At 36.2% G+C, this 66,484-nt stretch overlaps 2 protein-coding genes across 2 annotated transcripts in view; both read right to left on the bottom strand.

Annotated features, from left to right (window-relative positions):
- Positions 1-13,650: 13,650 nt before the first annotated feature.
- Positions 13,651-47,330, bottom strand: LOC125652340 (uncharacterized). The gene is made up of 26 exons (XM_048881481.2): positions 47,033-47,330; positions 46,868-46,945; positions 46,515-46,652; positions 46,351-46,408; positions 46,123-46,210; positions 40,687-40,805; positions 37,449-37,538; positions 37,190-37,238; positions 33,851-33,915; positions 31,718-31,798; positions 30,294-30,370; positions 29,097-29,150; positions 27,350-27,399; positions 26,369-26,698; positions 23,599-23,788; positions 20,392-20,446; positions 20,198-20,285; positions 19,343-19,452; positions 16,743-16,820; positions 16,611-16,659; positions 16,397-16,461; positions 16,241-16,321; positions 16,057-16,133; positions 14,394-14,447; positions 14,266-14,315; positions 13,651-13,878 (listed from the first exon to the last, which is right to left on the bottom strand). The coding sequence occupies exons 2-26, from the start codon at positions 46,868-46,870 to the stop codon at positions 13,686-13,688; spliced, it is 2,292 nt and encodes a 763-aa protein (XP_048737438.2). The 5' UTR covers positions 46,871-46,945; positions 47,033-47,330; the 3' UTR covers positions 13,651-13,685.
- A 14,741-nt stretch (positions 47,331-62,071) lies between these two features.
- The window catches only part of LOC125652346 (fibrillin-2-like), a 143,288-nt gene continuing 138,875 nt past the window's right edge, over positions 62,072-66,484 (bottom strand). The window contains exon 65 of the mRNA XM_048881492.2: positions 62,072-66,484. This exon is cut by the window's right edge and continues 754 nt beyond it. The gene's annotated coding sequence lies outside the window, so the exon portion shown is untranslated.

Genomic DNA, 66,484 nt, shown 5'->3' with positions numbered 1-66,484 from the left:
GAATCCTAACAAACGTCTTCTAGCCAGTTATGCATACATTTTGACTTCCAAGTTTCCTTCCGTTTTATGAAGTGTTTTGGTGGGGTTTTTTTTCATTATCATTATTTTCTTTTTTACAAATTCTGACGTTTCTTTAATTAACTCGAATATTTTTATCCGAGATGAAACAGTCAGGACATGAACCGCACTTTCCGAGGCTATCTTAGCAGTTCTAGAGAAATGTTATGAACAACGTCACTAATGAAAGTTAGAAATATTTGTCCATGCCACAATGTGGTAATGTTTAATTATTAGACTCTCACACTGAATACAGTGCATTATTAAAAAAGAGGGGGTGAAAATAACGAACAGTGATCAATCTCATAAATTCTATAAAGAGTACAAAACCGAGAACAAGGCAAATTCGGACCCCCTGGAAACAGCATGGGTGGGATCAGATGCCGAGAAGGAGTAAGCATCCCCTCCACACCCACCCAGAGCCTCCTGTCCTGATAGACACACGAAGCAATCCGTAAAAAGGGAATTGAAAAGAACGGCTAACAATTTGTATGAAACATGTCAAATAACATTCGACCCAACGACAGGCTGTATTTTGCAAATAAGATCATAACTACCACAGAATTTGCGAAATGCTAACTTTAAACGAGATTGTTCATTCCCTGTAACATCAACTTATTTGTCAGTAGACTGCCGATTTAGCAAAACATGGTCTCGCGTATTGAATCAGTTGGGAGACATAAACAATGTATTCAGGTGATAATGGAATGTTGCTAAATGAATATGCTGTAATTCTCTGTCACTGTAGTACTGTAGGATAATCTCGATCTTTTTAAGACAGATCAACGAGGGGATGGCGGATGACAGAAAGCCAGTTTAACAACCGATAAGGGACTCATTAACACTCCCTCACACTATTTATTCAGGTCCTTTAAGAGGTACCATCTAGTGCTCAATCAAACATTTGATTCATTTGAAAGGTGGTCATCTAGTATTTATACTTGGGATGATGCTTTTAACAGGTTCCTCGTCTGCCGAGAATGAATTTGATATTAATTTGACAGTGTAAATATATTATATTGTAATTCTTATCTTGTATCCCAGGGAAAATGAGAAAAAGCATGAAAATCACACTAAATTATTCAGAATATGATTGAATATCGATTTGAAAAGATTTTACAGGTTTGCTCTTTCTGGGAATATTTTACGAAAACACATGGCTCATTTCGTGATACAAATCATAGTATCTGAAAATAGATGGCAAAAAATTAAAATAAATGCAGATTATCTTACTTCATCAAGGTCGTTTTTCATATCAATAAAAAGATGTATTTTTGGTTTGTTATACAAAAGGGGCCTCACAAGTCCATTCTATCTAAACAGCGGTTTCTCGATTTCAAAATGCCACTGACCGTTTATAGTCACACGCGGAGTAGCTATTGCACGCTTAAGGTTTCTTGAAGGAATGCACATAATTGCTGTACTTATTGGAATGTTCCGTTAGTTAACCTCTCAGGCCTCAATGGGCTTCAGGGCAGCACTATTTTAATTACAAGTGATTAATGACTTAAGTTTTCCAGTAAAAAGAGAATTGTTATACATGTATGCTGCATGTGGAATATTTCTTGAGTTGAATGGTATATCGCAAGTATTAAAATACTTACGTGTACGTTTGCATGTACAAATGTACACTGTGTTAGATATGGAGAGCCAATGGGTTCGAAATTCTATCATTTCAAGTAAATGCATATTCGTATAATAGAAAATATAAAATTGGTCGAAAAAAACAACAACAATGGCGCCGATAAGTTTTGATCTAGAGTTCATCAACTGTAGATAGGACTAAGGATTCAAATGTGCGAATCTATACTCCCCCCCCCCCCCCCCCTGGAATTTGCAATGTATATAACATTACGACAATCACGATTTATTTCTTTTTTGCACTTACTAAGGAATGAGGTCTGAACCAAATCACAAAATTATGACGAAATAAATTATACTGAAGGAGTTTCAAACGTATATACATTGTATACTGGAACAATTTGTTTCATATCCTATTACCAGTGATTGATGTCATCATTTTGTCATTAGAAGATTTGCTTGCTTTTTCTTCTTCTTTTCTGCTTTTTTGTTGTTGTCTTCAAACGGAATATCTACGAGCCCAGATAAGATGAACGTGATTCAGAATTGGAAGATACCCTCCAGTGCTACAGAAATACGGCCTTTTCATTTATTGGTCTCTAGTTATTACGGGAAATTTGTCAAAGATTTTGCTACCCTTGCATGACCTGAAGCGAAAGACAGCCTATAAATGGTCAGAAGGAAGTCAACATTCAATCGATTAGCTGAAACACTTGCTTACATATACGTCTGAACCAATACTTACATCCAAATTTTGATAAAGAATTCCTATTTGATACCAGCACAAATGATAATGGCATTGGTGTTGTTCTTTCTCAGGTGATAGATGGTAAGCAGAGAGAGGGGTTTTCCTTGCGCCAGTCGGTGCTTGTCAAAATCTGAACAGCGTTATTGTGTTTCTAGAAAGGAACGTTTGGCAGTGACACGTCTTGTGAAACACTGAAAACACTAGTTGTATTAATTTAAATATATTTTATTATATATAACAATACGATTGGCGGACAATTCCTTATTAGGACAGAACATAGTTCCCTCAGATGGCTTATGCAATTTAAAAAACCCGAAAACCAGTTTGCACGTTGGACTGATGTACTGTCAACGAACAACTTCTGAAAAGAGCATCGTTCAGGGCGATTACATGCAGATACTGATACCTTGAACAGACTTCGGTGTGAATGCGAGTGCCACAGTGAATGGGAATGTAAACAGTTGCAACCATATTGTGCAATGTCAGACATTATTGTTAGCTGAGAAAAATCAATTGATCTTCAAACGTTATGTGAATGGATAGAGGAAAGTTCATCCCCAAGAAATTTAATTGGGGATGGTTCAGAGACAATGATGAGGTGTATGTTTACTTTCCCAGAATTGAGTCAGGACAGTCGCCTAAATTTTCTAGTTATTGAGGTGGACCATACAAAACCCTTAAGAAAATGTAAGATGTTGGGCCAAATCAAGTTCTACATGTAGATGGAATTAGACTCCATTGTACTAAAACTTTGTTTGGAGAATGCTTTTGCGGTAGTAAAAAGCAATTGCAAGATCAAGCGATTAGCAGTAATGCTAGTACAGGACCTTCAAATGAACAAAAAATGTTTGTAAAACATGTATGCCCCCCTGGTGCACAATTTAAAAGGGTTTAATTGATAGTAGTGCCAAAACAATTCAAGCAACATCTGCATGTAAAAGAAAACAGTGCGAATATTATTTAGAAAGTAAATATAGTGGGTACATATATAAATCATCCCATAATAGACGTCTATAAATAGACCCACGCGCGTCAGGGGAATCCCAACATGATGTATTAACTCGTACGCAACTGTCTAGTTTTAAGGCTGAAAGAGCGTAAGAGATATTTGATATTTTTATTTCTATTAAACTTATGGTACGGTACTGTTATAACAAAATACACAGCTTTACACAGATAAGACCACCAATGATCTGAAAGTTTGAACTGGTCACGTGACTGTCACTTGAAATGGCAGAGTGACGCGGTTATTTGTAAACATCGATTTAAAATCGAACAATATGGGTTAAAACAGGCGAAATCATTTATGATATGTCGTACAGCCTCATAACTACATATGTGCGATGATGTAATAGCGTTTTTACGAGATGGAAAAAAATATTGTAATTCGGACCATACAGCTTTAACGTCCCTCTCGAGAATATTTCACTCATATGGAGACGTGACGTCTCCATATGAGTGAAATATTCTCGAAATATTCACTGCCGGTGAAGAGCTGCAAAATTTCGGCCTATGTTCGGCGCTTATGGCCTTTGAGCAGGGAGGGATCTTTATCGTGCCACACCTGCTGTGACATGGGGCCTCAGTTTTTGCGGTCTCATCCGAAGGACCGCCCCATTTAGTCGCCTTCTACGACAAGCAAGGGATACTGAGGACCTATTCTAATCTGGATCCCCACGGGATTAAAATATAGGAGACAATATATATACTGCTATGTCCAGTTTGAGCCTTGACCTTTGGCCAACGTTACATTAAAATCAATAGGGTCGCCTATCCTTACAATGGACCAGTGTGTCAAGACTGTCAAGGAAAGGCTTCTCAAGATATTAAGCGGACAATATCTTTCTATATCCAGAGTGGATTGACCTTTTGACCTGAATATCAATAGGGATCCTCTTCTACTCATAACCAACTTACATACATGTATGAAATATCGTTCCGATCAAGTGAATGGTTCTCAAGATATTAAGTGGACAACATGTGATCTAGTGACCAACAGACAGACCGACCGACAAGTGCCAGAGGCATTCTGTCCCTCTTCTTTGAAAGGGGCATAAAATGCACGGGTAACTGTTTCATTGCCAACGAAAATCAGATTTGTAGCAATGAGATATGATAAAGTAGACAGGAAGAGTTGCCTGCAAGACAGTTTCATAGTAGAAGACCGTCTGTTTTGGTTAAAGGATTATGAAACTGATTGCTAGTGTTAGTTAAGTACGACAATCTTTTTTTTCCAGGTATCAAGTAAAGTCATGGTGTAGACAAAATTAAGGAAGTGTCAAATGTGTTCAGGGTTGTTTCAAAGAGATGTTGAGTTTTCCATCCATGCTGTAGGGTTTGTTATGAAAGAATGTGCTTGTGACTTTTATTATTTCACTTCGAAGAGTGCTCACAAGTGCTTAACAGGAAGTCCTATATCATTAGGACAGAAACTATGGAAAGAAACTAAGGCCATATATATATATATATATATATATATATATATATATATATATATATATATATATATATAGGTAGATAGATATAAAGTTCTATTCGGGACAAATAGTACCCAGAGGCATGGGTAATGTAAGGATTGTAATCCAGATTAATGATAAAGGAATAACCTAGTTTACCTTTATAACCCTTTTATTACAGAGCCTTCCATTAGTATATAAGTGAGAGAGACTGTGAGTTTGGGTTATTCCTGCTGGAAGAGGTAAGAAGATAAGGTGCCTTCTTAGCATTGCATTGTAAAATTCGGAACCATAATTATTTGATTCAGTGGCCCAAATAGAGCCGAAGCTGTTTATTTATATTAGTGAAGAGTGATCAGTCATAGTCCGTTTTACTGCCATTTTGTCAGGGAAGATAACAAGGGTTAGGGGCCGAATACAGTCCTTGGTACTTGTTGATCTATTTACAGTATTTAAGAAGTTTATTCTAACCTTTTTGTAACTACGCATTTGCAATATTGATTTTTTTTCTTGATGTATACCCAAGGCAGGCCAACATTATTAGTAAATATAAATCTTATCAATGATAAAGGAAAATCATATTGTGTTGTAAAATTCTTAAAGAAAGTAAACATAAGAACTCATTTACGCATTACACAAGCGTTTTTGTCCGATTGTTTTTGTAATATTACATATACATGTAAATACTGTGAATTGTATTTGTTTTCAAGATTACTATTGACATGAAATTTGGACATTTGTTGTGGAAAAAGCTGAAACTACATCTGACTTTCATTAATGCTTCGTAACATAAAGATATTCGTTTCCAAAGATTGAATGTAAAAGGTGAAGACCACTGAAAGGAAATTCTGTGCGTGTTAAATTTGAATTACATTTTCGAATTTTCATCAACTGCCACTTTCAGGAATGTAACCTTCAAAGGTCTGGGATCCAAAGAGGTCACTAGAGAGTATCGTCTTTCGATTTCCTTCTTCAGTTCTTGTGTATTTTGCATTTGATATTTCCACCAAAATCTTGGTATTGCTGGCTATTTTAAAAGGCCATGAACATTCCTTTTGCTTCAAATTTCAATAGATCTTACGGGTAAGCTGCAATGTATTTGTCATTTCGATCTGATGCTTTTGAGCATGACTTCACACATTTCAGTAAAGAAAATCTCTAAACGCAATGACAAGTTCATTTCCATTTTCCAGTATCATTTTCTTTCTCCATCATTTCTCAGATACAACACGCGATCAAAAATATGATGGAAGAACACTATTATATTATCCCTGGTAATGGTGTGATTACATTTTGCTAAAGGCATGTTTCTGTTTCCCAGTGAGCGATACAAAGCTGTCAGATTGTCACAATATCAATGAACTATCAACTTTATAACAAATCAGAGGAACCATAGAGTTACATATGTGAAACCTTAAAGTATGGAAACGAAATCGCTTTAATTATTGTTCACGAGAAATCCTGTGATGGGAGTTTTGTTAAGCATAAAATCATATTAAGAGAATAAGAAAGGTGGTGAGGTTACGATAATATGATTTCCTTTTGGCAAAGTCTGCAGACATTTTGTTTTTGGATTGAAAGAATAACACTGAATTACTTGCTATTCAAGGCGTGTCTGCACAAGTCAGCACAACATTATCATCTCAATAGAAGGTTCAAGTAAGCTCTTAAGTCTGAATATTTTTCGGCGTCTATATGCATTTATAATTATTAAACTCTTTACATTTTCGACTTTTGCCCAGAAACCCCTCCTGGAACACTTTTTGAATTACTAGTAACCGGATGAACAATAAGAGTCCCATGGGCCCTAACGCTGACCTGATCTGCGCTCACTAGCCCACCTACCATGACTATGCCTACCACGGAGGGGATGTTTGTCTTGGACACAAGTGCATCTGAGGAGGCAATAGGTGTGGAACTGAGCCAAATCCAAGGAGGTGTCGAGAAGCCTATTGCCTACGACAGCCTTGGTCTGAACAGAGACAAGAGAAAATAAAAGGAGATTTAGGGACCGGAAGAACCACCACAGCCTCATTTGGTTGCTAAACTTTAAGTCCCCCCAGGACCAGTTGGTTTGTTGGCTGGAAGAGTTCAACCAGTACAACATGGAGATCTAGCACCACATCGGCCGATGCTACACTAATGTTGATGCTCTGTCCAGGCTGCCTCATACGTCCTGTGCTTCCTTCGCCATGCACCCCAGTGATTTGCCCTGACGGGGTGTCCTAATTGCGTGAAAGCCCACCAGCCTTGGAACAACTTTATGGAGGAGGTTGATGATGTGGCTCCCCTCTCTCGTCAGGGAAATTGGTCTTATTCAGAGGCGCCCATCTTAAACAGAGCAGACTCTCCCTTGGAGCCGTCTGGTATTGGTGAGGAAGTCCGCGTGGTCGAGGACTCGGCTGTCAACCTTGTCCATTGCGGGCATGGTGGAGGTGTCCTGGAAGGTCACAGTACCTTGTTCAGCGAAGCGGCATGTAATTACGTCTCCAGAAAAATTCTCCGGCTACCCAGTAAGACCCAGGGAGCGGAAATGGACTTCGAGAGAGACAACACGGCACATGACCCATTTAGGACTTAGGTCCGGCTGCTCACAAGTCCCCATATACCAGCTGTCGTTAGGACCCTCACTTACTCTGACAGTGGTTTCCTGTTTCTTGTGGGCATAATCCCGGAGGAAATGAGGGGAAGTCAACAGCAGGACTCCGACATGAGGTTATTCTGCCAGTGGTTGTCGGCCAGTGAGGAGTCTGTAGAAGGGGGAAATGTTTCAGGTCAGCCCTGCGCTGAAGAACTTTTGGATCGATAGGGACTCATTCATGGTGGATGATACCAAGTTCTCTGGAAATTGGTGGGGAAGAAGAGCAGAGACGCCGGCTACTGGTAGTCTCCAGAGAAATGAGGGAGGAAGTTCTCAGATTATGTCATCACGTCCCAGCCTCAGGCCATCAGAACCAAAGCGCTTCTTCTGGTATGGCATGATGATGGAAGGGGAAGGCTTTGTAGGCACTTGTAGGCCCTGCAGAAGGAATAAACATTCTCAGCGACATGCCCGAGCACAGGATCTCCCATGGAGAGAGTGCACTTACATTTTCTGGGTGCATTACCCGGGACCGACAATGGCAACGAATATGTCATGGTTATGGTGGATCAATTCACCAAGTGGGTCGAGTGTGTGCTCTTCCCAACTCAGACAGCAGAAGTGACCGCTTCGACTGCAGTGAACTAGTTCTTTGCCAGGTTCGACTGTCCGTTCCTGATATTAATGGACCAGGAACGCAACTTCGAAAGTGAGTTCTATGTAGCAGTCTGTGAACTCCTGAAGATCCATAAGACACGGACGACTCCTTCGTCCTTCCACTAACAGCCAAGTTGAGCGCTACAACCGGACGCTGATGGACGCTGTCAGATGTTTGAAAAGATAAGGCCCAAACAGCTGAGATGTACACTTGGCATAGATAGCAGGCGCACTGAAATCCTCTGTGAACCGCAGCACAAGCTTTACTACTAACAAGCTGATGCTGGAAAAGGAGATCAACAACCCAGCAGATTTTATATATAATCCCACCACCACCACCACCACCAAGCGTAGTGACGATCTTGACCTGGAGAATTATGTGATGAACATTGAGAAGACAATCCGGGTAGCTCATGAGACAGCCCGGGCTCGACTTCGTACCACAGAGGAGCACTTGAAGCGAGATTATGACCTTAGTGTTTGGTTTCGGGCCTTGGACCTGGTCACAGTGAAAGAGAAATGTCGGAAGTTGAGCCCCTCTTGTAGATCCCGTTATGAGTTCCGGTCGCCCAAACCGGGAACCCAACTGCCCGTTGGATTGTAGGGTCACTACACGAACGCTCCGACAGCATGTGTACTTGTCGCCGGTCTTCCACCGTGGTGTTCTTACATCTCGAGAGGTATCCACCATTCGGGAGCGGATCCTTAAGTGGCTAGCGCGGACACTCCGCAGTCCGGACGCCTTCCTCCTTGAGTTGTCGTCCACCTTGCGGACTGAGGAACTCCTGACATGGTGGAGGTTAAGGACAGCCTGTGCCGTAGTGGGGGGAAGCCCCTCTCCATGCCTACGAGTTGTGCAGGAATCTGCATCCCGCATGCATCTCCTCCATTGCTGGTTCGCCTCCAAACATTTGGCCACCAGTGACCGCCTGAGGGACTACTCGATGAAACCATTTTCATTGAGGGGACCCTCGCATGCCAGAGTGAGGCCTTCCTTTAGTACTCTGGTTCTGGGGTCACGCTTCCCACGAGTCCACCAGTGACCTCTGTGGAGGCCCCCAAAATATCCAGGGTAACCTCACCCTCTTCTGAGGACGGTCCTTCTCCACTCAAGCCCATTTCGACCGAGGAAATGGTCTTTAAGCTGTCCTCTGGTGAGGGATCTGTCCCCTTGGCCTCTCTTTTGGGCCAGTCACAGCTGAGAAGGAGGTCTTTGGGTCGCCCATGGACGAAGTGGGTATTCCCCTGGCCTCCCCTCGAGTCTCCCCCTGCTGATGAGGTGTTAGACTTGTCCTCAAGCCGCCTCCCGAGTTTGAGGCCACCAACTGGATAGTGGAGAGGAGCCCGTATTCCAAGACTGGTGTGTCGCACTCTTTGAAGTCCCTGGCGACTTACTCGGGGACGGAGGGTCTTTTGACTTGTTTCACGTTTGGGGTGTGCGACCCAGGGCTTGCCCAGGCCCATACAAGGGTTAATTTGCGGGCTTCCCGTTAGGAACCTGTCAGGGGCGTGTGACCCGGGGCTTGCCCTGGTCCACACCGGGGTAAATTCTGGGGTTCCCCGTTAGGAAACAACTAGCGGTGTGCGGCCCAGGGCTCGCCCTGGCCCACATCGGAGGGATTATAAAAATTCCAGTTAGCTCTCCAGGGCTTGTGCCCTGACCTTTACTGTCTAAGCCCTATCTGCCGTCCTCGGATAGTTCCTCTGAGTGGGCGTGCCGCGCCACCTTGACTATTGGTTGGACCCGTTTCTTCGTCCTTCGGCGAAAAGGGGGGGGGGGTAGTATCTGGGGAGTTTCCCCAGTACGACTTTCTTGGTGTGCAAAATTGACATTTTGGTACCCAGATGAAGGTTCCCGCCAAGCTCTGCTGAGTCGCCAGTTAGGCAACGCCTAGTCAACCTCAGAGATACAGTTAACGAGCCTTCAAGTCTACAAATACTTCTACAGTTCAACGTAATGCAAAGGTAAGTGTGTGGGGTAGTCCACAAGCTTACTGGGTCACATATATCTTCATATAATAACCCAGAGATACCTTATTCTTGCTAACAATGAAGATATGTAATATTTTTCTGGGTTGTTTTTTTTGTAGTGTCAATTACGTGATATTTGTTTATATATGTTGCGGGTTGCATCGAAAATTTGAGGTTTAAAATAACCAACAGTGTCGTGACCTTTTCAGTGCTATATGTAAAACTTATACGGTACCAATTTTGATGCTATATATAATATGAACCAAATACTTACCTCCTAGCATCCTGAAATTTACAATTTTAGTTAAGGACTACCTACTCCTTATAAATATATATTTACACATTTAGTATCAATAGCATTAAAGGGGGTTTTATCTAAATGTTTTACACATATACATGTACACTATATATACCAAGTTTTGTCCCTCCCTGGAGTCAGGACCTCTACCAAAGGAATCGTGAAATTTACAATTTTGGTAGAGGTCATCCTGATCTACATCACTGTACATTTAGATTTTTTTTAGGTCACCTGAGTAAACTCAGGTGACCTATTGCAATTGGTTGTCGTCGTCCGTCGTGCGTTAACAATTCTTTTCAAAGGTACGAAGCATCATTGGGACAAGGGGAACATAAATTGTAAATTTCAGGACTCCAGGGGCCCTAGAGGAGGGGCAAAAACTGTCCAAATTGACCAATTTTCAAAAATCTTCTCATGAACCATACACGTGAAAGAAAACCTGAATGCATAGTGATGTAGAGCAGGAAGTCTTCTACCAAAGTTGTAAATTTCATGATCCCCTGGGTAGGGGTTCTAACCCCAGGGCGGGGCCAAACTTGGTATACAGTGTTTATGTGTAAAACACTTAAATAACATTTTCTTTAGTGCTTTTGATACTAAATTGAAAGTAAGGATATGTTTAGAAAGAACAGATAGTCCTTTACCAAAATGGTAAATTTGATGATCCTCAAAGTATGGGTTCTGACCCCAGGGTTGGGGCAAACTTAGTATATAGTATTTATGTGTAAGTTTGCTGATACTGTATAAAATCTAAATGCATACTTAGGAATAGCAGAGAAGGATGTACATGTACAAAATATGGAGAAATTCATAACCCAGGGTTATGACTTTAGGATGAGTCCAAATTAGTCATATCTTCTGATGTTTTAATGTTAATGCATTTATTATTTAAAGTCTTCCATCAGTGTATGTACTTTTGAGGGCAGTGAACACATCTTGTTTTATACTGTTGCTGAACATTAGAATTTAGCTTAGATATTCAGAACAGGAAATGTTTTCTATATTCCATAGCCCATGGAAGTAGTGATACTTTTTCACTAGTATTCTGGTGACCGATAAGGCCTGTGGGTCTCTTGTTCTTGTACATTTGCGGTTGTAGAGAAGATTTTTGACAATTCGTAAATTTTTGGCAGTCTATGTCCGTTCCCAAAAGCCCCAGGTGTGCAGGAATCCTGGAATTTACAGTTCATGTCCCCCTTGCCCAAAAGACCATTCATGCTATATATGAAAACATTGGAATGCTTATTATCAAGAAGTTAAAAATGTTCAGTTGTTAACACATTTCATCACTGATCATTTTGTCCCACCCTGATACATGTACCAAAACCCTACCTTTGGGATCGTGAAATTAGGGCTACCTGCTCCTTCTAAATATTTATATAGTTTCAATTTAGAATCACTAGCATAAAAGAAGATATTTTTAATGTTTTACACATAAACACTACATGTATATACCAAGTTTGGCCCTGCCCTGGAGTCAGAACCTCTACCACGGGAATCATGAAATTTACAATTGTTGTAGAGGCCTTCCTGTTCTACATCACTATGTATTTAGTTTTTCATAAAGATATGTGGTTGTACAGAGGAAAAGTTTTTTGAAAAATGGTAAATTTTGGCACCGTTTGTCCCATCCCTAAGGCCCCATAGGTGCGCAAAACTTGACAATTTATGTCCCCTTGTCCCAAAGATGCTTCATACCAAAGGAATGGTAATTGCAGTTATCATGAAGAAGTTAAGAATGTTCTATTGTTCACACATATAATACCTGACCATTTTGGCCCTACCCTGATACCAAAACCCCTACCCCTGTCCCAAAGATGTTCCATACCAAATTTGAAAAGAATATTGGAATAGTAGTTATCAAGAAGAAGTTAAAAGTGTTCATTTGTTAACGGACGACGAAGGACGACAGCCAATTGCAAAAAAAGTTACCTTCATATTTGTCTGAAATTTTTAGTTAAGTAATTCTGCACAATCCCCAGTACACGAGTTCAATTCATTGATTCAACCTTGTATTTCCACTCACTGCCATTTACCACTACTATAAAATGTGACCAACTTAGAAATTGATCTTTGCATGTAATATTGACGAAGTGTATATGGAGTAATAATGGGAAAATCGTATCACATGTCAAGAAAAGCGGAGGAGGGGAGCCCCCCCCCCCCCTCCCCCGATTTCTAATGCCACGTGTCTGGAAATTGATGCATAAAATGTGATTATTTACAATATAATTGCATAACGGTCTATTGCTACGAACATGTATATGTATAATGACCCAAGAAAATCTAACAAACTGAGTATATATCCATATACATCGTCGGAAACCCACGGTTTGATTACGCTTCCTTCCTCTCTCCATTACCCGTGGGTCCATTCATTCCTACTCGCTCGTTCTCATGAATAATTAATGAGGCAATTTGATTGGGCGCTCATAGTACACCCTGAGCGAATTTGTCCCATCAACAAGACGCTTTCAGACCAATTTCGGTATACAATTGTTGTGATAGAAAAGGTAAGTTAATGCTACCTTTAAAAACAGAAGAGTTCCGTTACTATAACGATCACTTTGATTGGACGATATTTTCAAATACTGTATTTATTCATGAGAACGAGCGAGTAGGAATGAATGGACCCACGGGTGATGGAGAGAGGAACGACGCGTAATCAACTGTGGGTTTCCAACAATGATCCACATACGGTGAGGAAATATGCATATTTGCGATCAATTTTTGTGCCGCTTTCTACCAGACATCAGAAATTTAATCTAATAACCTATCTTTTTGGTATTAGGATATTTGCTTGCAACATTCTGAAATCAGGGAGTTGTTTTTGTATCAGAAATGAATCGTCTTTAGCCATGTACAAGAGTTGCACAAGTGAAGCATAATTTTCGTAATTTATTTTCTGAAGAGTTCTATTATTTTGTTAGTTCCGATTTCAGAGTATGCGAAATACGGATTTGTGTTTATTGAAGCTTTTTACAACATCTGTTTAAAATATATATAAAAACGAAAGTTCCACATATATCACTATCATTTTGAGAAGTATTAGCTACGTTAAGAGAGTGTAACCGTTTTAAGACTGTCTAACAAACACTACCAGAGCAATTTAGTGACCAAATAATGTTTTATGTGGGTGTCATTTTTTATTACTAATGCATTACTGAATATATTGGACGGATGTGCTTTGCAGCATGAACGTTGATTTTGTTTCTGACAAGCTTAAAGAGTTCAATTTCCCCTGATGTTCTATCGAACATGCAAACATGTAAAAATTAAGGATGAGACATAAATCATAAAAGATGGTTTACAGCTCATTGAGTGAATTTTATTGCTTTAAGCGTATGGATCTTCCCGTGAGAATGTGGGTAAGCCGGCTGTACTACTGGCATTGACCGGTATGGAGGTGAGGTAATCCTTCCAGTGGAATGTCTGAGCTTCCCGGAAACAATACTGAACCTTCAGATTGTCAGGGTTGTCCGTGGAGTACAGAATGTAAAAGTTACACATCTCGTCTTTGTTTGTTGAACTTGTAAAGAAAAAAAACCATACAAGATACACGTGGACAGGCAAACACACCCACTCATCGTACGAATATATATATATATATATATATATATATATATATATATATAATAATATATATATAAACAAGGAATGCAGAACATTGGACTACATGTAACTTGTGACGTTACCGATAATGATACTAGTGTAAACATGTATTTATAATTCATTACTCACTCTAAGAAATAAATTTAATCAAAATTGAATTAGATTAGATCTAACTTAATCAAATTACAATCCGCAATTATTCCAAAATAACAGCATCACAATGAACTGTACATACAATTGTTTGATTTCATCATCACTTGATTTGGACAAATTGTCCTCTTTGATCAATATCGTATTACCTTACCCGATTTTCGTTAGGAATTTTCTGTCACTACTCATTGTACAACGTGCTGCCTGAAAGGGTTTTAAGAACATGTAATAAAACAATCGCACACTACACATGCAAAGAGAGGCAAATGTCCATTCACTTACCAAAAGATCTCCCTTGTGAATTTCCATTCCCGGTGAGTATACATCATAAAACGCCTTTATAATAATAATGATAATAATAGTTAATAAATAGATAGCATGTTTACAAAACGTCTTTATAATAATAATTTTATGACTGTTGAATAAAAAGATAAATAACATTTTTACAAAACGCCATTATAATAATAATTTCATGACTGATTAAATAAATAACATGTTTACAAAACGCCTTTATGATAATGATGATAATTTTATGATTGATTGAATATAAACATGTTTACAAAACGCCTTTATAATGATAAAATATAATAATTTTACTGATTGAATAAATAGATAGATAACATGCTTACAAATATCTACCATATATACATGTATTATGTATAAAGATCAACATTTTAATATTCAAACACTATTATAATATATATTACATTTAGAAATTACATGTAGTTATAATATTTCAGACAGAATTCCTCTAGAGCTATTTTAAAAGTAACATGTTTTTAAAATTTACACATTATACAGCAGTTTCAATTTTATTCCGCATTCTGTTATACTTAAAAGAAAAGTTTTATACCATAAACAAACTTCTCTCTTCTCTCTCTCTCTTTTCTCTCTCTCTCTCCTACCTGCTATTCTTTGTTATACATGTACATGTATGTTATTGCTACAATATGTACGTTATAAATTTTGAATTTTACATCAGGATTATATTGTAAATTCTGTGTATGCTACATATACATGTACATGTAAATTCAAAATTACTCTCACTTCATTTCGGAGATCGAATTTCAAATCTGGCACTTAGTGTAGCGGCATCTAGCTATAGAGCGTGAATCTGAGATCACCTAATCTAAACTAGCGGCATCTAGCTACAGTTTAGCGACATCTATCTATAGCTTAGCGTCTTCTAGCTATAGTTTACATATGTAGCGGTATCCAGCTACAGTTTAGCGACATCTAGCTACAGTTTAACGACATCTACCTATAGTTTAGCGGCATTTAACTATAGTTTAGCGGCATCTAGCTATAATTTAGCGGCATCTAGCTATAGAGCGTGTATCTGAGGTTTCTATTTGTGTTCGTCATATTTCCCTGCATTGGCATTAGTGATTCTGAATTTAAACATTTTTAGATAAATGTACACAGCCACATGTACATCTTACAGCCTATGTCTATGTATCGGGTGAAGGACTGGAGCACATGTCCCTAGGAACCGCATTTGCAGTGGCGGATTTAGAGGGGGCGCAGCCGGCGCCCCCCCCCCCTAAAATTTTCAAATTTAAGGTAAATCATGGTATCTTGTTTAGGAAAATGTACTAAACGACAAAAGAAGCAATAATTTCTTGTACTCCCGGAGAAATAAAAGACAAGATCTTTTGATTTCTTAAATTACTTTATTGGAAGAACTTAATTTTTTCGAAAAACCCTAAAAATTTGCGTCATTTTATTAATTTCACCTTATAATAAATGATAGAAAATAGTACAAATGACTAAATAGGAGACATATTTCAAGCCTCATAAAATCTGTAAATTAACCCTGGATCCGCCCCTGATTTGAATGTACATGTAACCCTTATATACCAAATATATTATTCTGGAAGGTTACAGGCACTTGTGCGGATAGTAAATATACATAATCTATATATCTAGTATCCATAATGAGTACCTGTGGTAGCTGGGGGGACATTCGTCCGATCTCTGCCCACACTCCCTGTCGTATCCGATACGCCGACGTCACCACACCTAAGATAGAGGGGGAAATGAATAAAATTTTCACATTATTTGCCTGGTAATATTTTTGTTTCAGATTTACTTGTAGTCATGCAGTATGTTGTGTAAGAAAGTAAAACCTAGATTATGGGAGTGCGTTCGGAACCCTATAGGATTGATTGTGTAGTTGTTGTACTGGCAGAGTGATTCCAGATGAAAATCTACAATGAAAAATACAACAAACAATAGTGTTGGTGTGAAAAATAAAATATATCATTTAAAATGCAGCAACTTACTTTCTATCATTGGAGGTATGTATCCATAATTGCCTAAAACGTAGAAACCGGCTTGCTTTGGCTGTCTGTAAATATGGAAAAAAAATAACAGACAATCCGATGCTAAAGTGGCGGAGCGGACGGGGTAAAAGAGGGGGAAATAGAGGAGAGAAAATCCGCAAAAAGGAATACCCTTGTCTCGTGCCCATCCATCAGAGTTCTTGTGTGAGCTTACCGTGTGTACGTCATGTGTAACGTTACTCCAGAGTCATCGTATTTAGAATCTAAACAAAGTTGATGACATTTTACAATGTGCATAATCATATGATTGAAACAAAAGGATAGTTTATACCACTTAGGCACTGACCTTCAATAACGCCTTTATAATGGAGCTGAATAACCAGGTATTTTATTGGTGTATTGCCGCCAACACGGAATCCGACACCTGAATCAAAAATACAAGAAATCTTATTGACGCAAGCGTCAAATTCAGTCGCAACTACCTGGTTTAACTACATACAAATTGATGAGGACGAACAATGATCAGTCTTATATACCCTATAAAGAATACGACATTGGGAGTAGGACAAACACGGACCCCTGGAAATATCCGAGGTGGGACCAGGTGTCCAGGAGGGGTATTGCTAAAACGCGGAACGGAACGGAAAGCGGAACAGAATTTAAGATTTAGAGTGATAAATGTAGCTAAGATAACATCAAAACTCGGGAAAATATGCTTTTTTGATTAAAATCAAAATTTCAATAATTTGTTTACAAGCGGTAAAACAATTCTATTTTAAAATTCTGCACCATAAATTGATGAGGCTACAGCTAAACGTTTGTATAAGAGTTTACAAAGCGTTTTCAAGAATCTTTAAATTTCGTTGACATAGGTGTTGGTGTTGGCGAGCAGCATATTCTATGGGCAGAGAATGGACAGAGGGTTTACTTTTTGTACTTACAACAGGGAGTGTGGTATGTATAAAACAACGATAATTCATTATCGTATAAACATCTTGTGTTTGATTTATTATTTTTTAACTGTCAGAGATTTAGTGACCACAGCACTCCAATCCTAAATAGATGAGGTCATCTGACAGTTTATTTCTAAACTAAATACACTTGTATCTTCTTATTTAAATTAATAATGAGATGACCATTTAATTCCATGCAAACACAAATTCTCCATTAGCTTTTTAGCTATTTCATATAAATATTATTATGAAGTAAATGTGTAACAAAGCCGTCATTATAAAGGTACGATTTAATCGATTCTCTCCCTGATATTAGAGACATATTATGATTTAATCGATTCTCTCCCCGATATTAGAGACATATTATGATTTAATCGATTCTCTCCCCGATATTAGAGACATATTATACTGAGTATATCTTGGTCTATACTCATTCTTTTTCTTTCTTTTTTTGTACATGTGTAAAATTATTTTTAATCAGATTTTGATTTTACCGTATTATGCCACTGACAGGGCCATTTTTTCAATAAAGAATGTTTTATTTGGATTTTAGTCCATTCTTTGATTACTGCTAAATTACTAAATATATTGGACGGGCGAATTTTCACCAGTTACAGATAGACACTCGCTATACAACAAGGAGATCTGGGTCTGACACCGGCGCCGTGTAACGTCTAAGGCGCACCCCTTCACCAAGCGCCCGGCATTACAAGTGAGATCCATGGTTCTTTTTGGCTACCTAGTATGACCTTAAAAAAGACCCATCATTGCTAAAGCCCTGAGCACCATGCATAGATAGAAGTGCCACCACCTGAAGCTGGTGACGTCTTTTGACGAGTGAATAAATCTCGAATGGGACGTTAAACAATATAGAAACAAATATATTTTACAGCGTGAACGCTGCTTTTGTTATCAAGTTTATATCTGGATTGCCCATTCATATAGAATTTCCAATATTTCACCTTTTAGGCTTTGATGACCTTCTACGTCACAGAAGTCATTCAGCCATTCTCTGTGGTATTCCTAAGCAAAGGGCATGCGATTCCCAAATTGGGGAACCAGAATAATGGGCGAGTACACATAAACAATTTGGAGTGCGTTCGAGACCGAGTACAAATTCCTGCCGATCCCGAACGCTAGTGTGGTCGAAAAACAAGAATGCAATCGTATTAAACAGAGCGCAATGACAATGGGCACGACGGTCTCGAACGCTAACTTTGGTATTAAAATGGGGTCACGAAAGTATACATTTGTACTACAAAAACAATTTGAGGTCTTTGCGGCAAACTCGAGAAATGAAATTGTGTTCCCGCTAGCCGGGAAATGTGCGATTGCTATCATAAAAATTTCGAGAGACGAAATAGTTCAAAATAAAGAAGAAATTGTGAGAAATATAGCATTTTGTATGTGTTTTAACGACACTTGTTAATTTTTATTTAAATGATGAAAATAAAGTACATGTAAGTAAAATGAATACAATTATCATACGGAATGTAATTTCTCAATAAAGTCCAAATCGTGGGGAAATTTTGTATAGAGTTAAATATGAACGGATAAATAAATACATTTCAGCTTTTGGGCTCATAGAAAATTTATAGGTCCCTTACTTTGTAAGGAATGTTTTATTTGTACTTATTACAATTACTATGTTATATTTGTACTTTGTATAATTTTGTGCTAACAAACACGCTTCCGCCCAGTATTCTCAGTACTTTGATTGATACTGTCAAAGAAAGCCCCGTTTCATGTAAATGTCTGAATTCACACACGCAGCTTTGATTTGATATGCATTTAGAACAGATTTAACATTTTTGTCATTAATAGTTCCCCCGTTTCAAAGAATGATATCAATCATCGGATTATAATAAAAGTCTAATAATTGTATAATTCCGATATTGACTGGAAGGCTCATATTAGTCTTTGGTTGATATGGGGATGTTATGGAAAGGGTACTGTGTATCATTCTCTATTTACCACCATTTTTTAAACTTGCCTTCCGGAAGTGCTCTTGAGTCTGCGTCCATTGCCCATGCGTACACGATTTCCCGCTGACCACCTTTGCACACAGAATCGTCTGATCTATCGTCCATTTCACCACACATCCTGATGAGGTCAAATTAAATGACAAGAAAATAAATGAAGATCAAGTTTCGAGCATTTTTAGCGAAGATATTTTCCATGCAATGTGGATATGGGTTCGATTTTAAAAGGACATATAAGTCTTGTCTTACAGTATAATGGGTTAGTGGTTAGAAGTGTTTTTATAAGACTGACTCCTAAAGAGATTATTTGTAAGTATTGCTGAAGAAGAATCTTGATGTACATAGTCGTTTTATTATAAACTCCTGAGGTAGTTTTAAGTTTCACTACACATAAATACATGTGCATTGTATGATATCAGATCAATTATACCTTGACTGTGTCAAACACGTAATTCAAAACTAAGAACAAAACAACTATCAAAACACAGTCACGTGTGTCAAACATCTTAGGTAAACTCTGGTTGAATCTTTTAACACCTAGATATTACATTATGTACATCTCAATCTGATTAAAATAAGATCTCTAACCGTTACACTGGAGAAAGATTTGACTGCATTGCGCCTCGTAGGAATATAAAAACAGGTCAGCTAATAAAGGAGCACAATTCGTGCCCATTGAAATTCCAATAGACATAATATAAATCATACATATTAAGTCGTATATTTTCTCCTATAAGTCTGTCTTTTATAAAAACATGTCTGATTCCTATTCATTATTCATCTAGGTATTTTTCACTTTTCTCGGTTATACATCCTAATGCTAATATATATATATTATAAACTAATTGTTTGTTACACGAACTCACCACGAGGCCTCAGTGGAGCTAGGATGACCACATCCATACACCATCATGTGATGGGCTATTTCTTTTGAGGCATGGGGTTCATACTTCACTACAAAATATCCAGGTAATTGTAGTATAATAAAATGAATGTCATGTAAAAATGCGCTACAAAATGTAAAACTCTAGATAATCATTCGCAAGAAAGAGAAACTTACATATGTAGGCTTCCCTTTCGTCCAGTTTAACGCCATGACATATAAGATCGTCTGCCTTGGTAAGAAAAAATATTTTTTCATTCGAAAGCGTATTACTGCCTAGTTCATTCTGGCAGGTTGGGGGTTCACATTTTAGATAATATTCCATTGCATTAGATAGAATCTACATTTCCAATGTTTTTACCCTTAATATCTTTACAAATATTGTAACAATAGCCATTTCCTCATGAATACGTTGGAGTTGTGAACAATGCGTCTATGGATCTTGACAAATATACATGTCCATAGTAAGTCTATTTTAACGGATGGGAATTAAAATTAAATGAAAGTACAATGTAAATATAAATCATAAATTTCATTTTTGAAAATACATGAGGGTATGAACTGCAACACTTCACGCCAGCATAGTTTTCATGAAAGGTTAACGATAAACCATTGTGTTAAAAGCAATACTCTGACATATGTAGAAAGCATTTAAACAAAATAGCTATTTCATTTTTTTTAAATTGTAAATAATGACCATAGAAAAAATTAATAAATTAAAGCGTACTACAAGGAGAAAATAAATACTACAAACTGTGATTACTTGGAAGAGACCCATATAGTCAAATTATCTCTCTCAGTGCGAAAATAAATACTAACAGATTCCGTATACCGAAAATTAGGTTCGCAGAAAAAAAAATTAAATCGTAATTATTAAATATATCTGTAAGTACCGTAGTTTATTTAATAGAATATACAGATCACAAGGATGGATTTTGATCGAGAGAATTAAATTTAGGCTCGGAGTAAGTCACGATAGTCTTTCTAAAACCATAACATATAATCAGTGGTCGAGAATGAAGGCAAAACTTGACTTCATATGCAGTATAACAAAGTGCAACTACTGTAATGCTTGGGTTCTATTCCCGGCCTTATCAGAGATTTTGGATGAGACCATATAAACATATCTAAATTGAGAGAGAGAGAGAGAGAGAGAGAGAGAGAGAGAGAGAGAGAGAGAGAGAGTACAATCATTCAAGGACAAACAAAGAGGTCTTACAATTGTTTGAATAGTACTCTTTAACATTTTATGACTAATATTGTCAGGACGTATTGCTTTGTTAACTGGTAAAATGGAAATTATGTCGAAAATGTCTTGTTCTGCAATATGTATAATTTGCAGAACATCACTGCATAAAGAGAAAAATTCAGGTAGACTTGAGCGGCTGTCATCAGCTTTCGAAACTGAAGAAAAATATTCAGTAATTCAACCTTTTCTGCTTTATCGAAAGTAGTAACTTGAATACCATTTTCTATCTAGAGTGTTTTGCAAGGGGGGGGGGGGGTATAACTAGATTCCCAGATTTATTTGTGTTTAAAAAACATCTTTAAGTAGCTTCCAGTAAAGTTTAAAATTACTTGTACTATTATCTAAAAGTTGGGTTTCTATGTTGCTGTAGTAATTGTTTACAGCGTATTTTTGCATGTTGTTTACTTTATTTTTGCTTTTTGAGCTTTCTTTCTTAAGCGATTACGAACCAGAATTGCTTTGCGAAGTGTAGAGTCAAACCAAGGTTTACCTTTCGGTCTAATTATAACTGTTTTCTCCGGAATGCATTGTTTTACATAATCTAGAAATATCGTAGAGAAGTTGTCTGTCGCCTGGTTTACGTTTTGAACTTGGTATATTATTGAATTTGAATCAGTATTTTTGATAAGTGTATTCAACTTTTCAAAAGCAGCTTTTTTATGTATGTATATTTTGCGATGATATGCTCGATTGAAATCAATAGTGCTTTTGGTATTAATATATGTACCTTTATGATCATTTACACTATTTTCAACTTCAATACTGTGGAATCATCATTGTTCGTGGGGGGATTGATGTTCGTAGATTTCGTGGGCCACTCTTACCCACGAATTTACGTGTCCTCATTTTTTTTAAAACCAAGTAGAGTTATCTCTCCTAGTGACATCGTATAGCTTACCCACGTAATTACGTCCCCACGAACCAGCGAAAATTTTCTTACCCACGAACATTGGCCCCCACGAATCAAAATGATTCCACGGTAGTTTCTGAATCAAACGCTGTGAAATCGTCGGTGAGCAGAAATGGTTAATAAGCGTGCTCGTTTTCTGATTGACTCTTGTCGCCTGCTTTTTTGTGTTTATCATGTGATAATCCAATATAATTTCATTGATGACGTGAGAGCACAGGCACTTGTTTCTGTAAATGACTTATGACCTCTGTTATAAGTATACAAAGGTCATAAGTCATTTACAGAAACAAGTGCCCGTGCGTGAGAGCGTGGAATATTTAAGAAATCGATGTTTAGATCACCCACAATTATTATCTTGTGGAATACCTTTTCAATAGACCAAATCACATTGTTCCAGAATAATTTATCGGAATTTGGTGCACGATAGATCCAACAAATAAATATTGCAGGTAGGGTCACTTATTTCAACCCATACACATTCAGTATTGGAAGGTTCAAGGTCAGTGCGCCTTTTATCATGAAGCTCATTGGAAATGTAAATTATTACGCCACCCCCGAATGCATTTTTGTCTTTGCGGAATATATAGTATCAAATCCTTCAATATATATGTCTTCATTCAAAATACTATTATATACACTGTAGATGAGAATTTCAAATAATTCAAGGTATCTTTAATCATTTGAAGATATCATCAATTCGACAGTTCTTACGCGCAATAATTGAATTGTACATATAGCTCTCATCAATTGAATTGATGCACGCATCAAATCAATTATGCTCGCGCATCAGTTAAAATATTGCGCGCAATAATTCAGAATTGAAGATATCATTAATTATTTGAAGGGATTGTTAATTGAATTGTTGCGTGCATCAAATGAATTGAAGATATCTTCAAATACATGTAATTAAAGATATCTTCAATTATTTGTATATTCTGCTTTCAGATCTACATGTATATGTCTAGTTTCGTGGAAGAATGTGAACAGACAGGTCTATCTATTGAAACCGATTCAAAATTCCTTGTAATGTCACGAACATTTTAATTATTCCCCAGATAATTCTGTTTAGAAAATGACTCGCTCCATTGCAAATTGTTATTTCAAAACACAATTTTTGTTTTTAAAGTACTGTGATTTTTTAAAACCTGAAATTGAGCTGTTATATTGTATTTACTATGAATTCCGGGTATTTCACAATGTTCGAATCGATGTTCTTAATGCTTACCTGTCTTGGTTTCACATTTGGCATACGTATTGTTTTCTTGAAGAAGTTGGAATCTTTTAAGTATTTTGTTTCACATGTTGTATAAAACAGTAAAGACAATCCTAGTATTATAACTGCACTTCTTGGTGTGAGAGATGATTCCATTTCTTTATCTTGACTTTGTAGTGAGAGGACAGATAAGAAGCGAAGTCACCGCAGATACCAAGTGCGTGCTTTACCATACTACACAATGACAAAATTACAACTTATTGATGCAAGTATCAAAAGTTCTAAAATGTATTGGAAACTTCTGAAAGATATATTTAAAACTAAACCCAGGACCGAAATACCACCGTTTCAGGATATTAAAGAAAATGGCGATGAACATATTACATACAGCGATACCGACAAGGTTGAAGCGTTGAATATTTTTTTTTGCGTCGATTTTATCAGTAAACGAAGATGAACCTACACTTCCAGCTTTTTCTTTATTTTGTAATTGTGTATTCAACAACATTAAAATTTTGGAGCATTTGACATAATTTCTATTCTCCAGGTCAACAAGGCTGTAGGGCCAGATAAAATAAGCCATAGAAAGTTAGAGGCTACAATCTTTAGTGTCTCAGTATAAGAAAAGAATACCTACATAGAAAATATTGTACGAGACCAAATATAATGAAATTTTATGAAATCATGTCAACGAATAATGTTAAAAACCTTAAAAACCTGTGCACGTTTATTTTAAAGATATACAAATTAGTCTGTTCTAACACTTAACTTCAAATTTTTGTACATATTTATGTATATATTTCACTTTGTTTATTTGCATACCTATATCCTCTGACGTTACTTGTATTGATACATGAAATTTATGTATTGTGCCTCATGTACCATTTCCATTGTGGTTTGAGCGAATAAATGAATGAATGAATGGAGGGACCACAGAGAGGTGTTTTGATAACAATAACGACCAGTACCTACTGGCATTCTTTAGATCTTGAGGAGGCCCTGTATTCTAGAGTTTTGATAGCATTGACCTGTCCACAACTGCTATTTTCTCGTAATTCAATTGTTTTTAAAAAAAAACCCTGAACAATGCAATTTTAATATAATGTAATTTCCCCCCTCTATATACATCTATTATAAATTACACAATCAGAAATCAAACAATAATTTGCCCATTAATTTCTAAAACTTGTAACTTGATGAAATAATTTATATTATCAATTTATGATAGTTCTATGTTTATAAAAGAAATTATTCATAGAGCCAATGAGAGTAAAGGAAAGAAAGAGGGGTGGTGTAGACTGTGTGCCATCTAACCCTGGGGATACAACCATTTTACAAACACTTTGACCACAGAAACTCTGCAGACGGCCCTGAGACCCTTCCTGTATACATCAAAAGTATACACAGCACCCTGATCTCTTGGCCAGGTAAATAACAATGACCATAGATGAGCTCCGCCCACATTCAGTGATCCGTGAAGAAACCCTACGGTATTTATAAAAAGTGAAATGTAATTTTAAGAATTCTTTGAGACACAACAGAAAATTGGAGAAATTTAACACATCCACATGTAATATAACACTTTTCTACTTAGAATTATTTTTTGTTAGAATGTTTTTAGTTATTTCATGAGACACTATATACACAACTGAATTTTGTTCATGGCGGTCTTTCGGATGAGACCGTAAATACTAAAGCCCGGTGTCACAGCAGGTGTGGCATGATAAAGATCCCTCCCTGCTCAAAGGCTGTAAGCGCCAAGTATAGGCCTAAATTTTGCAGCCCTTCACCGGCAATGGTGACGTCTCCACTTACGTTTTGAATTATGGTCTTTATAGACGAAATATTGTTGACTCTCCATTACTTTCCTGTTGCATGCGTGAACACGCATATCACCTTTTCTTTATTTGAAGAAATATTCAATTGCTAGATACAAATTAAGGGATAGATTGCCAAGGTTCAAATTATTTCAAGCATTTGACAGCAAGTCAATTTGATACACTTATTGCTCTTTGAGACTGAATGACCCTTATTGATTTTCATGTCACAAGATCAAAGGTCAAGTTGAGATATATAATTTTGTCCTAAAAAAACATGCTTCCGCCTATCAGTACTTTGATTGAAAACTTTAAAAATTTCCTTCACCCAAGGACATTTTGTCATTGTGCCAAGGTTGGTTGAAATTGATAGTGTTTCCGAGAAGATTTTCACAATTGAACATCGATTTTTTTTTTTAATTTTCATCATTATTTTACATATGTATCTGAATTGATCGTTTAATTTCTGAGAAGTTAATTACGTAAAAAATTAATGACAAGTGAACTTTAAAAAAAATACATGAAGACTTTCATGAGAAATAAAGTTCACTGGCCCCTCGTGGTTGAAATTCATAGTCTGATTTGAACATAGAAAATTATAAACAGAAACCTGATGGGTAGTGACTAGGTTACCCTCTCATAAAATTGAGTCTTAAAAATGATGAAAATATTCTTTTTTTTAACCAACTTTATTGTAAACAGTCTAAAATATCGCCAACATTTTCATAAACATTATGCACAGCATTAAAATAAATAATGTTAATTACCCAATTTGAAATGTAACAATGAACAAATTTCACTTTGTTTAGAAAGCAGTCCCATGTATAACTATTCCATAGATATCAAAACATATATGTTTCTCAGTACAAAATTTAGTTGACTTGGAATACTTCATTTTAGTATGGAATTTGAAATAACAGCATATAAATGCTGGTGAATAAAACAGGACCCCTCAATGTTAGAGCTGAGGATAGTAATCAGGATCACCATAGGCATTGTTCAGGTAGTCCAAAAGCCGTGTCAGTCGTTTGTCCTGTAGATTCGCATCCAGAGTGACGTCCTTCTGGGAAATCCCCGGGTGTGCTGGAGACGAGATTTTGAGGTACACATTTTTGTCTGGGATGAGGCTGGCTGACTGTGGAGCATCCTTGAGATTCATTTTGTGTTCCAAAGGCGAGTTGTCCCAGTAATAGTAGGGTGGGCCTGATGTGAAACAGTTGTGAACTCTGGCTGTTTTAGTGCCATCCACAAAATACATCATGTAGAAGTTACACATCTCGTCGTTCTGAGTGGCTCTAGAAACAATAATGTCTAATGACAGCAGAGATGTAACTCTCATGTAAGCTACACATACTTTATATCTTTATAGTTCTACTCTTTGTCATTTACATGTATTTTCCCACTAGAACTGGGTAATCAACAATTCCTTACCCTATTTGGATGTAAGCTACACATACTTTATATCTTTATAGTTCTACTCTTTGTCATTTACATGCATTTTCCCACTAGAACTGGGTAATCAACAATTCCTTCCCCTATCTGGATGTAAGCTACACATACTTTATATCTTTATAGTTCTACTCTTTGTCATTTACATGTATTTTCCCACTAGAACTGGGTAATCAACAATTCCTTACCCTATTTGGATGTAAGCTACACATACTTTATATCTTTATAGTTCTACTCTTTGTCATTTAAATTTATTTTCCCACTAGAACTGGGTAATCAACAATTCCTTACCCTATCTGGATGTAAGCTACACATACTTTATATCTTTATAGTTCTACTCTTTGTCATTTACATTTATTTTCCCGCTAGAACTGGGTAATCAGCAATTCCTTACCCTATCTGGATGCAAGCTACACATACTTTATATCTTTATAGTTCTACTCTTTGTCATTTACATGTATTTTCCCACTAGAACTGGGTAATCAACAATTCCTTACCCTATCTGGATGACTCGTGATTCATCATTCTTCATGGTACACCTAGCAGCCTAAGAGAACACCATTAAATTACTAGTAATCAAATTGCAATGCTATTCAAAAGTAACAGCAATTTTAGCAAACTTTTGAGACTTAAGTTAAACAAAAGGCCCACAGGCCTTATCGTTCACCTGAGCATTAGCTAGCCCCAAGGGCTAATTTTCCTGTTCTGCAATCTAAGTTAAATTTTAAAATTCAGTAGGAGTATTAAATCAAGATGTGTTCTTATGCCTCCGAAAGTTACCCATACTGATGAAACACTTTACATAACATATGTTATATTAAAAATGCATGACTTTTTTTTAATCTGCCCTAGAGTCAGAACCATGGGGTTGCAAAATTAACAATTTTAGTACATTCCTTTCTGCTTTTCATAGATATGCATTCATTTGTTACTGAATACATGTATCAGCAAAATTAGAGAAGTCTTTAAAATGATAAACAGAAAAAATTCACATCAAATAATTGAGAGCTTGTATCACTCTTTCGATGGTGAAATCATACTTCATAAGAGGTATTTTAACACATCATTAAATAAATTTTTGGTGTAATGAGCCACCTTAATGAGAAAATTTTCATCAAAACAATTGTCAATGAAATAAAAGTAAAATGGAACAACTTCGCAACAAATAAAAATCATTCTTCTGTTCCACTTTAATCTTCGCTATCAGACTTGTCTATCACACCAGCAGCGTCCTCTAAATCAATGGCCCAATCATGAAGGCCCAGTGCAGGTTTCTGTTGGTGTCATCCGTATGCCAAATATCACACCACACTGGTGATGTGAGCACTGCACCCTACAACTTGTGATCTGGCTTTGCATTTGCAGTACTAGGATGTTACAAACAAGAGGCCAATGGGCTACATTGCTCAAATGAGTCACTTTGACCCTGTTGTTGTTCAGCTATTGTGATTTTTAAAAGATTTTTTGCAATCTTTATTCCCATGAAAAATGTGGACCGCATATTGTGGCCCTAACAGGGTCAATATAATCATGATAAGATATCACATTAAGTAAAAAATCATGGTATCAAATGTTTAAAAGTCTTGCCATAAGGAATCTATATAAAAACAAGAGGTACTGTGAGCAATGCTGGCCACTAAGAATATCCCCGCTTACCCCAATCTCCCAAGGGGTGTTGTTAATAGGTATAAATTACCTCTTTCTTGAGTGTAAAAAAGAAAGGGCATGACAAAACCTTGGGTAGTCTCTTCTCTAGGAGTGTGCTTGACCTTTGACCTTTTGACTCAAAAATCAATAGGGAAGATCTTCGTCCCATGGGTAGTCCATATGTATGATATGGTGACTGTAGGTGGAAAGGATAACGCTATAGAGCCTGGAAACCATATTGCTACTTCGATGTCCAGTGCACTTGACTTTTGACCTTTTGAATCCAAAATCAATAAGGAACATCTTCGTCCCATGGGTAGTCCATATGTTTGATATGGTGACTCTAGGTGGAAAGGATAATGCTTTAGAGCCTGGAAACCATATTGCTACTTCGATGTTCAGTGCACTTGACCTTTGACCCAAAATCCGATAGGGAACATCTTCCTCCCATGGGTAGTCCATTATTAATTATGTAGACACTCAGATGGGTAATACGGAAATATATGGGGTCCTTGAAAAAAATTATTGGGCGAGGTGTAAGCAATAGGTCATCTGAGTGACTCAGGTGACCTGAAAACAAAATCAACCAAGTCTCACCAGAATGTCTCCTCTGCGTACATCTATACCAGGGTATGTCACATTGTAGAACATCTAAAATGACAGGAAAGTTTTACAAGATCTACTCAACATGTTCATGTACAAATGCACAAAGTTTTATTTACATCACTTTACAAATCCCCATTAAAATCGTTCCCTTTCTTTATTTACATCACTTTACAAATCCCCTCCAACATTGACCCCTTTATTTACATCACTTTACAAATCCCCTCTAACATTGACCCCTTTATTTACATCACTTTACAAATCCCCTCTAATATTGACCTCTTTATTTACATCACTTTACAAATCCCCTCTAACATCAGCCCCTTTATTTACATCACTTTACAAATCCCCTCTAACATTGACCCCTTTATTTACATCACTTTACAAATCCCCTCTAACATCAGCCCCTTTGCATCACTTTACAAATCCCCTCTAACATCAGCCCCTTTGCATCACTTTACAAATCCCCTCTAACATTGACCCCTTTATTTGCATCACTTTACAAATCCCCTCTAACATTGACCTTTTTATTTGCATCACTTTACAAATGCCCTCTAACATCAGCCCCTTTGCATCACTTTACAAATCCCCTCTAACATCAGCCCCTTTGCATCACTTTACAAATCCCCTCTAACATTGACCCCTTTATTTACATCACTTTACAAATCCCCTCTAACATTGACCCCTTTATTTACATCACTTTACAAATCCCCTCTAACATCAGCCCCTTTGCATCACTTTACAAATCCCCTCTAACATCAGCCCCTTTGCATCACTTTACAAATCCCCTCTAACATTGACCCCTTTATTTGCATCACTTTACAAATCCCCTCTAACATTGACCCCTTTATTTGCATCACTTTACAAATGCCCTCTAACATCAGCCCCTTTGCATCACTTTACAAATCCCCTCTAACATCAGCCCCTTTGCATCACTTTACAAATCCCCTCTAACATTGACCCCTTTATTTACATCACTTTACAAATCCCCTCTAACATTGACCCTTTATTTACATCACTTTACAAATCCCCTCTAACATCAGCCCCTTTGCATCACTTTACAAATCCCCTCTAACATTGACCCCTTTATTTGCATCACTTTACAAATGCCCTCTAACATCAGCCCCTTTGCATCACTTTACAAATCCCCTCTAACATCAGCCCCTTTGCATCACTTTACATAAGATTAACCTGTGGTTTCTGTGGACTCTTTCTCCCGATTTCTGTCCATTTTCCATTACGAATGCGGTAACCAGCAGTGACCGCACCTGTTCAATAGCAGAATATGTAGATATTATTCATAAGTCACATCAATTAGTCATTTTACTAATTCATTAAATGAACGTTTAAATATATGGAGCGCCAAATTAACATAAACTCAAATAATTGAAGACATCTTTAATTATTTGAAGATATCATCAATTCAATTGTTGCTCTCTTTAATTGAATTAATGCGCACATTAAATCAATTATTGCTCTCATCAAATGAATTAATGTGCACTTCAATTCAATTATTGCTCTCATCAATTGAATTAATGTGCGCATCAATTGAATTAATGAGAGCATTAATTGATTTAATGTGTGCATTAATTCAATTATTGCTCTCTTCAATTCATTTGATGAGAGCATCAATTTAGTAGAAATATTGCTCGCAATGATTAATTTAGAGCTCGGTTTAAATAATTTGATGATCTCTTTAATTCAATTGAAGATATCTTTAAATCATTTACAATGCTTTTGTATAAGGAATTAATGTGCGCATCAATTCTTTTAAAGAGAGCAACAATTCAATTAAAGATATCATTAATTCAATTGTGGATATGTTGAATTGAAGATCTTTAATTATATAGTTGCTCTCTCTAAAAGAATTATTGCTCTCTTCAAATGAATTAAAGATATCATTAATTCAATTGAAGAGAGCAATAATTGAATTAATGCGCGCATTAAATCAATTATTGCTCTCATCAAATGAATTAATGCACGCATCAATTCAATTATTGCTCTCATCAATTGATTTAATGCAATCATTATATCAATTATTGCTCTCTTCAATTGAATTGTAGCGCGCATCAATTCAATTGTTGATATCATTAATTCATTTGAAAAGATCATTAATTCAATTGAAGCGCGCATCAATTCAGTTGAAGAATTAATGCTATCATCAATTCAATTAATGCGCGCAATAATTGAGAATTGAAGATATCATTAATTATTTGAAGAGATCTTTAATTAAATTGTTGCGCGCATCAAATAAATTGATATCTTCAAATAATTGAAGATATCTTCAATTATTTGAGTTTATGTTAATTTGGCGCTCCATATTAATACTGTACCAATAAACAGAAAGATAAAAAGGCTTTCTTAAAATTCTGGTCATAATATACATGTACACTGTAGGGCAAGAAATTAGTCAACTTTCATGGTTTACACAATATATTTCATTGAAAATACCTTTAGTCAAAAAAATCATTCTGAAGTCATTATACTCTAAGCATTATAAAATAGAGAACATTTATTACAAAACATCTGGACATAAGTGGACTCATTCATATGGCACAATGCTGTATGTACATGTATAATGAGACATGGACCATGGAGTAGTATATGGCACTTACCGTGTGTATGAGCATGCGTTCTGAAGCCGAACGGGTGCATCACTATGTCCTCGTTGATTTCACATGCTGTCTCCATGTATTCTTTACAGGAAAAAACAGAATATGATATTGGAAGTATTGATACAAGGTTTAGAGAAATTTTGTAGATATTTACATACATGTAGAACATGATAAATGTGTTGCCAGCACTGACTGTACGTTACTGGTAATTGCATAAAATTGTTCATTATGGTTAAATCACAATTTTTGTGTGGATAACGACAGTCACTACGTCACTACTTCAAGGAAGCTAAAATAATTGTCAACTGAATTGAAAATTCATCTATTTTTGGGAGTCGAACTTTGTTTTCAACTTCCCTCGGCCATCACACACTGCACACATGAATATATTGCACAGGACTTTGTTCAACTTCCCTCGGCCATCACACACTGCACACATGAATATATTGCACAGGACTTTGTTCAACTTCCCTCGGCCATTGCACACTGCACACATGAATATATTGCACAGGACTTTGTTCAACTTCCCTCGGCCAGCACACACTGCACACATAAATATATTGCACAGGACTTTGTTCAACTTCCCTCGGCCATCACACACTGCACACATGAATATATTGCACAGGACTTTGTTCAACTTCCCTCGGCCATTGCACACTGCACACATGAATATATTGCACAGGACTTTGTTCAACTTCCCTCGGCCAGCACACACTGCACACATAAATATATTGCACAGGACTTTGGTGTAGGCCTCTTTATATTGACATTTTGTTTGAAATAATGTATGGCCCAGAAAATGTTCTCAAACAATAGATATAGGATCTCCCATGGTTTGTGGTTTGATATGATTTATATCCCACAAGTTGTGTGTTTCCTATCCCCGAGCCTTGGCGTTGAAACCCGATAATGGAATGCCCGCATTGTTTCAATATCACAGTGGAATCTGTGTCCACTCTCCCATAGACTAGTGCAAGTACACCTTTACTCTAGCAACTCTTAATGTATCAATCACTTCATACCTTCTTTTTAAGATGACACCACACCAGTCGAAATTCTAACACGTAATTCATTTTATATTTTCATCATATAGAAACATGTCAAATTCATATTAATCTAAGAGCTATTCGTACTTAAAGTCTATCTTATAATTTAACATATTGTTTGTTTCGAAATCCCCTATCGACAAAAGAAAAAACCTCACTGCACCAACTTTTTCTTTTCATCAACAGTAAAATCATCGTTTTTCATTTATGTATCGACTGGTTTCAAAATGAATAATCCATTTTCACATATACTTTCTCCTTTAATAAGTTGATGTCCGTTCACAATCTTGATGAAAATAAATTTGCTTTTTACCCCAAAATAAGAATCTGCTCTGTCGTGTCATGATAAACAGGTAATTTGTCTATAAACTTTTATAGATTTGAACTGCACAATTGTCCATCCTTCTACAACTTTAAAATATTGTGTCAAATCAAGAGCGATATATAGTCTTCTTGCATCTCTACCAAGCCATGTTGACCTACAATAACACACTGACAGAGTTCTGAATGACCATGTGGAAACCAACGGTTTCAGGATAAAACGCTTTGAGGGAATGAACGGTTTTAGATGAGAAAAGAATACTTTGGGCTGGGAATGCTGAATGGTTTGAACAGAACAGTTTAATGTGGGAACAGAATGGTTCTTATCAGAAATGGAACAGTTATACAGAATGGTTCAAATGGTGTAATTATAGTAGTATGATTCAGGGTCTGTACCTCTGCTCAGCCCCCTGAATTGAACAAAATTGAATTTGCACCAATGGTAGATCCTTGCATATTAATATGATGAAATCATGGCCCTGCTGTTCTGAATCTTTTCTTTGGTCAGAAATACTCTAAAGGCAGTTTTAAAAACATCTAACAATGTTTCACTTCATTGAAATTAATTCTATATTTTGTAACTTAGGTGACATATCTCATTTTGCCCCCCCACCCCACCCCCACCCCTTTTAAACATCTTGACGTTTCTGTATTAATGAATTTTCAATTTGCTTTACCAGCATAAAAATCTAGCATATGCAATAAAAAATATACAGTACACTGCATTATCAATTCTCCCTTTGTGTACATCAATTTTGGGACTTACCCACAGACTTTGGGGGAATACTACCGCCGGTTCCCAAAAGGTACACACCCGCAGACCGGGACATCCTGAAAAAGGTTACAGATTAATTTAACAACACTTTAACTCACCTGAACAGGGTTTTTTAAAGTAGATCAAACTCCAATGTCAAGATCGTAAGATCAAACACCATGATATCATATGAAAGGTCTTGCCAAAAAGGATCCAATACAAAATATGAAAGCCATGCCTTAAATAGTTCAGTAGATACTTAAAGGGGAAGGCAACCTCAAACAAGATGTGTTTGTGAAAAACAAATGCCCCCAATAATGATCAATTCCAAAGATGGCCAAGGTCACAAGGACAAATATCTTGGTACCAGTAGAAAGATCTTGTCATAAGAAATGCTCATGTGTAATAATCTTATTTCAGCTTATAATAGGAAAAATGCTTAAAATTTACAATAAAAGCACGTAGCATCATTTTTCAGGGGGGTGGGGGGGTGGGGGGGGGGGGGGAAGGGGACCAGTATTGTCCACAAGCCCCCCACCCACTCCCCTCAAAAAAAGAAAACTCTAAAAGATGTGTTATTTATCCAAACGTCGAAATCCGAGAAAAATTGGGGGTCACTATGAAGATTTTCTCATCGTGTATGATATTGGTATGTTCAGCATGTGAAGAATTCAGAACACAAATGAAACTTAACGGCCCAGTTTCCAGGTCACATGGCAACAAAGGTTGAAAACCGAAACATGCCCTTTCATTTCCGCACGTCATCTTCCAATACAGTGAAAAATACGGATTGTCACTACCTGCAGTTCCCTATGTCAAATGTACAGCCCAAACCCCAGTTCTATTGCCAGCATCCTCGAACAGATATGATTTTTCACAAAATACAATTCCGTCTTTATGGGGTACGTATGTGGATAAGTCATATTTTCTTGAATTATTATATTGGTCAAGTTCTACAAATTGTAAAAAGATTGATTATTTAAACAATATCTTTAAAAAGTTGTATACATGTATATGTAAACTTTTATCATTTTACTCACAAACTGAATAAACAAGTGAAGCGTGAACAGCACATAATCATACACACCCGCTACATGTATTTCTGTTTACTACTGAATGACTGGTAGTTATGCTGCATGTCATATTGTAAAATATTGTAACTATAATTATATGAGAGAAGGGTGGGCCTGTCAACAATTTATGTCTTCCTTACATTGAAATCACCTTGTATGATAACGGAATGTATTCTTTTAAAATGTAAAATATTATCTGATGGATATGAAGTTATAGATATAGAAATGTTTCTGTGCCTCAGCAGCTGAACACGCAGTTTACTATGAATGTATAAACCTCACTAGAGAGAACAGCACATATACTTGTGTCTTATGATGTACTGTCCCTTGCAATTGTGCTCAAACCAATGTAACTGTCTTAGGTTCATTGCATCTTTGAATTTCTCCCAAAAATTCATACACACACCCATCATTCTAGACAAGATGACCTCATTAGTTCACGTCACCAAGAAAAATTCATTATTTTGGGACATATTGGCATGCATGGAAGGAGCCAGCAAAACAGCTAGTACAATCATTCCTTACAGATGAAGACTATAAAATCAGCGTTGGTCTTTAAAATGCCGTTCAACGGCCCTTACACGGTATTGCTTATGCTATTTCATATGGATGCCATAACCATTATTGCGATAGTTGTGCATTTTACATAATACACATTTCACAAATAGAACATATACATATTTGCACGGTGTTGGATAAAGTTCTTCTGCATCAAGATTGATTCTTCTTTTATCAAGTCAGAATAATAATCGCTACATTATGCCTTATACTTGGCGTATTTTGAACAGACCATATAGAGATTTCATCTGCCTGACCACATAAAAAGTCTAGCAGAGACTGGATTCTCGTACATTTATTAATCTTTCTCAACAGCAATAGTTGTAATGCTTTATTTAGCCCGGCCGTCTTATGTGTATTCAATTTACAGAATTAAAATATAGTTCATAGTTGGGACAATGATTCTCATTCAAACCCTGGTAAGAACAGTGGTGGGACTATAGAATACTTATATTTCTGAGAAGTTTTGTCATCTGTCGAGCATTTAAACGTACCGCCATTTTCATTTTAGTGCAATGGATTCCGCTGTAGTTTTTGTCAAAGAAATGTCTGCTGATGACGAAAAGCTCATAATATTTTGTCATCAATTGTTGATTCATTATGCAGGCGACTGCCTCAGATTTTGGCTAAAACTTAAATAACTATATTTCTGATATTATACAAAATTGGTTTAAGCAATGAACTTATATCATCATGAATTAAATCCATAAGACAAAGATACAAGTACTATCAGGTAAGATCGTTTGTAAATTAAAGACCCAGTCAAAGATGTACTGTGCATCGCCCTGACTCATGAGGAATGAATTGTCGCCGATAGGTATTATCAATTTGAACTATATTTATTTGTTTACTATTTAACCATAAATTTATTCATTCACTCATGTATATTTGTGTTGAAAGTGAGTAAACACATATATGTAAAATGATAGTGTAAATGTGAACTTAATCCAGAATGGTAAAATTGATGCTGTGTCATTTTCGTGCGAATCTACCAGCTGTTCAGATTGTTGGAAATTGAAATAAGATCAAATATTTGTGTTTTGAATGATTATATGACAGTAATTGATTTCTAAGCACGCAATATTGTTAGGATCAATTTGACGTTATATGACACTACAATTTCGTTACGTTGACTTTGCTATTTTTTTTTTTTACAGATGTGTCCAAAATATTGTCATTAAAACATTAAATAACATGATATCAGCATAAAATTTGTATTTTTGTGAACAGAAAATGATACCGAATAAAATTGTAGGTAAAAACTAAAAATGTGAAATTTTGATCCTAAGGGCCCTTTTCTCATTATCAATATGCAATTGTTCCCAAGTTATGTGAATCAATATTTTTTTCAAGGACCCTGGGGTTTGGGTGGGGCAAAATTTGGGGATCAAATCATATACAATACATGAATATAGGGAATAAAATTGTTAAAATCTTTCAAAAATCTTTTCCAAAACAGCAAGGACATCTAATGATAATGAAGTAGCCCCATATTGTGTGGATTCTGCATTGTGCTGGGGCTATGTTGGAGTCATAATATGTGGTCAAAAGTCATAGAATTAAAAAGGGTAAACATCTTCTGAATAACTGCAGACCCAAGGTGATTCAGGTGAACATTGTGGCCCATAGACTTCTATGTTATTGCAGTTCATTTTTGGGGGGGGGGGGGGGGGGGGGACAGTGGTTTCTCAAATTCTAGATCAAGTTATGTTATACTCACGGAGTTGTTGTGGTAACAAGTGTGACACCAGAGCTGTCTTTCTCATTCTCTGAAAAATCATTCAAAATTACTAATATTTACTCTGATACACACACACACACACACACAGATATATGTATCATAAATATCACTAGTTCAGTCGTAAGCTTATACACACACACACACACAGAGATATATATTATAAATATTTCAGTCGTAAGCTTATACACACACACACACACACACACATATATTATAAATATTTCAGTTGTAAGCTTACTTGGAGGCAGAAAGTTGTCAACATTCTTGTAGTGGACCTGCAGAACTAAGTATTTTATGTCGGAGTTGCCACCTACTTTGAATCCAACATCTGCAAAATGAAAGTGACTGATGCATCATGGTGGTTTAATTAAGCTCTAACAAATCTAACAAATTGTTTTCAGTCTTAATCTTTCTATTTGTTGTTTTGTTTACTTTTGTTAGTATATATGTGTATATGGCGGTCAGGCGTCCATAGCCAGATAGCTCAGTTTCTGAATTCCAGTCTGATCTGTTGCATTTTCTCCCTTCCTATCACATTTAGTCCTGTGGGCCAGTCCCTAGAACTAACAGATGAAAATGCCGGCCAGGGGATAAAGATCTTGGGTTGATGTCTTCAAGATGTGAAGACGTTTAAGGTGAGAGGAGTGTGTTGGTCAGACAGGTTTGATCACCATTAGCACCTAACTAGAGATTCGAGGGGCCTGGGGTCAAATCCAAGTCTGACCCGTTGCATTTTCTCTGTATTACATTTGATGTCATAAACCAGCGCCTGGAACTGATAGGTGGATATGCCTACTAAAGACCCTGGGTTGATGTCTACAGGGAATGGGGACATTTAAGGAGGGAGGAATGTGGCAGTCAGGTTCAATTGCTGGTGGCCAGATAGCCCAGTTGGTAGAGCACCTGACTGGAGATTCAGGGGGCCTAGGTTTGAATCCCAGTCTGGTCCATTGCATTTGCTCCCTTCCTATTACATATACATAACTATATTATGTCCTAAGATTAGTGTCTCATTTCATAAAAATGAAAATGGAAGTCATCCTATCCCAGTACCCCGTCTCTGGAGTTTAGAGAAGTATTTTGCTATAGTAAGATTTTTGAGAAATCATGTTTGGAAATTATAACAAAGATTGTTTTGTATTCTTAACAAGAGGCCTGTGAGCCTGAGTATCACAAGAGACAGAACATAAATTAGAAGTTTGCATGTATATAGGTTATACACTGTACACTGTAGGTGCGAGTGTGCATCTTAAAACTATGAATGGATGTGTTATAGACAAAGATGATGTTTACGGTCTTCAGGACTGATGCCCTTATGATAAAATAAGGAATACTATCTTCTGATTCTGGTCATGCAACCTTTGTGCCAAGTGTGAGTCACTGATATCTCGATCTTAATTACTCAGGTGTGGTCAAAACAATTTAACATTTACTTTGTGTTAGTTTTGGCTTAACTTTTTAATTTCAATCCCAATGTAAATCATTCACAACTGACCCTCTCTCTCTCTCTCTCTCTCTCTCTCTCTCTCTCATAAAAAGAAAATGAACATTATAATATATCTATATATATACATATGTATGCTTATATATATATTCATATTCTTTTGTATCAACTTCTGTGCAAATGTATGTCGATTGAGTGAAATAAAAAAAAAAAGTTCAACCAATAACTTTAATGACAAAATCTATTGTCCTAGTTACTATATAAAGCCTAACTACATTTTGTTCCTTTTTACTTACTAAATTATAATATTTAAATTTGAGTTGGGAGAATTTCTTGATAGTTTATAGCCTAACTTCTAGGCTTTAGGAGTGGATATTCTTGTATTTGTAATTGTTATACAGGTAATAAATTTGTGAAGTATTGTTTGTCTTATTTTCATTTCTATTGAGCTTATTTTGAAGTCTTTAATCATAGTGTAGTTTGGTCGTTTCGAAGTCACCACAATAAAATCAAATCAAACATACACAACGCGAAGTACAGACTACGTATGTATATACTAACACCAGACCAGCTGCTACAACACTTAAATCTCTAAAAATGATAATTATTCTATTGCAAACAGAGTACAGTGCATCATCAAATAGTATTCAAAAAATGATTCAAAAAACAAGTTAAAACAACTTATTTAATAGTGACATTAACTGTAATAGTCAAATGACCTTGGTTCAGGATCATGACACATTGTCTGTTCATACTCACAAACAACCTTTGTGCAAAGTATGAACTAGAAGTACAGAGTGTAATGCATTTTCAGTTTATGAGCCACAAAGACACATCCTTGGGACAGAATCACTCACCCAGAGGTTATGAATTACAATTTTGGTAGACTAAAGGCCTCAATTCTCCTTATCACTACATGCCCAATTTTTGTGCTTGACATTCTAGAGTAAAGAAGAGGATATACTGCAGTTTACTATATGTGATCCTTAATACAGTCCTGCCCTGGTGCCTGCATGCAGAACCCCTTCACACATGGTCCATATATTTCACTATCTTACAAATTAAAGGGAAATTAAGGCAACCCAAATTTTTTTAAAATGATATATGATAGGATTAATTAAATGATAAAAATTTGGATAATATTCTGTACAATTGAAATAGAGCCTACATGGATAAGCTTCAGTACTAATTTGAAAATGTTAAAAATTGAAATTCCAGCTATCTATAGAGGCTGCCATGATGTGGAACTCTTTTGTATTCAAGATCACAAAAATCAATAATTTTGACATGAGGCGGTCTGTTCCGGTTTTGATGAGATTCTAAGATCATCAAAGATGTGCATGTGGTAGATTTTACGAATAAATAGGTTGATGCCTCCCTGTAAAGCAGTTAATTACACTAATGCGAAGGGGAGATTTTTTGATCTACCTCTGCAATAATGAGAAAATGTAGCTAGTCATTTAAGAAATTTTCATTTGTGAAAATACATGAAGGCATGAACTGTGATACTTTACACAAGCATACTTCATGAAGCGTGTTATGCTGGCGAGAAGCGTTGCAGTTCACAAATATGCCCTCCTGCATCATTAACAAGATTTGTTTATGAAACACCAATGCCCCCCCTCCCCCCCCCAGATTACAAGAAAGTGGAACCTGGTCAACGGTCAATGTTAAGGTCACATGGACAAAGATTTTGGTATCATTGGAAAGGTCCTGCCACAAGAAATATACATACCAGATATGAAAGCTCTGATATGACCAAGGTTAAAGTTTTTTGCCACAGACAGACAGGCCAGAAACTATATGCCCCTGAATCTTCAATTCCGGGGGCATAAAAATGAATTTTATTTTTTATATTTCCATTCTATTTGGATTCGCAGTCGTTAACTTAAAGTAGACTTACTATATTCATCAAAATTCATATGCACATTGTTCACATCTGCATCGTATTCATGAAGAAATGGCTATCAACACAGTTGGTATTTAAAAGATATTGAAGGCAAAGCATTGGAAATGTAAATACATGCATTACCTTTTGGCAATTTAAGGCTTGGTGCATCCATTGCCCAAGCATAGATAATCTGGGATCCACTCCCACACACTCCAGCAGATGTGTACTCATTTGTAGTGTGGGCCATTTCTCCACAATTCCTGTTGTAAAAATGAAAGAAAAAGTAAGCAAACTCACATTCCCCACACCCCCACATGCTACAAAAAAGAAATGGCATTGCTATATGCATGAAATACAACAAATTCTTATGCCTCTGTGTTATATTGTACTATTTTACTCATGTAAGTAGATGTCATCACTCAAGTCATATGTAATATTGTTTAGAAATGTAAATTGTGTATTATATTAAAACAGAAATATTCTAATTACATATGGCTTGAAAACTGATACCAAATAATAATCTATATCAAAAGGGGCATAACTCCCAGAAACAAGAGGCCCATGGGCCACATTGCTCACCTGAGCCACCTTGGCCCTGTTGTTGTTCAAGGTCAACAAAGTATAACAAGGTCTTGCCATAAAGAATCTATATACAAAATATGAAAGCCCTAAGCCCTGCCTTAGGAGATATTAAATAGGTCAGGTTTTTCTCAAAGTAGGTCAAACTCCAAGGTCAAAAGATCAAACACCATTGTGTCACAATGTCTTGCCATAAAGAATCTCTATAGCCCTGCCTAAAATAGTTCCTGATATACTTTTACATTATGTTTTCTTAAAAGTACATCAACCTCAGAGCACAAGGTCAAAGGACATGATATACAGTGGAGACTCGGTAATCTGGACACCATTAATCCGGACGCTTCACCTTCCGTACGATTTTTCTAGGGAACGGAATTTTTATACATTATTTTGCATCATTAATCCGGAAATTCGCGTTCCGGATCCGGACGATCACTTTTTACTACAAAACGTTATAATGCATTGAAAATTGTACCGTTAATCTGGACGGTAATTTTGTTTAGGGAAGGTCTGTGTCGGACAATTTTAGCAAGGCGTAAATTATAAAGAAAACAAGCCAAACTGTCTAATTGAAGCGATTACCTGTACCCTGTTAACACCTCCCTATAATTAGGTGGTGTGTGATGATATGTCAGTTAGATAGCACGTGCCGATCGAGACATTGTATTGCCAATTTTCGCACATAAGATCTTTATTGCGTGTAGTGTTGATTTTGGTAAATAAATATGTAGCATATTATTTTATAGTCTTGATCAATAGTCTAATAGTATTAATAAATTAAACATCATGCCGTAATGATAATTAAATTTTGTATGTACCCGTAATGTTAGTTTCACCCAAGTTTTGTTCCGTTATTATCGCATCGTGAAAATAATAGGTGCGCGTGGCTAGATCAAAGCAGTAGTAGGTCTTGATATTACGAGCTTAAATGATTTTATTCTCCCGATATTATCTTGGATAATTATAGAATAAGAAATATAAACTCTGGCAGATTGAATTTTGGTTAAAGAATGTTGTCAACTGATATGATAATCATGAAATTCTTATATCAACTTTGGACGGTGAAGATTGTTTTAACAGACCGCCGAACCCGTGAATCGTGACAGATGGAAATTACCGGCCTCTTTAATAATTAAAAGTGTGATGAAATGTTGGAAGTGTAAATGATTATGTTAGTTACTAATGATTTATTTACTTATAGTTACATAAAGTGCTTCATTATTTGTTTTAGTGCGTAACGGTAGTTTTGTATATTTATTTGTAGGGATCATATGTATGTACAATGTAAGCACAGGCAAATACACTGAACACGTACATTAAATTTTAGTGCTTTAAAATACATGTAAATGTTAACATTATCATAATTTATTTACTAATGCAAATGGTCAAATCCAATGATGGAATGTGTTTAATTCACTATGCATCAATAAAGTAGGCATATAATGGTTACTTATGTAAAGATAGAAAATATGCGATTCAATTATCCGGACACTTCATTTATCTGGACGATTTTGCTGAGAATCAAAGTGTCCGGATTAACGAGGCTCCACTGTAAAGGTCTTGCCAAAAGAAATTTAAATACAAGATATGCAAGATCTACCTTAGATTGATTGTATATTGTTTAACATCCCTCTCAAGAATATTTCACTCATATGGAGACATCACCACTGCCGGTGAAGGGCTGCAAAATTTAGGCCTATGCTCGGTGCTTATGGCCTTTGAGCAAGGAGGGATCTTTATCGTGCCACATCCGCTGTGGCACGGGGCCTCGGTCTTTGCGGTCTTATCTGAAGGACTGCCCCATTTAGTTGCCTCTAACGACAAGCAAGGAGTACCGAGGACCTATTCTAACCCAGATCTCTACCTTAGATAAGTTCAGGACATTGAATAGGTAAGATTTTTATTAAAAGTAGGTCAAACTAAGTCAAGGTCAAAAGATCACACATCATTGGATCATATGAAATGTATTGCCATAAGGAATGTATACCGTATAGTGTGGTTTTTCCGCGGGTCTAAAATTAGGCAATTTGCTGATTCAAAGGTATGCTAATAATTCAAGCTGAATAAATTTTGGCAGACAAGGAAGAGTTATCTCTTGCAAATACTGAAGTCCCAATTGGGTGCATATTTGGGAGTGAAATTTTGGCGGAAAGCTAAAATAAGCCAAATTTATCATTCCGCAGAAAAAAACTGCTACACGGTATACAAAATATGAAAGCCTTAGCTTAAATACATCTGTAGTTAAAAAGATATTTTTAAAGATATTTACCATACATATATCAGCATATAAAATTTTGATCCCCTATTGTGGCCACACCCTAACCCTGGGGGCCATGATTTTACAAACTTGAATCTGCACTATGTCAGGAAGTAAATTTCAAATTTTCTGGCCCAGTGGATCTTAAGAAGAAGAAAGATTGTCCTTATTTATTCACATATAAAAATTTGAATCCCTGTTGTGGCCCCACCCTACTTCCGGGGGCCATGACTTTAATTAACAAACTTGAATCTGCAATATGTTAGGAAGTTTTCATGTAGCTTGCCACTTGTCTGGCCCAGTGGTTGTTGAGAAGATTTTTAAATGACCCCACCCTAGTTTTGCATTTTTGTGATTATCTCCACTTTGAAAAGAGCATGGCCCTTCATTTAAACAAATTTGAATCCCTTCATCTAGGGACGCTTTGTGCAAAGTTTCGTTGAAGTTGGTGTCGATGGTTCTGGAGAAGATTTTTATAACTGGTCAGTGTATTTTCACTAATTTGCTATTCCTTGGGTAAGGGTATCACCCTTCATTTGAACAAATTTGAATACCCTTTACCCCAAATTGCTTGTTGCCAAGTTTGGTTGAAATTAAATGGCCTTGTGGTTCTGGAGAAGTAGTCAAAAATGTGAAAAGTTTAGACAGACTGACGATGGACAATGGGTGATCAGAAAAGCTCACTTGAGCCTTCAGCTCAGGTGAGCTAGAAACATTGAATAAGAATTTCCTGCACATATGCTCATCTACACAGTATGTTCTTATAACTACAATATTTCATGAAATTCTGTTTCAGAGAGAATATTTAATTTTGCCTAAACTTTCAACTTCGTAAGGAAAACAAAATTCCCAAAATTGAACCAGAATTTCCCACAAATATGTACATCTACACAGTAATTATACTTATTAACTACATAGTTTCATGAAATTCTGTTCCGCAGCTTCAGAGGGGTTGCATTGACAAACAGTTTTAGTCGTATATTTAATTTTGGCTAAACTTTTTAAGTTCAAAATGGGCATAACTACCAGGAAAAAAAATAAACAAAAATTTCCTGTGAATATGCACATCTACATTGTAGTTAATAAAGTATGTCCTTATTAACTACAGTGTTTCATGAAATTCTGGGGAGCTGTGGGGTCTGGGCTGGACAAGGCAATGCTACGCGATATTACAGTCTCTGTCAGTGAACGCCGCTGGTCCCTCCTAGTAGGACTCTTGCATATGACCTCTCCTGTACAATTGTGTCCTCAGTACAAGTAGCACCTTCTAGTCAGTGCTCCCTGTTATGCACAGAATCTACTGAGGAAGTGACTGCACAATGGGCAGGAGAACCTGGCAAGGGAAGAGGTCAACCCTCCTAGGTGCGGCATGCATGGCCCAATGGTGTGTGGACATGCCCTGGTGCCCATCAACTGACCCCTGCCTACTGGTCAAGTAGAAACACCACTGCCTTGTGGTTCAGCGTTGGATTACCAAAGGCTAAGGGAGACAACCCCAACAGAAAAATCTAGTCTAAGAGTGAAGCCCCACAGGTGGACAGTCCCATCAACATGGTGCTCTTTCCAACAACTCCTGCAGTCAACCTGGTACCAGGTGTACTGGTTCTTCCATTCCTCTGGACCATATCAGGAAGACTAAAACGGGGGTATTGTTTACTGAGCGACACAGTACCTCCATAGAACAACCCCGGCTTGCGTCACGGAGAGGTAACTCTAACTACATCAGTAACTACCTCAGCAGACGCTCCTCCATAGTCTGCATATATACAGAGGCCAAACCAAACCAATCATGAAATTCTGTTGATTGGTTTCAGAGGAGTTGTGCTGACAAAAACAGAACTGAGTGATGGACTGGTGGATTGACAGACTGATGGACAGGTCAAAAACATTATACCCTCTGCAACTTGTTAAGTGGTATTTAAATACATGTAATTGAAAATAAAGACATTTTGTGAAAGACTTGGTTTATATTATCTGAAAGTATATCCATGCTTTGCAATCATAATGAATAGTAATCAACTCTGTGTCACATAAAATTAATTAAAAAATATCCCTCTGAATATTTTACAAGTAGTTATCAATTCAACCTCACCCATAGATACTACACTGTATTTAAGACATTGATATGACCATTGGCATCTCTGTCTTGTACAGCTATGGCTACAATAAAATATGAGTGTTTCCGGTTTCCCGACCTTACCTACCTTTTTGCTGCTGACCCTAATTATTTCATTGATGATATACATGTAGATGTAAAAGAAAATAAAAACCCTGAATTTGGAATTTTTATACTTTTGCATTCGAGTTTTTCTGATTCACATTTTACTACTATTGATCTTAAAAATGTGTGATAAGTATTTGTAATGTATATAGACTTATAATGTCCTGTATTGAAAGTGTATAAAAAATGAAATGTTTAATTAAATGTTTTACCTACCTACCCTACCCAATTTTTTAAAGAGTACGTGAAATTGGAAACACACATATATGTTCTTTTGGCCTAGCTAATACATGTACCTGCTTTTCACACAGGTCATCAACATTCATATAAAATTCCAGAACTGATTTATTACTCATTTACAACTGAATATATCATTTCATGACATGATCAAGATAAATTCAATTTCAGTCCCCTCGATCCCTCTTCTCAAATTTTATAAAATGCTGAGGTACGTCATAGTACCTGGATCTTGGGTGACTTTATAGTGTATCACTTAAGGACTTGCTTTTTATAGACCTACCAGACATTGTGTTGGCTTCCTGGGGTACTACAGCCATATACCAATATGTGATGTGCAATATCCTTATTGGCATCTGGTTCGAATCCAACTGAAAGTATTTCACAGGATATTCATTATTTTGACCAATTTCAACCCATTTTTCATCTACAATTATAATTGGGATGTATATCTGCACATTTACACTTAACAAAATAAAAATTGAAGCTAAATATGATGATTTAAACTTACCAATGAATGTTGGATCAGGTTGACTAGTCTTCATTGCATGACAGAGATATGTATCTTTCTGGGAAGGGAAATAGGATAGTATTTAATTCAATCATCGCTTGTAACATGTAATTTCGATCTACACACGCATTAATTTATTTAACAATTTGATATCAGATCCTTACCACTTTCGGTGAGACTTGAGGCATTTTCAGGGAAATTTTGGAAACCTCCCTCCCTTGAGGAGCACCCTGGACTGTAACTACATGTAGCAGCGCACCATAGAGTACTACTTTGATCATGGCCATAACGGCCACTGGTCCCTGGAAGAAATTGACACCATTCATTGAAAACTTGTACGATACCGATCGCTAATCGTTACAATATGGTCATCATCAGCCCATTCAAGGAAATGTCATCGATTATACAAAAACAATCGACACAAGTTTTAATACAAATATTGCACACGTAACTACCTGTTCTATTGATAGCATGTCGCGTAATTTAAGCGATTTTATACATCATGGAGACTACCTACCATCTTATCACAACCTTGTCGTGTTTCTATTTATGTCCACCGATTATATGCCCACAGGCAACACTTGCACATGTACTACTGCAATAATAAACAATCCTGTACGGTTAATTTTAATGTTAATGGAATTCGAGAGAAAACAAAATGATTATAATATATTTGACGTACCACAGTTTCTATGGTTACAATTCCGTAGCTCGTCTCCCACGCAATGTATTGGATTTCCAATATTCTCGGCTTCCTCGGGGATATCGATAGTCCAGACGTGCGATGGATGCTCTAGCGCCGTCAGGAATTGCAGAGTATTTAAAGAAATCGATTTTTTCCCATATACAGGGAGAAGTCACAGATGTGTAGTAGATAACGAATACCAAGAGATCGAGTGCTGACCCGCACGTATTACACTGTATATAGTATACTGTCAAGTCCCCTAGTTCTGATACACTTTCATCGGTATGGGGACCGGATGTTGCTATAATATTATTTGTTTACCCCCATCTATTCATTTAACAGGCAAGACAGACGTTAAAAATTACTTGGAGTAAATTAAATAATTTGAGATTTTTTGCTGAATTTGGGAGATGTTCCCTAGGTTTTAATGTAACACCACACAAGTTCACGTATTGTATTTCAAGGTAGGATTTGTTGTCAGAAGTATATCTTCCAACAGCTTGTAGAATATGTATTCAACCAGTCTGGGCCCACAGAGGAGCATTAGGATGCACAAAAGTTTTGGTATATATACTAGAACATTTCCCTGTTGTATTGGTATATCTACTAGAACATTTCCCTGTTGTATTGGTATATATATTCATCGTCGGATATCCACGGATGATATCGTCTTCTACTCATATCATGATGAGATCAGCCGTGGGTATCCGACGTTGTGGTATATATCATTCTAGAAGTAGAACATTTCTCTGTTGTATTGGTACATACTAGAACATTTCTCTGTTGTATTGGTACATACTAGAACATTTCTCTGTTGTATTGGTATATACTGGAACATTTCCCTGTTGTATTGGTATATACTGGAACATTTCACTGTTGTATTGGTATATACTAGAACATTTCACTGTTGTATTGGTATATACTAGAACATTTCACTGTTGTATTGGTATATACTGGAACATTTCCCTGTTGTATTGGTATCTACTAGAACATTTCCCTGTTGTATTGATATCTACTAGAACATTTTCCTGTTGTATTGGTATTTACTAGAACATTTCCCTGTTGTTTTGGTATCTACTAGAACATTTCCCTGTTGTATTGATATCTACTAGAACATTTCCCTGTTGTATTGGTACATACTAGAACATTTCCCTGTTGTATTGGTATATACTAGAACATTTCACTGTTGTATTGGTATATACTAGAACATTTCCCTTTTGTATTGGTATATACTAGAACATATCCCTTTTGTATTGGTACATACTAGAACATTTCCCTCTTGTATTGGTATATACTAGAACATATCCCTTTTGTATTGATATCTACTAAAACATTTCCCTGTTGTATTGGTACATACTAGAACATTTCACTATTGTATTGGTACATACTAGAACATTTCCCTCTTGTATTGGTATATACTAGAACATTTCCCTTTTGTATTGGTATATACTAGAACATATCCCTTTTGTATTGATATCTACTAGAACATTTTCATGTTGTATTGGTATCTACTAGAACATTTCCCTGTTGTATTGGTATCTACTAGAACATTTCCTGTTGTATTGGTACCTACTAGAACATTTCACTGTTGTATTGTTATCTACTAGAACATTTCCCTGTTGTATTGATATCTACTAGAACATTTCCCTGTTGTATTGGTACCTACTAGAACATTTCACTGTTCTATTGATATCTACTAGAACATTGAATGGCAAACATCTCTTTATATGATCTTTGTAGACTTCGAAAAGGCTTTTGACAGTATCGACCACCAGGTACTGTGGGATATTCTCAAACACTATGGCATACCTCATAAAATCATCTCTATCATTCAACAGCTTTATGATGGATATAACTGCCAAATAGTTCATAATGGAAACCTGACCGATCCGTTTGATGTCACTACTGGTGTAAGGCAAGGCTGTCTCCTGTCCCCTCTCCTATTCTTGATGGTTATAGACTGGGTAACTAAAACAGCATATAAAAACCCAAAAGGTATACAGTGGACAATGCAAAACCGCCTGGAAGATGTTGACTTTGCTGACAATATATGTATGCTATCACATAGATTTCAAGACGCAAAAGAACAGACCATCAGTCTTGAATCAACAGCAAGACAAACAGGCCTTCTAATCAATCCAGTAAAGACAAAGATAATGAAAATAAACACTGCTCAGACAGAGAAACTACAAATAAGACACAAAGAAGTAGAAAATATAGAAGAATTCACATACCTGGGCAGTATCATCAGCACTACAGGTGGAACCGACGAAGACATAAAAGCTCGGAAAAGGAAAGCTCAACAAGCCTTTGCCATGCTAAAACCAGTCTGGAGAAGCACCACCTTGAGAACTAGTACCAAACTAAGGTTTTTCAACTCTAATGTCAAATCTGTCCTTCTCTATGGGTCCGAAACTTGGAGAGAAACATCAGCATCCATCAAGACACTCCAAGTCTTCTTAAACCGCTGTCTAAGAAACATCCTTGGTGCAAGATGGCCAGATACGATTAGTAACAAAGAACTGTGGAAAAGAACCAAACAAGAACCAATTGAGATAACAATTAGAACAAGAAGATGGAAGTGGATTGGACACACTTTAAAAAAACCTAACACCAACATAACTAAACAAGCTCTAGAATGGAATCCACAAGGCAAATGTAAGAGAGGCAGACCGAAAAACACATGGCGTAGAGGGATCAATGCAGAGCTACAGGCCATCAATAAAACATGGGGAGAAACCAAAAGAATAGGCCAAGACAGAAAAAAGTGGAAAGCTACTGTGGTTGCCCTATGTCCCCCATGGGACAAAGTGGATTAAGACTAAGATTGGTATCTACTAGAACATTTCCCTGTTGTATTGGTATATACTAGAACATTTCCCTTTTGTATTGGTATATACTAAAACATTTCCCTCTTGTATTGGTATCTACTAGAACATTTCCCTGTTGTATTGGTATCTACTAGAACATTTCCCTGTTGTATTGGTATCTACTAGAACATTTCCCTGTTGTATTGATATCTACTAGAACATTTCCCTGTTATATTGGTATATACTAGAACATTCCCCGTTGTATTGGTAGCATATATATACTAGAACATTTCCCTGTTGTATTGATATCTACTAGAACATTCCCCTGTTGTATTGGTATATACTAGAACATTTTCCTGTTGTATTGATATCTACTAGAACATTTCACTGTTGTATTGGTATATACTAGAACATTTCCCTGTTGTATTGGTATATACTAGAACATTTCCCTGTTGTATTGGTATATACTAGAACATTCCCCTGTTGTATTGGTATATACTAGAACATTTTCCTGTTGTATTGATATCTACTAGAACATTTCACTGTTGTATTGGTATATACTAGAACATTTCCCTGTTGTATTGGTATATACTAGAACATTTCCCTGTTGTATTGGTATATACTAGAACATTCCCCTGTTGTATTGGTATCTACTAGAAAATTTTCCTGTTGTATTGATATCTACTAGAACATTTCACTGTTGTATTGGTATATACTAGAACATTTCCCTGTTGTATTGGTATATACTAGAACATTTCACTGTTGTATTGGTATCTACTAAAACATTCCCCTGTTGTATTGGTATATACTAGAACATTTCCCTGTTGTATTGGTATATACTAGAACATTTCACTGTTGTATTGGTATATACTAGAACATTTCCCTGTTGTATTGGTATATACTAGAACATTTCCCTGTTGTATTGGTATATACTAGAACATTTCCCTGTTGTATTGATATCTACTAAAACATTTCCCTGTTGTATTGGTATATACTAGAACATTTCCCTATTGTATTGGTATCTACTAGAACATTTCACTGTTGTATTAGTATATACTAGAACATTTCCCTGTTGTATTGGTATCTACTAGAACATTTCACTGTTGTATTAGTATATGCTAGAACATTTCACTGTTGTATTGGTATCTACTAGAACATTTCCAGTTGTATTGATATCTACTAGAACATTTCACTGTTGTATTAGTATATGCTAGAACATTTCCCTATTGTATTGGTATCTACTAGAACATTTCCCTGTTGTATTGGTATCTACTAGAACATTTCCCTGTTGTATTGGTATATACTAGAACATTTCCCTGTTGTATTGGTATATACTAGAACATTTCCCTGTTGTATTGGTATCTACTAGAACATTCCCCTGTTGTATTGGTACAGTCCCTGAAACATTCTACTTTATCATTTTTCCGTTCGTTCACTGTTCTCTCACTGTGCGTTCACCATTCATTCAGCGTGTGTTCATGGTTCGTTCACCGTGCGCTCTCCGTTCACACCTTTTTTCAAGGTACGATTTGTTGTCAGAAGTTTATCTTCCAACAGCTTGTAGAATATTTATTCAACCAGTCTGGGTCCACAGAGGAGCAATAGGATGCACAAAAGTATTGGTATATATACTAGAACATTTCCCTGTTGTATTGGTATATATACTAGAACATTTCCCTGTTGTATTGGTATATATATTCATCGTCGGATATCCACGGATGATATCGTCTTCTACTCATATCATGATGAGATCAGCCGTGGGTATCCGACGTTGTGGTATATATCATACTAGAAGTAGAACATTTCCCTGTTGTATTGGTACATACTAGAACATTTCCCTGTTGTATTGGTATCTACTAGAACATTTCCCTGTTGTATTGGTACATACTAGAACATTTCACTGTTGTATTGGTATCTATTAGAACACTCCCCTATTGTATTGGTACATACTAGAACATTTCCCTGTTGTATTGATATCTACTAGAACATTTCACTGTTGTATTGGTACATACTAAAACATTTCCCTGTTGTATTGGTATCTACTAGAACATTTCACTGTTGTATTGATATATTGTATTGGTATCTACTAGAACATTTCCCTTTTGTATTGGTATCTAATAGAACATTCCCCGTTGTATCGGTATATACCAGAACATTTCCCTGTTGCATTGGTATCTACTAGAACACTCCCCTATTGTATTGGTACATACTAGAACATTTCCCTGTTGTATTGATATCTACTAGAACATTTCACTGTTGTATTGGTACATACTAAAACATTTCCCTGTTGTATTGGTATCTACTAGAACATTTCACTGTTGTATTGATATATTGTATTGGTATCTACTAGAACATTTCCCTTTTGTATTGGTATCTAATAGAACATTCCCCGTTGTATTGGTATATACTAGAACATTTCCCTGTTGCATTGGTATCTACTAGAACACTCCCCTATTGTATTGGTACATACTAGAACATTTCCCTGTTGTATTGATATCTACTAGAACATTTCACTGTTGTATTGGTATCTACTAGAACATTTCACTGTTGTATTGGTATCTACTGGAACATTTCACTGTTGTATTGGTATATACTAGAACATTTCACTGTTGTATTGGTATATACTAGAACATTTCACTGTTGTATTGATATCTACTAGAACATTTCACTGTTGTATTGGTACATACTAGAAAATTTCCCCATTGTATTGGTATCTACTAGAACATTTCCCTCTTGTATTGATATATAATAGAACATTTCCCTGTTGTATTGGTGTATGCTAGAACATCTCCCCGTTGTATTGGTACATACTAGAACATTTCCCTGTTGTATTGGTATCTATTAGAACACTCCCCTGTTATATTGGTATATGCTAGAACATTCCCCTGTTGTATTGGTACATACTAGAATATTCCCCTGTTGTATTGGTACATACTAGGACATTTCCCTGTTGTATTGATATCTACTAGAACATTCCCCGTTGTATTGGTATATACTAGAACATTCCCCGTTGTATTGGTATATACTAGAACATTTCCCTGTTGTATTGGTACATACTAGAACATTTCCCTGTTGTATTGGTATCTACTAGAGCACTTCCTTGTTGTATTGGTATAGGCCTATAGTTGAACATTTTCCTTTTGTATTGGTATAGGCCTATAGTTGAACATTTCCCTGCAGACATACAATGTAGATACATGCAAGTTTGATTTTCAAAACAGGAAACCATCTTGGGGTGGAAGTATAAAAAATGCTATTGAAGTACTTTCCAGAATCAAATAAAATTTTACTACGGTTATAGCAAAGATCAGTTTCAGCTGAATAAAAAGAGGAATGCTGCGGTCATTATTCTATGATATATACCTTCATACGTATTGACTGATTATGAGAAAATTGATACACATCTCGCTTGCACTTCCGGTTTTGCTAATGTAATAATACAGTCGGTGGCTAATAATTCAATTTTAATATCATATTATTTTCAAGTCTCTAATCATTGTGTAGTGTGGTCGTTTCGAAGTCACCACAATAAAATCAAATCAAACAAACACAACACGAAGTACAGATTTATATACGAACACCAGACCAGCTGCTACAACACTTAAATCTCTAAAAATGATAATTATTCTATTGTAAACAGACAGTGCATCATCAAATAGTATTCAGAAAATGATCCAGAAAACAAGTTGAAACAACTTTTTTATTAGTGACATTAACTTTAGTCAAATGACCTTGGTTCAGGATCATGACACATTGTCTGTTCATACTCACAAACAACCTTTGTGCAAAGTATGAACTAGATCTTTCGAAGTACAGAGTGTAATGCATTTTCAGTATGAGCCACAAAGACACATCCTTGGGACAGAATCACTGACCCAGAGGTTATGAATTACAGTTTTGGTAGAGGCCTCAATTCTCATTATCACTAAAGCAGTATTTTGATTGGTTAAAAAAATAGGGTTACATCATTTTAATGGCGATGCGACAGGGAGAAGTCATTATGATCACCCGGGGGGGGGGGGGGGTCGGTCTGAATAATTAAAAGAGATATCTCTTTAAGTTAAAGGGATATCCCATTTTGAAAATTTAAAGATATCTCTCTAATTCAAGAGAGATCTCTTTTTACACTGATAGAGAGATATCTCTTTACGCTAGAGAGACATATCATTGCGCAAGAGAGATATCTCTTTCTCGTTGAGAGATATCTCTCTAACTTTAAGAGATATCTCTCAAGGAGAAAGTTTGGCAAGCCCTTTTACTATCTATTCAAAAGATAAGATATATCTTTAAATTAAAGAGATATCTCTTATTTTGAGAGATATTTCTTTAAAATGAGAAATATCTCTTAAATTTAAGAGATATCTTTCTAAGTAGAGATATCTCTATCACTTAGAGATATATCTCTTTTATCTTTAGAGATATCTCTTACACTTAAAGAGATGTCTCTTACATTTAAAAAGATATTTCTTTCCTTCGAGAGATATCTCTTTCACTTTGAGAGATATCTCTTATACTTTATGAGATATATTTCAATTAGGGAGATTTCTTTTTCACTTTGAGATATCATTTTTACTCTGAGAGATATTGTTCAGTTAAAGAGATATCTCTTTTACTCTGAGAGATATCTCTTACTCTGAGAGATATCTCTTTTACTTTGGGAGATATCTCCTTCATTTTAAGCGATATCTCTCTAAGAATTCATGTAGAGATATCTCTCAAAGTATAAGAGATATCTCTAATCGTTGAAAAAGAAATATCTCTCAAAGAAAAAGAGATATCTCTTTCCGATATTTTTATTGGTTTGAATACTTTAGGAATTCTCCCTAAACCGGAAGCCCGCCAAAGCAAATCTTACCATAATGGCGCCAATCCCGGAAGATTTTGCGTTTACCGCATGTGAAGTGTATACAGGTAACCAAAAAAATAAAATAAAATGAATAAAGACAATAAATTGATAAAATATGTGATCTAGACTGGATTTACATTTACAGTTATACTAAACTATGTTTCCCCAAACACCTCTTTAACCTTTTTCGCCATTTGTACACTAGAAGCATTTTGATTGGTTAAAAAATATGGTTACATCATAGTATAAACTGGTACCCTGTTGACCTCGCTTCTCTCATTGTGTGTAGCACCAATCAGCGGGGAACCAGTTTGATCACAGTAATGGCGACGCAACAGGGAGAAATCATTATGATCACGGGAGAGGGGGAAATTTAAAGAGATACCTCTTTGAGTTAAAGAGATATCTCTTTTTGAAAATTTAAAGAGATATCTCTCTAACTTAAAGAGATATCTCTTTTTACATTGATAGAGAGATATCTCTTTCAGCTAGAGAGATATCTCATTCTCTTTGAGAGATATCTCCTTAGCTTTAAGAGATAGTTCCCTAGCGTAAAGATATCTTTTTTGTTGAAAGAAATATCTTTTTTTAGTTAAATAGATATCTCTTTTGTGTAAAGAGATATCTCTTTTGGTTACAGAGATATCTCCCTAGCGTAAAAAGATATCTCTCTAACTTAAAGAGATATCTCTTTTTACATTGCTAGAGAGTCATCTCTTTAAGTTAGAGAGATATCTCTTTCTCTTTGAGAGATATCTCTATAGCTTTAAGAGATATCTTCCTAGCGTAAAAATATCTTTTTTGTTTAAAGAAATATCTTTTTTTAGTTAAATAGATATATCTCTAGTTTAAAATGATGTCTCTCTTATTTATAGAGATATCTTATTTTACGAATAAATAGATAAAGGGCTTGCCATAAGAAAGATGTATCTCCCTAGCGTAAAGAGATCTCTCTTTTGTTTAAAGATATTTCCTTTTAAGTTAAAGAGATATCTCTTTTGGTTAAAAGATATATCTTTTTGGTTAGAGGGATATCTCCCTAGCATAAAATGATATCTCTCTAACCTACAGAGATATCTCTACAACCAATAGAGATATATCTCTAGTGTAAAAAGATACCTATCTTATTCAAAGAGATATCTTATTTTACTAATAAATAGTAAAAGGGCTTGCCATATGAATGGGCTTCCATACCTTAATTGAATCATGAGAAGACATGGATAGAAAGATATTCCACATTTTAATGCTGACGGTTGGATCCTGCATTCCAGCTTCCATGAGTGAGTGAGTATAGGGTGCGTCTTCCCAGCGTTAGAGCATTTTCTATGGCCTGATGGTTTGTTTTATTCATGGTTTCATGTCTGTTTATGCCGATGTGTTTTAACATTCTACTTCTTCTAAGGGGTCTCTGCTAAAGAGGTTTGCACCTGAGATTTGGAGTAATGTCAATTTTTTGGGAAGTGTATTTTTGATTTCTACATTGAAGGAGAATTAGGAATTCAAAAAGAAAAACTGGGCTAGCAATGATTGTTATTGAGCTACAGTGTTCTAAACTTGATCGTTTTGCACTTAAAATTTATTCAATTAAACTTGATTTGTCCATTGGTGTCAACACAACATACGTGTTGTAAGCAACAAAAATCAATCGTTACATAAAATAGATACAAAATCATGTCTTCTAACACTACAGATAAAAATAAGTTTAATACTAGTAATGGAAATAAATAATGATTTTAGCTTTTTGCACTTGATATACGAACAAATTTATGATATCAAATTTGAGAGTTTAAAAGAACATATTAGGAGCAATGTCAATTTCTAAAATTTCACATATTTTTCCAAGGTCTTGTCTTAAAATTTAAAATGGAACTAAAAAAAAGTATGGGTTAGAGATCAATGTTTAAAATATTGGCAAAAATAATGGATTTTTATACAAAATTTCGAGTAAATTGATTTAAACTTTTTAAAGAATCGGTGTTCTGTTTGGAAAAATATATCTGACCAAATTAATAAATTACAACATTTGAACTAGTTCCAAGTCTCAACTACTTGTATCATAGATTATAAAACTGAAATACACGTACAGGAGTATAAAAATAGAAGATATATTGGATGATACAGAAACTGTAATCTCGTGCAGATTTAGAACTTTTTGATTAATCAATCCTTCCAACACAAAATATAGTCCCTGCAAAACCCTTTCAAAATTTGATTTGACCATTTCTTTCAACTGTATAGGGTTCAGTAATAGATGTGTAATGTGTTTGCACCAATGGGATCAGTATTGAACCAGTAATTACTAAGTTGTAGCACCCTGCGCAGTTGTGCTCAAAAGCTCAGGAACTAACTTCCGTAAGGGTTATCACACTAAGAGATCTCCGTTAAGGGTTATCACACTAAGCGATCTCCGTTAAGGATTATCACACTAAGGGATCTCCGTTAAGGGTTATCACACTAAGGGATCTCCGTGAAGGGTTATCACACTAAGGGATCCCCGTTAAGGGTTATCACACTAAGGGTTATCACACTAAGGGATCTCCGTTAAGGGTTATCACACTAAGGGTTATCACACTAAGGGATCTCCGTTAAGAGTTATCACACTAAGGGATCTCCGTTAAGGATTATCACACTAAGGGATCTCCGTGAAGGGTTATCACACTAAGGGATCTCCGTTAAGGGTTATCACACTAAGGGTTATCACACTATGGGATCTCCGTTAAGGGTTATCACACTAAGGGTTATCACACTAAGGGATCTCCGTTAAGAGTTATCACACTAAGGGATCTCCGTTAAGGATTATCACACTAAGGGATCTCCGTTAAGGATTATCACACTAAGGGATCTCTGTTAAGGGTTATCACACTAAGGGATCTCCGTTAAGGGTTATCACACTAAGGGATCTCCGTTAAGGGTTATCACACTAAGGGCTCTCTGTTAAGGGTTATCACACTAAGGGATCTCTGTTAAGGGTTATCACACTAAGGGATCTCTGTTAAGGGTTATCACACTAAGGGTTATCACACTAAGGGTTGTCACACTAAGGGTTATCACACTAAGGGATCTCTGTTAAGGGTTATCACACTAAGAGATCTCCGTTAAGGGTGATCACACTAAGGGATATCCGTTAAGGGTGATCACACTAAGGGATCTCCGTTCAGGGTTATCACACTAAGAGATCTCCGTTAAGGGTTATCACACTAAGGGTTATCACACTAAGAGATCTCCGTTAAGGGTTATCGCACTAAGGGATCTCCGTTAAGGGTTGTCACACTAAGGGATCTCCGTTAAGGGTTATCACACTAAGGGATCTCCGTGAAGGGTTATCACACTAAGGGATCTCCGTGAAGGGTTATCACACTAAGGGATCTCCGTTAAGGGTGATCACACTAAGGGATCTCCGTGAAGGGTGATCACACTAAGGGATCTCCGTTAAGGGTTACCACACCTGTCCTGTGTGTGTTTTCTTGCTGCTGAATATCATGACGTTTGTGGTATGGAACACGGTAACGGCTATATTGAATTTGATAAATTGAAATGACCACATCTTGAAAACACCCCAACATACATTTGTCAATCAACCTTCGTTTACCATTATTTAATACACACTCTTATATTTTCATGATAGTTTGTACTACGACCACAGGGGCTAAGCCCATTTTTGGGCCCGAACTCTATGATACCATATGGTTACAATGAGTTTGGGTAAAATCGGGCTTAATGAATGACAATTACTTTATACAAAGCATTCAAGCATAAAATCTAAATGCAATAAAAAGAAAATTGTGTAAGGAGAAGGTACACTAAGGGCCAATTTTCAGAAGTTGGTAATTTTAGGCCCTAATACTATATAGGGTGTGTACTTTCTATATATATAGTAATTATATCCATATATTACGGATAGTAACCACTCTATTTGAAGGCGTCCTAAACTATCGGAACCCTTCGGTGTTGAGAGGGTAGATATGAAATCGTGGCCATTTGCAATGGCTTCAAAAATAGTCAACTTTAATTACTGTGGGATTTACACTATGTTAAGGTAAGAAATGCATGTTTCATTATGATAAGGGGTTATTAGCATGTCTAAGGTAAAAAGTTGAAGTGGACAAGAAATTCAGTTTAACCCATCTTAATAGCAACAAGCGGCCGAATTCAGGCAAGATTTCTCGAATCACTTTGTGTGACACTGGTGCGAGATTCCGAAGAGATATCCAGCCTTGACGAATCTCGCTGAGATTAGGTTTTGAGCATCGAATTACCTGTCGACAAATCCTCTCAGACGACCCAAGATTCTCGCATTTCTTTATTTTTAACTGAACTAAACTCATGAAACCATATTTGTAGTTCATCTTTATAATTTCTTAGCCACTGCACTGATTGAAAATATATGCGAAGAACTTTACATCGTTATCTCGCATTCAATGTAAACAAGATGTTCTTGGACCCACAGGTGCTTGGGTTCAGGACCCCTCCCCCCTTCCGAATAAGCTACATGAGTTGATTTAATTTTTTTTCCTTGAAAATATTTCTAATGCATGTCAACAACATCTTGCATACCCTGAAAGCCCAATTTAATTCATAACAAGAGGTACTGTGAGCAATGCTCACTCAAAGGGTGTTGTTAATAGGTATAAATTATCTCTTTCCTGAGTGTAAAAAATATGGTATGCCTTTGTAGAAGAAAATGGAAGATATAGTCCGAACACAAATCCATGGCATAAACCTATAATTTTGACCTTGAGATCAAAGGTCAAGGTCATAAAGAGGTCATGAATGTACATGACACATAGTCTCATGGTGATACACCCATGTCTTATGGTGTCATATGTCAAAACCCTATAATCAATTTTGACCTTGAGGTCAAAGTTCAAGGTCATATAGAGGTCATGAAGGTACTCGACACATCGTCTCATGGTGATATACTCATGTGTCAAATATGGTATGCCTATGTCAAAGAACAAAGAAGTTATGGCCCGGACACGAATCCATTGTAAAAAAAACCCTTTAATTTTGACCTTGAGGGCAAGGTCATATGGAGGTCATGAAGGTACATGACACATCGTCTCATGGTGATACACTCATGTGTCAAATATGGTATGCCTATGTCAAAGAACAAAGAAGTTATGGCCCGGACACGAATCCATTGTAAAAAAAACAAAAAAACCCTTTAATTTTGACCTTGAGGTCAAGGTCATATAGAGGTCATGAAGGTACTCGACACATTGTCTCATGGTGATCCACATGTCTGCCAAATATGGTATGCCTAAGTCAAAGAACATAGAAGTTATGGCCCGGACACGAATCTGCACAGACAGACAGATTCCTATATGTATATACTCCCAGAACTTCGTTCGGGGTAAAAATACCCTCACTGGTTCTGTTATAATAATATGTCGCCGAGTCCGGTAGTACTTACCTTACGGAGACAATAGGCGTGGCTTGTGACGATGATAGGACACCGTCAATTATCCTCCTAAAGATGAAACATATCCAAACTTGTTCCTTGTCATTATTTGATTTTCGGATTGATAGGACCGCATTTGGTAGTTTCTGGCTTTAGTCCTTTATCAATTGAGTAATAAATTAATTCAAAACCATTTTATTGTAATAAAATATTATAACGTGGTTTTTTTTTTGGGGGGGGGGGGGGGGGGGGGGGGTTGGTCTTAAATATGCTAAATATGTTTTACGATTTTAGAGAAATGAAATTTCTGTAAAAATAAACAGCACCTCTACTGACAGGGATTATATGTTCATTGTATACTCAATCTTCAGTTATGTTACTTGATAGCCAAGGCAGATTTTAGTTTAAAAGACAAAAGAAATATCACCGCACTGATATCTACGAAAAATGACAGAAGGTCGAATTGATTTTTAAATCATCTTCGCCTTGTTTTTACACTGCCCGGGTCTATTCCAGGAACAGACTATATAGATATTTGCCACCCTCACATGTACCTATACATTATTCTCACGTAAGAATTTGAATTGACACAAACATTTTCAATACTGGATAGAGATAAGTGATAGATGTATATACTAGTATTTGGACCAATGGGGTCAGTGTTTAATTAAGTTATAGCATCCTGCGTAGTTGTGCTCAAAAGCTGAGCTGCTAACTTCGAGCAAAACTGGGGGAGCATATTCGCAATGTTAAATATAAAATGCTTCATTTAGTTTGTTAAAATATTTGCGACCTTCATCTCCCGTTTAACAAACCAAAGAAAGACATTTTATGATCTACATTTCTAAATAATTTCAAGTACACATTTATATAGAGATATTGAATTATTTAAACAATAAAAGTCTTTCTTTGATGTTTCATCGGGTGATGAAGGTAGCTAGCATTGCAGAAAAAAATCATAATGCGGGTTATACACATTTATGCATTGTTTCAAAATATAAACTAGATTTAAGTACCAAAATATCATACGGTTGACCCATTCGTTAATTAAGTTAAACGGAACAGACAATATACCCTTTGACTTTGATGACGCTCCATATTTGGTCATGCTTACACGGACAGGTGGTACTAAAAAACCAGATCGAACTAGTCTGCAAGAAACATGCATTCATTAATGCAGATGAAAGCAATGTCAATTTCGAAAGAGATGTAAGAAAAAAGATTCAATGAATGTACATATTTGTACGTAACAACTGAAAATCACCCGATCTTGACTCGTCTCCATCTTTGATAATGATTTCCATATTTGAACGATGGTGAAGGGAAAGACTCGTAAAATAGACTTCGTTTAACCATCAAGCATGTAAACACCGTGCCCCCGAGGACAATTGTCGCTCGATATATGTATATATGAATATACCTTTCATATATAATATAGTCAAGGGTTATTTATCATTCTAAACTCAAATAAAAGGCAAAAAATAAACCAGAAAACACACATTTCCAAACAATGTCATGAAATAGGTTGTGGAATTCGTGGAATGTGTATATTTACACACAGACAATAAAACCGAATATAACAACATTGAATCATAGTTGCAAATGACAAACAATGGATTTTTAAAAATAGAAATTAAGCAAAACGCACAGTGAATGTAAATATTTAGTCATTGAGACACTTCTCGTCAAGTTTCCTTTTTGAAACAGTATTCGTGTATCATCCAAAAATCAAGGGGTTACAGACAGACGGATGCAGACAGGCAGTGCGATTGAATATTGTTTAACGTCCCTCTCGAGAATATTTCACTCATATGGAGACGTCACCACTGCCGGTGAAGGCCTATGCTCGGCGCTTATGGCCATTGAGCAGGGAGGGATCTAACCCGGATCCTCACGGGACCAGGCAGTGTGAGATCACTTGACATCCTACACCTTCGCTGAAGCACGAAACCTGGTACGATGGAGAAAATAAAGCACGCTTTGTATAAATGGATATGTTTAATTTTCTATACTTAGTACACATCTGATATCTAGAAAATTATAATAAATTTAAATCAGCTTACCCATGAATGCAAACACAATATATATCACGAATATGAGCAACATTTTCGTGTTGCAGATACCTATGCAGGATATAATTTCAAAAATTCTACATGCACTACAAAAATAGATACAAAAGCCAATTATCTTCTCACTCATGGAATTGTTGGGCACTGGGTAGACATGGGTTGAATGATATGCATGCTTTTCACCTGGGTCCTCTTTTACTGCAAGGTCTAATGATTCAATACACTACAAACCCATTTACTGGACATTGAGACAATAGTTATTGGGGAGGGAGGGTGTAATCTCAGCGAGAATCTCCGAGACTAACACCTCTTCCGAATCTCGGACCAATGTCACACAAATTGAATCGGAAAATCTTGCCTGAACTTTGGCCATTTGTTGCAATTAAAATGAATTTCTTGCCCACTTCAACTTTTTTGCTTTAGACATCCTATCACTATGAAACTTGCATTTCTCTATACCTTTAACAAGTGTATATACCACAGTATATGAAGTTGCTGATTTTTGAAGCTATTGCAAATGGCTACCATTTAATGTTATACCTTCTCAACACTAAAAGTCTATTCCAGGATGCATGTACTATCATTAAGTACACCAATAGTCTATTTCATGATGCATGTAGTATGTATTATCATTAAGTACAGAAAACTGTGTCTGGAGGCACATGACTTTCCAAAGACGCCTTCAAATAGATTGGTTAAAATCTACAGTGTTCCCTTTATTGCTTTTCATTTTCAAGCTAAAATGCTTCTTGCAAAGTAATAGTCACTTAGAAAGCTCTGTACCTCCAGACAATGATGGTGCAAACTATTATGAAATAGACTATTGGAATTCTTCAGCGCAGAGAAGGTATAACATTTGTAACGGCTTCGAAAAGAACCTATTTGATTTACTGTGAGATTTACACAACAGGATGTCAAAAGGCAAAAAGTTGAAGCGGGCAAGAAATTCACTTTAACTTATTTCAATTGCAACAAGCGGCTGAAGTTCAGGCAAGATTTCCCGAATCACTTTGTGCAACACTGGTCTGAGATTCGGAGGACTGAGTACGAAGAGGTATCAGTCCAAATATGCAGCCAGACGAATCTCGCTGAGATTAGGGAGGATGAAGAGAAGTTAATATTGATTGTAATTTATCAACACTGAATTAAAACCTATAAAAACTGCGTGGACCAGTTCTGGAGTCTTAGTGGTGACCTGCACCGAGTCTAACCTGCTTCTTCAAACAATCAAAGAGCACAAGTTTCAGTATGTTAATTTGGTGTTCTGTACAATTCAGAGAAATATTTGCTACCCTGGGGGATAACAACTTGCTATTGTTTGAATAGCCAGTAAATGGGCATTTCATCATATTGAATGTAAATCATGGGTGTACATTGTACCTTCTGCAATTTCGTAAAGGTAAATAAATGTAGATTTCAGTCGATGCCACATATCATAAGCTCACGTGCCCGGTAAATAATAGTACATGTAGTTTTAAGAATATTTGCATATAGAAGGTACTCATTATAGTAAAATCTTTATTGTATAATAAACATGTAGATAGTCACGCTCATCAGAACCCAAGATTTTATGACACACTTTGTCTCCACCCAATATTTGATTCATGTTTTCACAAATACATGCATTTCTTTCAGTAGCCTCAACTACTTTGTGGAATTTCATTATCATACTATACAACATTTGTACTGAATATTTCTACAGTTAATATTTAACTTCTGTACAACAAAAACTGTTCCAACAGAACTTATACCCCTCAATTTGAACTGAATTTTTTTCAAATTTTATTTCTACATTTTTAATGTTTACATAATGCTTAACTAAAATATTCCTAATGGTCAGCAAAAATTTGAATCTCATTCGTTGAGTTAAAAGCGAGATACAGCACTCACAATTCCCAATGTAAACAAGGCTGAGCCTTTTTGTTTTTGTTTACATAGAAAATATCATGACAAACACTAGACACTGTTTAATTGTGTTCAGAATCAACTTGTAAATTGAAAAATCTGCTTTAAACAAAACTTTTACTAGTATATGTAACCTTTGTAAACAAAAACACAACATGAGCCTTGTTAACATAACAAAGAATTGTGAGCTCTCAGTTGTGGTTCCAGGATTTCTGACGGGGTGTGTGTGTGTGTGTGTGGGGGGGCACAGGTAAAAGTCAAGTAATAGCCAAAATACTCAGCCATTTTGGGTGACAAATCACATTATTTCTACATTTGTATAGCCCCCTCTTAATCCACAACTGGCTCTGTACCTCTCTTGTTAACTCGAAAGCTAACATTCAAATTTTTCCTGACCATTATAGAAATAACTTAGTTAAGCATTGTAAACATAAAGATGGAAAAATAAAACATGAATATTTTCAGCTCAAATCTTTGGGTCCATGTCCCTTTTAAGGGCACATCTAAAGAGTGCTTCTTGGAAATGCTGCATATTTACATGTACATGCAAATTCTTGCACTCCAAATCTTGAACTTGTTTTGCTGGCTCCAGACCAAAAATCAACTACAATTCTTAAATCACAACAAACTGACAAAATATATGCACAGCTAATGTGTCCTCAACAACAAGAGATTTTAAATTCAAGTTACTAAATTCCATAACGAGAAAAGCTAACCCCAGGGTCAATATATTCGAAAAAAAATGAAATGAATCCACACTCCTTGGAAATTTTTCAAAATTGGTTCTGGAGAAGATTTTTCCTTTAAATATTCTCATATATAAGTTAGATCTGGCCCCTATTGTGTTCCCACTTAAGGTCCTTGGGCATTGATTGGAACAAATTTGAATCTGCACTATCTGACAATGTTTGCATATCAATATCACTAATCATGGTCCTGCTGTTTTTGAGATTACTTTTACAGATTATTTTCCTATATACCATGTAAAATCTCAATTCCCTATTGTGGCCCTATCATACCCTTGGGCTATCATTTGAACAATTTACATTACCTCAGAAAGCTTCACTTAAGCTTCAGCTCTGGTAAGCTTTAGTCTGCACTATTTGAGGGTGCTTACATATTAATAACAATTATCATGGCCTTTCTGTTCCCCTCCCTCTCCCGGAACCATGACTTAAACAATTGACATTTTCTTTTAGCTGACCAAATATCACTATTTTCTGTTAGGCTTCAGATACTCATGAGCTAGTACATGTATGTGTGCAAGGGTCAACCTTTAGGTAACTAGTGGCAATTGTAATGGGGACCATTAAACCTTCCTAAAATCCCCCCCCCCCCCCCCCCTCTCATCAAAAAGTGGTGCCATTTGTTCGAGTAAATTCCAATGAATTGTCCAATAGATTATATATTGTAAAAATTTCACCTTACTGATGAGCTACACAAGTTGAAGAATTATCAAGTCAAAATCAATCCAACATTTAAGCACTTCCTACAAGGTAACTTTCACCATGCCAGTCTGTAAAGCGTCTAAATAGATATTTACAGTATAAATTTCAAAGCAAATTTCATTGGAAACAATTTTTATAGCAGTTTTAACCATTAATTATCCAATCAAAATTAAGCACACATGCATGTGCGATAACAGTGACTTTACCAATGTCTCTATCAAAGTGAAGCATTTCAATATCTACTATATAACAAAATTTAAAATTGCATTAAGAAACAAATCTGTAATAGAAGTATAAATATCATCCAATCAAAATTCAATGCACATACTTGCGAGTAATTTGACCACATTGATATGTTACAAAACCTGATATATCACTACAAGATTAATTTTTTAGAAATTCAACAAAAAAGGAGATAAAAGCTAGTCCAAAAACAATGTAGATGTATACATGCACATGTGTATATATACAACCAATCATATTACACTGTAATTTCTTGTAGTATTTACCTATGATGTCATAAGAGAGTTACAGGTATATTCAAATATTAGCCAATCAAATTGAATGTACGTGCTTGCACATGCATATTTGTAAGTGATTTTGATGACACTAATCAGTTGAGAGGCCAAAAATATATCTACAACACACATCTTAAAACATTTCATTGAAATCTAAAAATTGCAAGCTAAAATTTCATAATGAAAATCAGGAGTATTCAAGTACGAGAAAAAACAGAAAAATATCTGGATTACTTTACAACTATAGTCTCTCCATAATGAAAACCTATTCACACTAAATATACTGAATAGGGGAATCCCCACACAATACATCAATGCAAGTTTATCACGTGATCTATCTTCCCTTCCCTTAGGATTTTTAAACGGGCATCACTCCTTAAAAAACATACATATTATAAACACACCCTTTCATCACTGTTTTTAAAAAAAAAAGGCACCAACTCAAAATCACT

This window comes from Ostrea edulis, chromosome 5 (genome assembly GCF_947568905.1).
Source record: "Ostrea edulis chromosome 5, xbOstEdul1.1, whole genome shotgun sequence".
NCBI lineage: Eukaryota > Metazoa > Mollusca > Bivalvia > Ostreida > Ostreidae > Ostrea > Ostrea edulis.
The sequence above is the reverse complement of the archived record's forward strand: the minus strand, read 5'-3'. Positions and strand labels throughout refer to the sequence as shown.

Bases quoted from the DNA above. Each gene is read 5' to 3' on its own strand.
- LOC125652340 (XM_048881481.2), bottom strand. The intron at 46,409-46,514 runs GTAAGGATCTGA...TTCCCTTCCCAG, and splicing joins CTCAAGTCTCACCGAAAGTG to AAAGATACATATCTCTGTCA. The intron at 14,448-16,056 runs GTACTCATTATG...ATTATTATAAAG, and splicing joins TGTCCCCCCAGCTACCACAG to GCGTTTTATGATGTATACTC.